At 49.8% G+C, this 70,881-nt stretch overlaps 2 protein-coding genes and 1 non-coding gene across 3 annotated transcripts; all 3 read left to right on the top strand.

Annotated features, from left to right (window-relative positions):
- The first annotated feature begins 257 nt into the window (after window positions 1-257).
- trnag-ccc lies at window positions 258-335 on the top strand. Its single transcript has one exon. It is a non-coding gene; the product is annotated as a tRNA-Gly (tRNA).
- A 3,387-nt stretch (window positions 336-3,722) lies between these two features.
- On the top strand, window positions 3,723-8,088 carry LOC103188985 (5-hydroxytryptamine receptor 7-like). Its single transcript, XM_007909212.2, has 2 exons — window positions 3,723-4,302; window positions 7,352-8,088. Exons 1-2 carry the CDS (start codon window positions 3,785-3,787, stop codon window positions 8,064-8,066), a joined length of 1,233 nt encoding a protein of 410 aa, XP_007907403.2. The 5' UTR covers window positions 3,723-3,784; the 3' UTR covers window positions 8,067-8,088.
- Window positions 8,089-30,447: 22,359 nt separating this feature from the next.
- sema4c (sema domain, immunoglobulin domain (Ig), transmembrane domain (TM) and short cytoplasmic domain, (semaphorin) 4C) lies at window positions 30,448-63,070 on the top strand. The gene is made up of 15 exons (XM_007909210.2): window positions 30,448-31,068; window positions 38,061-38,303; window positions 45,734-45,885; window positions 48,005-48,067; window positions 49,898-49,996; window positions 50,419-50,515; window positions 51,876-51,992; window positions 53,658-53,809; window positions 54,575-54,750; window positions 57,780-57,924; window positions 58,726-58,948; window positions 60,762-60,871; window positions 61,131-61,282; window positions 61,608-61,678; window positions 61,958-63,070. The coding sequence occupies exons 2-15, from the start codon at window positions 38,189-38,191 to the stop codon at window positions 62,812-62,814; spliced, it is 2,529 nt and encodes an 842-aa protein (XP_007907401.1). The 5' UTR covers window positions 30,448-31,068; window positions 38,061-38,188; the 3' UTR covers window positions 62,815-63,070.
- The last annotated feature ends 7,811 nt before the right edge of the window (window positions 63,071-70,881 follow it).

The raw sequence follows: 70,881 nt of genomic DNA, 5'->3' as shown, positions 1-70,881 counted from the left end.
ACTCTCTTCCCCCAATCCCTCTGCCTTGGCCCCTCCTTCCCCTCTTTTAGATCACGAGTGCGAACCTTCCTCTTCGACCACGCTTACGGTCACCTTCTCCCTTCTCTCAAGACCGAAGAGTTCCCCCAGCCTAGCATGTCTCATGGTTGCAAATGGTGCTGTTCTTTGCTCTCAACATCCTGATTCACATTTGCTGCTTCCACAGCCCGCGGTTGAGTATTGAACGTGGGGTCCACGCAGTGTGGCAGCTTCTGTGGAGTCCTGTCGCTCAGTGGTTAGAGCACTCGCCTCCCAAGCGAGAGGACCCGGGTTCAATTCCCGGGCGGGCAGGGCGAAACATTTTCCTTACTCCACACACGCGCCTCTGTTTACCCAGCAGTAGTAGGAACCTACTAGTTGTTAGTCGATTGTCGGATCGATTTTCCGGAGGCAATAATCCCCTTTTTTAACAAAAAATCATAATTTGGTCACTAAATTGGCTGCCGCGTTTCGCCCACAAAATACACGGTCACTGTACTTTACAGTATATTCTGTGGATCCCTTTGAGACGTGATAAGGCACTATATCAAATGCAGGGATTATTATTATGATTAGGATGGATGACTCAACTCCTCAAAGTGGGGCGGGAATCTGTCACTTTCTGGCCCATTATTGGGTGGTGTGAGTGCTTGATTCTGAGCAGGAAGATTGGGTGTATGAGTTAGAAGTTGGGATACTTCACATTAGAACAGCATTAATGTCATAGACCGTCGCACAAAAGGGCTCTATCGCTGTTCCAGAGTGTGCATTTGTGAATGAATATAATAACTGATATCAGAGGTCAATCAGGCTGATAAGGAATAAAGTACTTTCTCTCTTTACTCCGGAAGCAGCCAGCTTCAGTTTTAAAGTGCTTGCTATATTTAGTTCTGGCTCAAGTCAACCCTTATCTTCGTGTCCATATTTGACAGAGTGCACAAATTGTTGTAATGGCAGTCCCGTTCTCTGTGACTGAGTTTGGAGTCGAACCAAAATCTTTATGCCCAACTGAAATTTGACAACTCGACAAATAAATCGGTCGGTCGGTTCACAGCTGTTTGTGGGGGCTCAGCTGGGCGCAATTTGGCTGCCGTGTTTTACCTTACAAAATACGCAGTCACTACAATTTACAGTATACTCTGCATTTTGTGGGCAGAACGCAGCAGCCAGTTTAAGGTTATTAAGATAAATAATTCAGGATAAGATTACATTAACTCTGCAATATTAATGGTCGCTTCCACTGAGGATCCACTGATTCTGTGATCAAACACAACGATAGAAAATTAGGCAGAGAGCAGCAGATGGTGCCCACACACCCACCACCCCCCCCCCCCCTTTCTGCAGTTAAAATTGTCCATCTCGCGCTCAAAGCACTATACTGGAAAGTGTGGTGACTGTGCGTTTTGTGGCAGCCAATTGCATACGGCAGTGTCCCACAAACGGTCGCGGACTGAGTGACCAAATGTTTTTTTGTTTTTTTTTGGAGGGATTATTACCCTCGGAAAGCATTCCGCCAATCAGCTAACAACCGCGGGTTCCCTCCTACGCCTAGGTGTAGGTGGGACGCAAGGAATTCTCAGTTTGATCTGGAGACTCTTAAGCACGGAGATGGGTTTCCGCGTGTGTCAGACACCCGGCTGACTTTATATATAAAAAAAACACGCACGCAGAGAGCCGCGCAGAGACCTGGGTTTCAGCTCCGTGTTCCATTCAATCGTGTTCATGAATAAAACAAGCACGAAGGGGAACAACATTTCGTGAGAGCATCCGGTGTTTGAGGGTTTGGGAGTCTGACCTATTTTCTTTGCCTATATTCTCAGGCTCCCTCTCTGAGGGACAGCAGAACTAATCAGATTTCCCTTCCTCTTAGATCCGAGTTTATTCATCGCTGTCTCTCGTTCTACACTTTTACAAACTCAGCCCTTAAAGACACAGTCCCCTCACCTGAAATGAAATCATTCACCCAAATCAGTCTGTGCGTCTGAGAGGTTTTAATAGGGTGTTGTGTGTTGCAGCGTTGGGAGACGGGTTTATGGGCTGTGCTAAGGTGCTTAGTAATAATAATTTGGTCACGCAATCCACGACTGTTTGTGGGACGTCGCTGTGCACAATTGGCTGCCGAGTTTTGCCCACAAAACACACAGTCGCTACACTATACAGTGCATGCTGTGAAGTGCTTTAAGAAGTCTCGACGACGTGATAAGGCGCTATATCAAATGCAATGATTATTGTTGCTGTCATAATTTCTTTCGAACTCAAGGCTATCGCCTCTCCGTTCACAGGATTGCAGTTCGCTTGCCGTTATGTAGTTACCTTTACAGTTATCTTTAAAGCCCCCCCATGGCCGTACTCCTCCCTACCTCTGCCACCTATTCAAGTTTCACCAACCTGCCCGCTCCTTCCGCTCTGCAAGCACTGGCAAGCTCCACGACCCCTGCCCTGCCCTCTCCACTATCGGCAGTCGGGCCTTCCGCCTTTCTGCTCCTCCATCCTGTGGAACTCCATCCTTGAGTCCCTCTGCCTCAGCCCCTCCATTGCCTCCTTCCAGTCCTGTCTCAAGACCTTCTTTTCCGACCTTGCCTTCAGTCACCCTCCTACCCCTACCTTCCCCGTCCTCCATCCCACTCTGATACCAACCACCAGCTCGGGTGTGGATCCCTGACTGTCCAGCACCGTGGGATGTCCTCCGGACGTGAAAGGCGCCGTGTAAATGTCACTCGTTGTTGTTGTTACTGTCTGGGGCCTTTTGGAGGATGTCTCAAAGCGCATCGCATTTACTGTGTGGTGCAGTGACTGGGTAATTGTAGGAGAAACGCGGCAACCAATATGCGCACAGTGATGTCCCCGCAAATAGCCATGAAGTGAACGACCTATTTTATTTGTGGGAAGAGGAAGTATTGTCAGGTTATGTGTACGTGTGATATTTTTAAGGAAATGCACGTTTTGGATGTGAGCAGAGGGCGTTTTGCAAGTGTTATTTTCGAACCGAACAAATGACAAACTCGACTGAAACAGATGGTGAGCGAGGAGCAGCAAGAGGAGCCAGTTTGGTGCTCGAGTGTTAAAGGGACCAACCGGGCCACAAGGAGTTAGTTAGCTTGGCTTGCGGTGTGTTGAATAGCGTTCATCCCAAAATGTGAAGGAGCTGAGCCTGGCATGGCAGGCAGGCAGGCAGGCAGGCAAAGTGCAATGACTTTCCACTCGCTCGACTCCATCGCTTGCTGCCTGAAGCTCCTCTGAAACAAGTGATCGCTTGGCTTTGCTTTATCTGCTCAAGTGCATCTGACACACACTGAAACAGCTCATGACGTCCACTTTGTTTTTTTTTTGAAAAAAAGACTTGCAGTCTCGTTGTCGGGCTTTTCAAAGATCCGTTTGTCTTTCCTGCTCACTCAGTGTGTGTGTGTGTGTGTGTGTATGCGCGTCCCTCTCTGTCACTCTTTCCCTCTCTATCTCTCTCTTCCTGACGTGAAAGACGCTATACAAATGTAATTTGTTGTTGTCTCTCTCTCTCTCTCTCCCTCTATTCAAAGTCTGAGCGTCTTGAATAATGCTGCAACGACCTTGTCAATTGTAGTTCCTGTTATATGTTTGGTATCTAGGTGTGTGTGTATATATATATGGTGTGAATTTGATGCAGTTATTTGGCCAATTTCAGCCTCCTGTGTATTTGTGTTCTGTGTTATGTTTTTCTCTCTCGCCCTCCACACCTCTCTCCCTCTCTGTCCCTTTCTGGCTCCGTGAATTGGACAAGTTTGTCCATTTCATGTCAGTTCCATGGGGCCAGTGTATCCCAAGGGGAAACTTCCCTTCCAGCGCCCTCCTTGAACTGTGGCGTCGGAGACGAGATATGTCCTCTGGTTCCTGGGATCTTCACCTTGAGGATATGGAGATGGAAGCGTTGAGATTTTATCCTGACAACAGCAGCGACAGCGGAGAGCGCGACCAAGATGGGTTGAAGAACCATAACTTCAGCGGCTCGGAGAAAGTGCTCATTGGGATAGTCCTGAGCCTCATCGTGGCTGGCACGGTGATGGGCAACACTCTGCTGGTGATTTCCGTGTGCGTGGTCAAGAAACTCAGACAGCCCTCCAACTACCTGCTGGTGTCGTTGGCCGTGGCTGATCTGTCGGTGGCCACTGCTGTCATGCCTTTCGTTATCGTGACCGACCTGACCGGGGGCCGGTGGCTGTTTGGGAGGATTTTCTGTAACATATTCATCTCCATGGATGTCACCTGTTGTACGGCCTCCATCATGACCCTGTGTGTGATCAGCGTGGACAGGTAAGAGATCCGCAATAAATTCCGTAACGCTTGCATTTGATACAGCGCCTTAATACGTCTTTGAGACGTCTCAAAGCGCTTCACAGAAGCCACTGTAAACTGTATTGTGTTTTAAGGGCGGAACGCGGCAGCCAATTGCACACAGCAGTGTCCACGCAGACAGTCGTGGATCGAGGGACTAAGTTAGTTTTTTTTTAAAAAGGAATTATTACTCCCGGAAAAGCGAGCCACTAATCAACTAATAAGCGAGCTCCTATTCTCGCTGCTAGGTGAACGGAAGGTTGTGTGTGGAGTAAGGAAATTAGCTCAACGTTTCACCCTGCCTGCATGGGAATCGAACCCACGTCCTCTCGCTTGCGAGGGAGTGCTCTAACCACATGTTAGGATGTTCCTAGAATACATTCATTTCCCAGGGCCATTCATTATCATTTCACTTCTGAGTCTCTTGCCAACACAGCAAGACAGAGATACCGTGCCAGAAATGGCCTTCTTTTTCCTCCTGTGCTTGAAGCGCTCTGCTATTCGGACTTGATGGACGTTTGGCTGAATGGAGTCATTATCTCCGTGGAAAGCTTCCTAATGGCTTCAGGTCAACCAGAATGAGTTCCCACCACTCACAACAGTACTGCAATCCAGATGTTCTGTGCTCCCATCAATAAGACACATTTGGTTCAACCATCAACGCAGATTAACACTATTAATCCCGGTACTTCTCATGAAGTACCTGAGTTTAATAAAATTTCTCTGCTGAATGCTCAAAAGACAAGATAGCAGAGCGAGAGAGAGAGAGCTCATCTGCAGTAGCTGTTAGTTTGCGATCACAACATTTCAGTGAAACAGAGTGGATAGTAATAGGTGCCTTCACAATGCTTTAAGGGTCTGACAGGGTAAATGGGGAAAGATTATTCCCGCTGTTTGCTAAACTGGTATCACAGTGGAATAAGGTTAGGATTGACATAATTGATTTTCTATGCTCTATACTGGAGTTTCTTATACATATAACATACTCTTATCTTTGATACAGAACCTGCAATGCTGAAATATCTCAAGGGTCTATAACACTGTCAGTTGTAATAGGCATAAGCAAATGTGGCAGTCAAGGACTAGCAGAGGTTTGAGCAGAGCAAGGGCTAACATGTTTTGACCACAAGATACACAGTCAATTCATTTTACAGTATATTCTGTGAAGCATTTCACGCAGCGCCTTATCACATCTTCGAGACGTCTCAAAGCGCTTCACAGAATTTACTGTAAAGTGTAGTGACTGTACATTTTGTGGGCGAAACGCGGCAGCCAATTGCGCACAGCAGCGTCCCACAAACAGTCATGTCGAGTGACAAATTATTATTATTTTATTGTGTTGAAAGTAAGGTAAGGTGTGATAAGGCGCTATATGGAGGGCAAGGATGATTAAAATTCTATGTGCTAACAGTTAGCAATAGCGCTTTACGTGTGTTAATGTATTAACAATAACACTGTGTGTGCATTTGTGTTGTAGCTGGTGATCAATTGTGAGGCATAGCCCAGTAATTACTGTGCTTGTCTGGGTGGTCCCAGCATCGACCGCATCGTTAGTATAGACACTATTCTCCTGCCTCAATGTTAAGGTCAAAATCCTGGTCACTGTCTTCAACAAGAACAACAACAAGATTACATTTGTATAGCGCCTTTCACGTCGGGAGGACGTCCCAACGTCTAACCCAAATCACAAGCCAGGAACTCCTCAAGTCCCAGTCCCCATCTTATTCTTAAAGCAATTGAAACCCATGGTTTGTGTTACTCAAGGACAATCTCTTGATTTTTTTCTCCTCTATAGACCCATCGTCCTGTCCGACATGGTGCCCCTTCGCCTTTTCAACAACAACTTGCAACTTTTTGTATTGGATTTTAATAATTAATATCAGAATAATATTATAAGAATCTTTGCTTTTTTTGGACATTGCGCCTTATCAGGTCACTCAAAGAGCTTCACAGGAAATACTGTAAACTGCGCATTTTGTAGGTGAAACACGGCAGCTAATTGCGCAAAGCAGTGTCCTGTAAACAGTCGTGGATTGAGTGATTGATTTTTTTTTGTGTGAGAGAGATTATTACCCCCGTAAAGCGATCCGCCAATCGACTAACAACTGGGTTCCTTCTTACTGCTACGTAAGGCGTGTGGAGTAAGGAAACCTGTCTAAGGTTTCGCCCTGCCCGGAAATCAAACCTGGGTCCTCTCTCCAGCCACTGAGTTACAGGACTACACTGTAGCTCCATTTAACTTGGATCGGATCAGCAATTTATGCCACTTTATGCCAGTTGTTGGGAGCCTGCTGTGTGTTAAAGGCTGCAGCATTTGCTAACAAATATATATACACTTAATGCACTTTGAGTCAATAGCATCAAATACAAGTTGTGTCTTTTTCTCTTGCTCCATGTTTTTAACATAACATTTTTTTTTAGGTGGGAGGAGAATTTTGAGCAGCGATTATTTCAACGGTTATTTAAGACTGTTAAGGGATCCAGCGTCATTTACCGTTTGTGATAGTACAATAAACAAGTTTAAAAATTCAACCTTAAATCCCCTTAATCTCCACGAGTTTAGCAATTCTAAAGATGAAAGGTTTTCTTTGCTGCATTGTGAATTAAGCCAATAGCCTCATATTGAAACCTGAACTTCCTTATTTTCTGCTTAATCTTATGCTTTGCTGAGCTCCAGTTTCTTTCCGGAACTCGATCCCGCAATCCCTCCCCCTCACCTCCTCTATTGCCTCTTTCAAGTCCCGTCTAAAGACCTTCTTCTTTGACCATGCTTTTGGCCACCCTTCCACGATTGGCGGATTGCTTTTCCGGGGGTAATAATTCCTTCCAAAAGAAATTGGTCACTTAATCCACGACTGTTTGTGGGGACGCTGCTGTGGGCAATTGGCTGCTGCGTTTCGCCCACAAAATCTACAGTCACTACACTTTGAGTCGTCTCGAAGACTTGATAAGGCGCTGTATCAAATGCAAGGATTATTATTATGCTTTTGGTCACTGGTCTTACGCCAGTTATTCTCTTGCTCGGCAGATACCTGGGTATAACCAATCCGCTCACCTACCCGGCCCGGCAGAACGGGAAGCTGATGGCGAAGATGATCGGGGGTGTGTGGCTGTCCTCAGCCTCCATCACTCTGCCTCCCCTCTTCGGCTTGGCCAAGAACGTTAACGAGAACCTGGTCTGTCTCATCAGCCAGGACTTCGGCTACACCGTCTATTCCACGGCAGTGGCCTTCTACATCCCCATGGCGGTCATGTTGATCATGTACTACAAAATCTTCCGGGCGGCTAAAAGGAGTTTGGCCAGGCACCGCTTTGCCTGCTTGCCCAAACGGAAGGATCTGGGCATAAGCCAAGACTTGAGGATGCAGGGGTTGAAGAGACCCGAGGCTGTCTCGCAGCTCGCTGGTGGCAACAAGAGGAACGTGTCCATCTTCAAGCGGGAGGAGAAAGCTGCCATCACGTTGGGAATCATGGTGGGCGTCTTCTCTGTCTGCTGGCTGCCCTTCTTCATCCTTTCCACCGCCAGGCCGTTCGTGTGTGGGGTCGAGAGGAGCTGTGTCCCCGTGTGGCTCGAGAGAACTCTGCTGTGGCTCGGCTACGCCAACTCCCTGATGAACCCCTTCATTTACGCCTTCTTCAACCGGGGACTCAGGTCAACGTACAAGGACTTGCTCAGGTGCAGGTACAGAAACATCAACCGCAGACTCTCTGCATTTGGGGTGCAAGAAGCCCTGAAGACTTGATCGCTGTGTTCGGCCACCAAACGCCCAGGGACGTAGGAACACGAGGAGGCCATTCAGCTCCTCGAGCCTGTTCCACCATTCTATTAGATAGAGGCTGATCTGAACCTCAACCCCATTTACTCGCCTTTGGCCCGTACCGCTTGATCCCCTGACCTAACAAACATCTTTCCGCCTCAGGCTTGGAAATGCGAATGGATCCAGCCATAATCCGCAGCCTTTTCGGGGAGGGAGAGAGAGTTCCAGATCTCTAGCCTTTGGCGGAACAGACTCGAGGGGCTGAATGGCTTCCTCCTGTTCCTCCGTTTGAGCGGTCTGAATTTGAATTGATCCAAAAACCAACACACGTGCACTGCATCTCAAGATTCGTCCTGCGAAATGTTTTGAACCCCCTCCCCCCCCCCCAAACCCAGTGTGAATTCCGCTGTATCAAATGCAAAGATTATTGTTGCTGTTGTTGCAGTCTGGAACAAAAGTTTTCTCTCTCTCTGAGTCCTGCATCAATACCGTTCATATTGTGCTGGGGAGCTTCACATTCTGGCCACCTAGTTGGTCTTTTTTTCAATCACAATCCCCAAATCTCATGAGCTCACAAGGTCAATTGGGTTGAAGAAGGCTCCTTAGACCCATGAGATCATTCTACAACTCACTGCAAGAGGCCATGTTGTCATCAAGATCAAAATAGGTCCCTCGCACCTCATTAAGCAAGGATTTCACTGTACCTGAGATCGGTCGATATGAACCGAAGGGCGTTTCTGTTGGATTTCCAAAAGGGCTGTCCTTGTGCGGATCGCTTTCCAGGGGTAATAATTGCTTATAAATAAATAAAATAATAATGATTTTTGTCTCTCAATCCACGGGTGTTTGTGGGACACCTCTCTGCGCAATTATCTGCCGTGTTTCGCCCGCAAAACGTACTGTCAATTCACTTAACGGTGCATCCTGTGAAGCGCTTTGAGACGTCTCGAAGAAGTGACAAGGCGCCGTATCAAATGCAAGGATTATTATTATTATTATAACTCACTGGGCGATTGGCGTTTACTGAGTAATAAAGTGTTGCAGACGACTTCTGTCCTTTCCAACTTGGTTCCAAATTTTTCTCCATTGTTGGGTCAACAAGAGAATCACATTCCAAGTACAGTAATGTATTGTAGGACCTGTTGCCATGGAGTTTGGGAAGGAATTGCAGCTAAACTCTTTCACGTAGCACGTTCATAATCCCAGCCAACATCGTTGGGTAAGGATTCGGTCAGCCCATCGCTCCAGGGCAGAGAATGACTGCGTGAATTCCTCACACGCACAGTTTTCTCTCTTTCGATCTCTAAAACAGTTTTACTTCCTTTTGATCTCCAGCGTACTATTAGATCATGGCTGATCTGTACCACAACTTTAATGTGGATTGGAGGTACCAGATCATCCCAGCATCTAATAGAATGGCAGAACAGGCTCGAGGGGCTGAACGGCCTCCTCCTGTTCCTATGTTCCTAGCACCATAGTCAATGATGACACTTTTGCAGAACCGCTTCAGGCAAGTTTCCTTACTCCACGTGTCTGTATACCGAGCAGTAAGTAGGAGCCCGGTTGTTAGTCAGTTGGTGAATGGCTTTTCACCAACTGACTAACCCTTTAATAACCCTTTAAAAAATGTGGTCACTCAATCCATGACTGTTTGTGGGGACGCTGCTGTGCCTAATTGGCTGCCGTGTTTCGCCCACAAAATACACAGTCACTCCACTCTACAGTATATTCTGTGAGGCGCTTTGAGATGCTATAAGGCGCTATATCAAATGCAAGGATTATTATTATTATTCAATGGCGATGCCTTTTCCAAGTCAACTGGAAGGTCCTGTTCCTCCCCATTTCAATTGCTGAGTCTCCTCGGATCTGTCACTTTGCTTTATGCGCTTGACCTCTCATTTGCTCATGCTTTTAACTTCATTGCAAGCTGCTAGCTTTCTCCCCCCCGCAGGCAAGACAGATGAGGCTCACGGTGACCTGAGCATGTCTTTCTGAGGTTGATCTAAAGAGCTAAGCCCCAGGCATGCAATGTCCTTCGCCATCACTAGACAGAGAGCAGATAGTTCCTGATTCCCTGCCAACTCCTCAGTGTCAAGCTTCCCATTACAACAACAACAAATCACATTTACACGGCGCCTTTCACGTCAGGAGGACGTCCCAAGACGCTGGGCAGTCAGGGATCCACACGCGAGCTGGTGGTTGGGATCAGGAGGGGTGGAGAGCGGGGAAGGTAGGGGCAGGAAGGTGATCGAAGGCACTGTCGAAGAGGAGTCCTGTATCTCAGTGGTCAGGGGACTCGCCTCGCAAGTGAGAGGAACCGGGGTTCGATTCCCAGGCAGGGGAGGGGGAAACGTTGGGCAAGTTTCCCTACTCCACACGCACGCCTCTGTTTACCAGCAGTTAGTAGGAACCCGGTTGTCAGTCGATTGGGGGATGGCTTTTCCAGGGGTAATCTCTCCAAAGAAAATGGTCACTCAATGCAGACAGCAGACTGTAGCTCTTGCTTGCAGCAGAGGGAGCTAAATTCACGTCCAAAAACAGCTTTGATGGAGAGACGGACTGTTCGTGTTAACACCAGGACGAGCGGGCGAGGAGGTGTTAGCTTCGGAAGGGGTGGGGGTGGGGGAGGGAGGGAGGGGGGCAAACGTACAACAGCAATAATAACGTGCATTTATTTACAGAGGCGGGGACGGACGCGGGAGGCGGGGGAAAGGGGAGGTTTTTAAGGCAGGACATGAAGGCAGACGGGGGGGGGGGGGGGAACGCTACCCTGGGTGAGGGGCGGTATATAATATATAAGCGCTGTATAAAGTTGTCGCTGAGGGAGTGGCAGATACATTGGCAATCCTTGCATTTTGTACAGCGCCTTATCGCGTCATCCGACAACCGCCACCACAACAACTTTGCACGTGTACAGCGCCCTCCGCCTCAGAGCGTCTGACGGGATTCACTGAAACGCTAGTGGCTGTGTGTTTCGCTGAGCCAGCGCGGCAACCGTCCGTCAAACAGTTGTGAAGCGAGCGATCGATTTTATCTGTTGCGGAGAAAAAGGTGAGGGTGGGGTGGGTGGGTGGTGGGGTTGGGGTGGGGGGGTCCTCGGGGGTTTATTGTCAGCCAGGGCACCGACTGGGAGAAACTCCCTTTTCGAGGATGGAGCATCAGCCGAGACCATGGCTGAAGCTTCTTGTTACTGCTCACTCCACCCTCCCAATGACTCGGCCCATTTACACAGCGTCATCTCAGTCGCCCCTCGATCTCCAATGCTACTTTTAGCTCGGAATTGATCCTGCAGTTACCGAGACCACAGGATGTGAAAAGGACAGAGCTCTGTAAATAAGGGTGTAATTTAATCTCTCCGTTCATATAACGTTCATAAATAACTCGAGCTTCTCCCTCTCTCATGGTTTATAAAATCATCTGAACCCCATGTGCCAATTGCAGCCTTATTGCTCACTCCCAACCGCACGCAATTATAATTTTAGTGTTTGATGTCATTTACTTTTTTGTTGGCTCCGCTTTCTTCTATTCCCTTCTCCCTTGTCGGACGTTTTTTTTGGTTTCTCCGTGGATGGTGTGCACAATGGCCGTCGCGTTTCGCCCACGAAACACGCGGTCACCGCACTGCACGGCAAGATTCCCCTGAAGTGCTTTGAGACGCCGCGGCAAGTTGATAAGGCGTCGTATCACGTCTCGAAGCTCCTCACGGGATACACCGTAAAGTGCAGTGACTGTGTATTCTGTGGGTGAAACGCGGCAGCCAATTGCGCACAGCAGCGTCCCCACAAACAGTTGCTCTGGGCTTACTTTCTCATTCCTATTTAAAAGCTTTTAAATCCTATTTAAAACCCCCCTCGCCCACTTGTCCTAATCGTTGCTCGCAGCTCATTCCTATGAATGAACAGTGGGGCAATGAGCCTCGTTGCTCTCCAAGAAACAATAACGGACTACCCCAAAAGGGGGAGCTTGCCGGCTGCAAATGGCATCCATTTCTGTATCAAGCACGATTGCTCGCAACCAACTAGGTTAAAGTTCAGGCCTTCCTTTAGCCTGCTCTAATAATAATAATAATAATTGCTTTTTTTTTGATACAGCGCCTTATCGCGGCTTCGAGACGTCTCGAAGCTCTGCGCAGAATATACTGCAAAGTGAATCAATTGTAAATATTTTTGTGGGCGAAACGCAGCAGCCAATTGCCCACAGCGGCGTTTCCCCCAAACAGTCGTGAATCGAGTGGCCACATTATTTATCATTAAGGGATTTTGAAGGAATTATTATCCCCGTAAAAGCCACCCACCAATCGACTAATAACCGGGTTCCTACTCACTGCTTTTTAATCAGAGGCGTGTGTGTGTGTGTGTGTGTGTGTGTGTGTGGAGCCGGGAATCGAACTCGGGTCTCGCTTGCGAGGCGAGTGGGCTAACCACTGAGCTACAGGACTCAGGGAAGGGGGTGAGGGGAGCTAACAAGGGTTCTTCCCACTCAGCTGCTGTTAACCCCCACACACAGAGCCCTAATGGGTTGGCACGCCCGGGTTGAGTAGGTCACCACTGATGCTCTCTCTCTCTCTCTCTCTCTTAAGCTCTTAACGTGACTTGTCCACGCTTGTATTGCTGCGTATGCCGGGGTGTATGTGCCTGTCAGCTTGGCTCAGCGGTAGCGCTCCGTCTCTCGCCTCTGAGTCAGAAGGTTGTGGGTTTTGAACCCATGTCAGGACTTGCAATCACACGGTCGACAATGCGGGGGTTGTGTCGCACTGTCGGAGACGCCGTCCTTCGGATGAGACTAACAAGCTGCAGATCATCCAAAACTCTGCAGCTCGTGTACTCTCGCGCACCGGGCTCCGTGACCCCATCACTCCCACCCTCGCCCGAGACTCCACTGGCTCCCCATCCCCCAGAGGATCGAGTTCAAGATCCTCGTCCTCACCTTTAAGGCCATCTCCCGGTGTCCTGGCTAACAATCCCTCCCAAACCCAATCGGTCCCTCAATCCGCAACTGTTTGTGGGATGTCGCTGTGCACACTTGTCTGCCTCGTTTCGCCTCCAAAATACTGCAGTCAATTCACTTTACAGTGTATTCTGCGAAGGGCTCTGAGACGTCTCAACACGTGATACGTCGCTATATCTCAGAGAGTTTAGAGTCCCCGAGCTTTGTCTTTGTACCGGATTTCTGGGGTTCTTTTTTTGGAAATGGCTCCTGCTAAAATGGTCAGGCAGAAGGAAATCCTTCACTGGAAATATCTCTGCCAGTGAAAGACCTGAGAGATTGCCTTAAACCCTGCTGACACAGCGCACATCATGGCACCTCTCAGTTAACCCAATATTTGCTGTTAATAATAATAATAATCCATGCGTTTGGAAGGCAAACTGGATGGACCTCGGTCTTCTTTCGCCTCGCAAGTTCTTATGTTCTTATAACGGTTGATCCTCTCTGTCCCCAGTTCCTCAACAGCCCAACATTATGGTCGATGGGTTCGTGAGCTTCAAACGCAGATCCCAGCCCTGTTTTGCAGTTGTTACAGGTAAAGAAAAAGCTCCCTTGCAGGCGTAATAATAATAATAATAATAATAATAATAATAATAATCCTTACATTTGGTACAGTGCCTTGTCATGTCTTCACAACTTCTCAAAGCGCTTCACAGAATAATAATAATAATAATCCTTGCGTTTGATATAGCGCTTTTCACGTTGGGAGGACGTCCTAAAGCGCTTCACAGAACACACTGTAAAGTGAATTGACTGTATATTTAGGGGTGAACGCGGCAGCCACTTGCGCACAGCAGCGTCCCCACAAACAGCCATGGATTTTATTTGACGGATTGTCAGCCAGGACACCGAGAGAGAGAGAGAAAGAGAGAGAGGAACTCGAACTCCCTCCTGATAATACTCTGCACTGGGGCTATGCTGAAGCCTGTGCTGAAGCTTGAACCCATAACCTTTTGACTCAGAATCCAGAGTGCTTACCGTCCGAGCCAGGCTGACGCATAAATAAGGCGATATATAAATAAATGCATTATTGATGCCGTGAGAGCGCTATCTTGGGGTATTTTCTGGGAAGAATAAAGCCCGTGCCGCTGACGAGAAGAAAACAACTCACGTGACGTGCTCAAGGTCTGTCCACGACAACAATCTATCATGCACTTAATCTCACCTGACTAAGGGAGAGTGCTGCAGGCAGCGTTAGTGGAATACTTTATCTCTTTCATGCATTATTTATATATACAATATACAATATATATTTATGCGTGTGGTCAGTGGGCTGATTTCCAGGTTACTTTAATTTTCCATGACAAGGACAAGGGGAAGTTTACTATTACCATTATTATTATTATTATTGTTATTATTACGTTGTTGAAACTTTTCAAAGCGCTTCACGGGACATACACTATACTGAGGTGTGACTGTGTGTTTTGTGGGCGAAACGCGGCAGCCAATTGCGCACAGCAGTGTCCCACAGACAGTCGCGGATTGAGTGACCACATTTTTTTTATTACCCCAACACACCCCTGAAAAGCCATCCTCCAATCGACTAACAACCAGGTTCCTACTTAGCGTTAGGTAGACCGAGGCGCGCGTGTGGAGTAAGGAAACCAGGGTCCTCTCGCTTAGCGAGTGTTCCAACCGCTACACACCGCAGGACTCCACACAGACGCACTGCTGAACCAAGGGAGCGAGCGGGGCGTGAGTGGCGATTGCTGTGAAGCGCTTTGAGACTCCGTAACAAGGCGTCTCGTCAACCGCGCTGGATTCCCATCCCCGTTGACGGGACCTGCTGTAGTACAAATTGCAACGCTCTTGTCAGACAGCCCCGGCCATCTGCTCCACCATCCTGCCCCGTCACATAAATCAGTTAGTTTCTTGGTCGCAGTGTTTCAGGCATCTGTTCGGAGTTTCTGTTTCACTGCGAGGAAAATGTCTCCCATCTTTTGTGAGAGCGCACTGTTTTTTTTACAAAAAACAGGGTTCAGCCTTTCTCCTCAAACCTACAGCAAGCAGTTTGGTGAGATAAATGCTTCAGTCCATCTGGTCAAAGCACCTTTTGTCTTTCTATCAGCTGAGACTTTCTTTCTTAAATCATTCCCCCGGGTTAAACTCTGTTCATCCCATTGCTTTACTTGAACTCGGTCTAGGCTGACGCTTTAATACGGTGCTGGGGTGGGTGGTGGGGGTGGGTGGGGGGAGGTGAGGTGAGGATGAAAGCTGCATTGACGGAGACACCGTCCATCGGATGACACATTAAACCAATCTCCCCTCCTGTCTGTGTTCAAGTGGACGCTAAAGATCTTTCACCTGCGCTGCGTTATTAGAAAGAGAGACGGGAGTTTCTGTCTCCTGGTAGCCCTCAATATCCCCAACACTCACACGGTCCCAACAACAACTTGCATTTATGTCGCACCCTTCACCCCGGACGGCGTTTCAGAGCGATTTAACAGTGGCTGAGCTTTGGAGCTTTACAGTAAATCCTGCGAAAGCAATTTGAGACGTCCTGCCGAGTTGAACATGTCAAATGCAAGGCTTATGATTATCGTACAACCCCCTCTGCCTCGCCCAAGCCCCCCCCCCTCTCTCTCTCTCTCTCTCTTCCCCATCCCCCACCAACCAACCTCTGGTTCTGATCTGATTCCCAGATGCAGGCTTGCTTTATTATTTCTAAAATCACATTTCCATTTGTTTCTGCTGCCACTAAAAGCCGAGAGATTAATCCCAACAAGGTTGGTTTTGGGGTTGAAGAAGACCCTTCTCATCCCTCCAGAACACCCACCCTAATACCGTTTCCCCCATCGTTTGCCCCATCGATCCCTTCAATCCATGACTGTTTGTGGGGACACTGCTGTGCGCCGCGTTTCGCCCACAAGACACACAGTCAATCCACTTTACAGTGCATCCTGCGAAGTGCTTTGAGACGTCTCAAAAAGACATGATAAGGCACTATATCTAATGCAAGGGTTATTATAATATATATATAGTCGTGTCTCGCTGAGTATTTTGTTGCTTCAAGTGCAATTTTTAGCCTCTGCAAAAATTTGCACCAAAAAAAAATCTGCAAAGCTCGTCAATCCTTTGTTCTTTCTCCGGGCAGATAACAGCTAATTATAGGCAATTATAAATTATACATCAACTGAGAGGCACTAGCAAGCGCTGCTTATAGATCACACTCAGTAACTGTGTGTCTGATCACTTCCTGACATCTTACTCTAATTACTTTAGGTCACTCCGGCCTCACAGAAAGATTAATGGAACAGGAAATAGAAGGCCAAGCGTAACAGAGCCCGTCTTTAGCAGTCTGCCTGTCGAAAATCTCCTGAATATTTTTAAGGTATGAAGCCCCTTTTTTCCGATTCAAGTGGTGCTCCAAGGCGTTGGGGTTAGGATATTTTGAGATAATATAATAATTACGATCCATGCATTTGATACGGCGCCTTATCACGTCTTCGAGACGTCTCAACCCGCTTCACAGGATACACTGTAAAGTGGAGTGACTGTCTATTTTGTGGGCGAAACACGGCAGCCAATTGCGCACAGCAGCGTCCCCACAAACAGCCGTGGATTGAGTGACCTGGAAAAGCGATCCACTAATCGACTAACATTTGGTTTCCTACTTACTGCTGGTAGACAGAGGGGTGTGTGTGGAGTAAGGAAACTTACCCAACGTTTCTCCCTGCCCGGGAATCGAACCCGGGTCCTCTCGCTTGCGAGGCGAGTCCTCTAACCACTGAGCTACAGGACTCCACAATATCTTTGAACCCTGCTCCTTGCTATTTAAGGAGTGTTTTAATCACATGAGGGAGAGAAACAACAACAACAACAACAAATTGCCTTTACGCAGATTATCACATCGGAAGAAGGCCCCAAGGCGCTGGACAATTAAGGGGTTCTCACCCGAGCCACTGGGAGTCGGAATCAAGAGGGCTGGGCGGGAGGGTAGGAGGAGTGGGCGTGGGAGTGTGGCCGGAGGCACGGACGAAGAGGAGGGTCTTGAGACGGGCCTTGAAGGAGGCGAGGGAGGGGCTGAGGTGGAGGGATTCAAGGATGGGGTCCCAGAGGGTGGGACAGAGAGGCTGAAGGCCCGACCCCCAAATCACCAACTAACCTCTGGGTAAAAAAACTGCCTCTTAATTTCACTCCTAAATGGCCTCGCTTTTATTTTAAGATCACCGTCTCTTTGAAAGAGCTATCCAACAAGTCCCACTCCCCCGCTCTTACCCCATAGCCCCGCATAGGGGTGGGGTGGGGGGTCTGACTGTTTGGTGGATTGATACCAGATATTGTTGATCAAAGCGAATGGAAAGGCTGTTCACTGGTGTGATATCTCTCTTCCCATTGACTCTGAGTGACTTTGACATGAGGGTTAAGAAGCGACCACAATTACAGAGTCCTCTTCCGTTGTGAGAACGCAGCTAAGCTCCCCCTCTCCCCCTCTCCCTCTCCGCGCTCTGTATGTCACCTGGGTGTAATTAGGGAAGATTACAGTGGCGAGCTCGGCCAAGCCCCAAAAAAAACCCCAACACACACACACGGGTGTGTTTGCCCGCCTTATGTCATCGTTTCGTCCGGAATTGTGTGTCACCCAACGCAGTCCTGCGGATTTGTTTACATTAAAATAGAACCATTTCTGTGTCCGTCAACTTGCGACTGGGAGTGTGTCTGAAAAGGGGATCTTAACCGTCAATAAGTTCTATTTCCGGAGCTTTTCAGCCTCAATGCTCCTCATCTCTAGAACGTCTTCCACCTTCGCCACGCTCTCGGCACAACAACAATAATAATAATAATGATCCTTGAATTTGACACAGCGCCTCATCACGTTGTCGAGACGTCTCAAAGCGCTTCGCGGCATAGACGGTAATGTGGAATGATTATCCTATTTGGTGTGCCCGAACGTCGCAGGCAACGGCGCACAGCCACAAACGGTCGTGGTTTGAGTGACCAATTTTTTTATTTTTGGGAGGGATTATTACTCCCGGAAAGTGATCCGCCAAAAGACTAACAACAGGATTCCTACTTACTGCTCGGTCAGCAGAGGCGCGTGTGTGGGTGGGTGTGCGCGGAAGGAGGAAACTTGCCTCATGCTTTGCTCTGCCCGGGAATCAAACCCGGGTTCTCTCGCTTGCGCAGTGACCGTGTATTTTGTGGGTGAAAGAAACTCTGCAGCGAACCACAAAGCAGGCGGGGAGTGAGTGGCCAATTTTATTGGGGGGTGGGTTGCAAATTGGCCAGGACACCGGGAGAGAGAGAGAAACTCCCTTCACTTTGCGAAAAGCACATCGGAATCATGAACGTCCATTTGAACAGCAGACGGGACCTCAGTCTAATGTCTCATCTGAACGAATCGAATCGCCTTATAGTCTACCTCTTTGACTGTCAGTTGACTCCAGTTCCTATGTGGGGGAGTTACGAATTGCGATCTGCGTTCGCTAGTGTGACACACATCTGTTGAGGATCCTGTTAATGTGAAACCCTTGTCAGATATTGTAGTACTTTGAAAGCTTCCTGTTCCCATCTCCGTCCCCCAACACATTTGACAATAACGATAACAAATGACATTTGCACAGCGCCTTTCACGTCAGGAGGACGTCCCAAGGTCGAAGAGGAGAGTCTTGAGATGGGTTTTGAAGGAGACGAGGGAGGAGGCGAGGCGGAGGCACTGTGGGATGGAGTTCCAGAGGGGACACAGTGGCAGAAGGCCCGCCCGCCAAAGTGCATGAGGCGGGGGATGTGAAGCCCGCTGAGTGAAGGAAGGATGGTGGGGGGTTAGGAGATTAGGAGGTCACAGAGGTAGGGAGGAACTGACCTGTCAGTGCCAACCTCGCAACCTCAGTGACTCGTTGGTCGCTCTAAGCAGCCGACCCACTTGTCAAACTGTGTGGCGACATCTCGAAGCGGGATTTTTATACTGTCGAGAGTAGTGACTGTGTATTTGCATGGTTGGCGGGGCTCTTAGTAGGAAGTTTGCCCACAAAACGTACAGTCAGTACACTTCACAGTGCATCCTGCGAAGCGCTTTGAGACGTCTCGAAGACGTGATGAGGCGCTGGGTCAAATGCAAGGATTGTTATTATTATGATGAATCCTCTGAGGCAGTTTGAGACATATCGATGAGGAAGCTGTGCCAAAAATGCAAGGGATTGTTATCGTCTGTGTGTCGTAATTGCCTCAGTGTCAGCTCAGCTCCTGGTGACCAGTAACCACTAGGGGAAAGCGAGCCCCATATAAATGCAGGTCGTTGTTGAGGTTCCCGGATGCATTTTCAGGTCAGCTGTGTGTCTGGCACATGCGGAAACTCGTCACCGTGCTTCAAAGTGCTACTACACACAGTGGCAAATCTTTAAGTAATCACTTAGTGTCCCTAAACCTACACACATTGCTCTGAATGCAAGCCTTAAGGCAATATATTTTTTAATACATCTCCAATATGTTGTATTGACTGGCCCGTGAGACTGGGCCACGAGATGTTTTCTCCGTCTCCCGACTAATTCCCAGCTGCAACTCATCCGATTTATTAAAAAGAAAACGGCTTTCATTTTATTACCAGACGTTTAAGGGCTTAAGTGCCGCTTTTCCTTATCGCCTGTTTCTGATGGGCTTCGCGCGCACACCCCTTCCACGTGTGCACTAGAGTCCACAACCTCGCCATCGAGCTCTCCGAGGTGCCGTCCAGCGCAAAGGGCGCTATATAGGTGCAAGTTGTTGTTGTTATCAATGCTGTTAGCATCCTGTAAGCATAGCGGTTAGTGCACCTGCCTCGCAAGCGAGAGGACCCGGGTTCGATTCCCGGGCGAGTCAGGTCAGGGCGAAACCTTAGGCAAGTTTCCTTACTCCACACACACACACCCACACACACCCCTCTGTTTACTTTCCCTGCGTAATAATCCCTGCAAAAGAAAATGGGGTCACTCAATCCATGACTGTTTGTGGGATACCGCTGTGCGCAATTGGCTGCCCGCAGTCATTTCGCTTTACAGTATATTCTAAAGAAAATTAAAAATTATTACAAAAATAATAATAATTTAGTGACCAAAATGTATTGGTATTTTTATACATATCAATCCTCATTTTTTGGGGGGAGGGGGGATTATTAACCCCAGGAAGCGATCCAGTTTGTGGGGACGATGCTGGGTGCAAACTGGTTTGTCGTGTCCGCCTACAGAATACATAGTCTTCACACGTCACAGTAAATTCCTGTGAAGCCCTTTGAGACATCTCAACGACGTAATAAGGCGCTGGATCAAACACAGGGATTATTCCTGCAGTCTGTCCTTCTTGTTCTATCAGTGTAGATAGGAACAGGGTATTCTGTGCTCTTTCTTTCTGATGTGCTGAAGCCTTTCCCCTTGTTGATTGTAGCCCAGAGATCTTATGTGAGGTGGGATGGTAGATAAAACAGCCAGACAGTATGCTAGGCTTATCTCGTAGCTACACAACTCAGGATGATCCCCTGTCTTCGAGAAATGAACTGGAAGCAGAGATTTAGACGAATTCCTCTCGCAGAGATTCTGTAGCTCAGTGGTTAGACCACTTGTCTCGCAAGCTGGAGGACCCGGGTTTGATTCAAACTTAGGCAACTTTCCTTACTCCACTCACACGCCTCTGTTTACCTAGCAGTAAGTAGGGGCTCGTTTGTTAGTCGACTGGCGGATCGCTTTCCGGGGGTAATAATCCCTCCAAAAAATAAGTTAGTCACTTAATCCACAACTGTTTATGGGACGCTGCTGTGCCACGTTTCGCCCACAAAATGTACTCTCAATTCATTTTACAGTATGTTCTGTGAAGAGCTTCAGATACTCTCTAAGCCCAGAACAATACTTTCGGACATCAGAGACAGTTGAACAAGAGGACATGGGTTTGGAGTTGCAAATGGGGACATTTCAGGACTGACACCCGGAAGTATTTTTCCCAGAGGTTATTGATGAGTGGAACGGGATTGGCAGGAAGTGTGGTTGAGGCCAGGGACACTGGGACGCATTTACAGAACGACTCGATGCTACGATGGGGGGAGGAGACGAGATCAGATGGGCTGAAAGGAGCCTTCTTCATCTGAACTGGTCTTGTGATTCTCTACACCGCCAAGCGCGATCACATTACACGGAATCCTTTTACATATGACGTCTGTAAGGTTGTCTAAAGTCTAGTCCTTTGCTCCCGACTCTTTGTCCCCTCCGTCCCTCAACCAACCCAGTAAAACGAGACTTCCTTGTTTTTGTTAAAACTTGTTCGTTTGGTTTGAGCAACTTGAGATTCCTACCCGACTTAACGATCAACAACGGTTATTGTTATGCTGCGTCTTCAGTTATTAAAAGATTTCTAAAAATACAAGCTTTGAGTGCATGAGGGTAATAGGATCTTGAGTCTGTATACACACAGGCAAGGCTGTGCAAGAACTGACTGGGTGAGTTTGGTAAAAGATCTTAGGTCTAGGAATGCTTATCAATCTTTAAAGCAACCTTTAACTATTCACTGCCACACACGGTATCTCTGACAGGATTTTACTTCCCGTTCGGTATCGATCAATTCCATGGATTTTTTCCGCTTTGTTTTATTTTGTTCCACCACTGAATTGCTGAGTATCTCTGCCACGAAGGCTTTCTGCAAAATCATCTCAGTCCGTTCAGGGACGACAGAGTAAAGCTCCCTCCACACTGTGCGTCCACACTCCCAGGTCAGGGATAGAAACAGAGTAAAGCTCTCTCTGATGTTGGGGATGATTTTGTCTGTGCTCCCCATTCTTGTGCAGCTCGCCGGATCGCCCACGAAATACACAGTCACTCCACTTTACTCACTCCACTTTATATTGTGTGAAACGCTTTGAGGTGTCTCCACGATGTGCTCAGGCGCTGTATCAAATGCAAGGATTATAATTATTAGGATTATTACTAATTACTAGGATTATTATCCCTAGCCTGTGCCGGCTCACGTCTCCCAGAAAGATGCTGAGTGTCTGAAAGTGAAAGATTTGACTCAGGAACACACCCACAGCACTAATCCATCTTTCTCTTTTGGAACACAGAAATCAGATGGTTCCTGGAATACCACAGACAGAGAAGGAGCTTTGAGCTCACAGTCCAGTCTGACACTCCAGTCCAGCGCTGTGTGTGTATGTGTGTGGTGTGTGTGTTGTATGTGTACGTGTGCGTGTAGCCCTGCATTATCAGAGGCGCTGTCCTTCGGATGAGACATTAAATGAGAAGGGAGTTTCTCCCAGTTGGTGCCCTGGCCAACAATCCTCCCAATAAATTGGTCGCTCACTTTGTGGCATGTCTGTGCGTGTGTGTCTGTGCGTATGTGGAGGAATGTCACAGTGAGTAAACTGGCTGCCACGTTTGCCTGCGGAAAGCACAGTCACTACACTTTACAGTAAACTTCTGTGACTGGCGGTGGTCGGGCTTTCAGCCTCTCCGCCCCCACCCATTGGAGTTCCATCCCACAGTCCCTCCGCCAAGCCCCACCAAGGCCCGTCTCAAGACCCTCTTCTTCGACCAACCGAGCTTTCGGTCACCCTCCTACCCCCACACGCCCTGCCCTTCTCCACCCCTCCTGATCCCAACCCCCCAGCTCGGGTCCAAAACCCCTTTACTGTCCAATCCAGCGCCTTGGGACGTCCTCCCGACGCGAAAGGTGCCGTGTAAATGTCAACTGTTGTTGGTTGTGGCCCTTTTCAGGCCACACAAAAAATATTCTGGATCAAAGGGCAAGGATTCTTTTGTTGGGAGGAAAAAAAGACATGCGTGCGGCTGCTAACCTCACGTACAGAGAGCCAGGCACGGGTTTAATGGGATCAGACATTCTCCCTCGAATCCATCAGGCTTTTGACTGAGTCGAATCCAGAAGGTTGATTCATTTAGGAGCCTGAGACTGAATTACATTCTCTGACTGTGCGTCTCCTTCAACCCACTGGTGGGGTGGGGGTGTGGCGGGGGTGGGTGGAGAGCGAGTGGATGGATGTATCAGATTGCAGGCGAAATTACATCTCCTCCCCCCCCCGGGGAGACTCTTAATTCAATTTCCATGCGTGGAAAATGGTGTCAGCATCAATTTGAGCTCAATGCAAAATCACGTTTATCTACAGCCCTTTTGACGCCCCGAGCGGCTTAAAAATCCTACGCTCGTACCCTACAAAAACACGCAGTCACTGCGCTCGTGGTGCGTGGAGTCCTGTAGCTCAGTGGTTAGAGCACTCGCCTCGCAAGCGAGAGGATCCTGGGCAAGGCTAAAACTTAGGCAAGTTTCCTTACTCCACACACATGGGATTATTACCCCCTGTAAAAGCTATCGATTGGTGGATATCTTTCACTGGGATATTAATCCCTTCGAAATTAAATGAAATCATAACAATAATTTTGCCACTTGATCCACGACTGTTTGTGGGGACACTGCTGTGCTGTGCGCAATTGGCTGCCGCGTTTGGCCCACAAAATACGCGGTCAATTCGCTGAACAGTGTATCCTGTGAAGCGCTCTGAGACGTCTCGAAGACGTGATCAGGCACTGTATTAAATGTGGGGATTATAAGATTATTATTATGACAGTAATTGCTCCTGACCTGAAAAGCGCTGCAGCACAGATGGAGTAGGATGGGGGTTGTGTGTTTGAAAGAAGGATTGAGTTCTTCGATCTTCGATGCGCAACAACAAGAAAATTACATTTGTATAGAACCTTTCAGGTCAGGAGGATGTTCCAAGGCACTCAATCACTTCGAATTCATTGAAATTTATTAAAATCCCGGCCCTCTGAAGTCTCCTTTCTTAAATAAATAATAAATAATCCTTGCAGGGGGGATACAGCGCCTTATCACATCTTCGAGACGTCTCAAAGCCCTTCACAGGACACACTGTAAAGGAAATTGACCGTATATTTTGTGGGCGAAACCCGGCAGCCGATTGCGTCCCCACAAACAGCCGTGGATTGAAGCGACCGATTTATTATTTTGTTTTCTGTTCCTGCAAGGGTGAATGAAGCGATTGGAAAACGGGCTGAACTGAAGAAAAACTCACCTGCTACGTGTCTTACTTGGTGAGGCACGTCACACAATAAAAAACCCCTCCGCTCACACTCACCTTTCACTTTCTCTCTACTTGTGAAACGAGTTGGGCCGGTTTCCACGAGAGCTCGCTGGCTCGCTGGCTCACTCGCTGGCTGGCTCGCACGAACTGTTCTGCGCGGTTAAAAGTATGACGCTCGCGTTTTGGACGCAGCTCCCCTTTCGTGCGGTGCATTCTGCGAAGCGCTTTGAGGCGTCTCGAAGACGTGACGAGGAGCGATACCAAATAACCGAAGGAATAGTATTATTATTGTGTGGGGGCAGGCAATTTGCGTCTGTTGTGCACGTGCGTGTGTGTGTTGTTCTTTGTGTGCATGTGGGGAGTGGGGGCGGGGGGCGTGGTGGGAATAGGGGTGTGTCGCACATGTGTGTGTTGGGAGTGTGTGTGTGTGTGTGTGTGTGATGTGTGTGCGTTATAACCTTTATTACAGAACAGTAGCATTGTAATCAGGCAGTGAGCGGGGTGTGTGATGGGGGGGAGGGGGGAGTTATAGCAGCTGCCTGTCTCTCCGAGGTCCACAACATCTGCTCTGAGCCGGGTTAATACAATCTTGTAACAAGAAAATACCAATTAAAACTCATTAACTGTTGCCAGATTTTCTGACTCTGTGTGTCAGGGTGATGCGAACCAACAGGCGTTCAACTCCTGTGATCAGTGAAGGATTTCACTTACTCTCTCCCGCCTCTCCCCCCCCCCCTCTACCACAAAGTTTCCTTTGGGTCGTATTTGCCGCATTCGCCTACAAAATACACAGTCACTGCACTTTAATATTGATAATGGTAATCCTTACATCTGATACAGCGCTTCATCACGTCTTCGAGACGTCTCAAAGCGCTTCACAGGATACACTGCAAAGCGAATTGACTGAATGTTTTGTGGGCGAAACGCGGCAGCCTATTGCGCACCGCAGCGTCCCCACAAACAGCCGTGGATCGCTTCTCCGGGGGTAATAATCCCTTCAAAAAAAATTTGTAACGACTCAATCCCACGACTGTTTAATGGGACATTGCTGCGTGCAAAATACACAGTCAATTCACTTTACAGTGAAGCGCTTTGAGACGTCTCGAAGACGTGATAAGGCGCTTTATCGAATGCAAGGATTATTATTACTGTAAAGCAGTAATTTTTCACAGCATCGTAGATGCATATTTACTGTACATCCTTTGCAGGAATGAATACAGTGTCTGATGAAAAGTCTCGCCTTTTTCCACATTGTAGGTGAAGGATTTAGCAGCTCAGACGTGCGCTAAATGGCAGGAGATGTTAAGCAGGAACAGACGCTGGTAAGTATTTGAATGTAATTGTCATTGATGTGCCGCACGTAGTCCAGGCTGATGCTCCAGTACAGGCAATGAGGTGTTAAACTGAGTTCCCCGTCTATGACCTGTTCAGGGGGGAACGTTTTGTGAAAAAGACATGGGAGTTTATCCCGGTCAGTGTCCTGGACGATAATCTCTCCCCTCCCAGATAAAAATCATTTACTCGCTCACTTTGTGGCTGTTTAGGAGATGTTTTCTGGCTGCCACGTTCGCACACAGTCACTACAGTTGAGCAAAAATCCTGTGAAGCACTTTGAGACGTCCTGTTGACATGAAAGGCGCTGTAGTCAGATGGAAAGGTTAATTAATTATTATTATTATAATCTCTAGAACCCTCCCTCTCCCCCACTGTCTCACACACACACACACACACAAACCCACCCCGCCTCACCCCCACCACTCTCTGTCGGCCCAAACCCACCCCAAGAAACTATCTCTTTGATCATGCTTTTTTTTACGGTCAGAAAGAAAGCTCTTTCAGACGTTTTGACACGACAAAGCGCTGTGTAAATTATTAATATCGTTAAAAAAAAACAGCTTCACATCCCGTGAATCAATTGCACAGCCAGAAATGGAGGGGGTTTATGACCTACTTGTGATTGATCAGGACTCAGAAGCTATGGAACCGGTTTTACGTATTTAATGCAATTACACAGAAGCCACCAGCAAAACAGGAAATTCAACTAAACCCATCTGTGAGGCGTTTTTTCCACAAACTCACACCCTCTTCCCCCAACCCCTGTATTTTACAGAGGAACAGGAGGAGGCCATTCAGCCGCTCGAGCCTGTTCCGTCGTTCTATTAAATCACGGCTGAGCTGGTGCCTCAAATCCAATTGCCCTCTCCGTCACATTTCCCTTCTTAAATCGCTAGCCCGCCTGAAGGCCGCTGAATAAATAAGTGCAAGCCGTCGTTGTCGTGCCAAGCAAACCCCGCGAAGCGTCTGCAGGAGCTGCGATTGGCGGCCGCAGCTCGCCCACGAAATACACCGTCGGTTTCGGGAGACTTCGCGGAGACGCGAAGTCGTGGGTTTGTTATGTTAGGAGGCAATCGCCTTATCGGGGCGGTGGCTTTCGCGTCCGCTCTGCCTTTGCGTGTCGGAGCGGGTTTCGAGTAAAGTTGGGCGTTTTCGAGATGGAAGAAGGACCATTTGCGACGCCGTTTGCAGGTCCTTTAGCCTCTCCCCTCCCCAGAGAGTTCACGTCAACCTGCGAGTGGGGGGTGTGGTGGGCTGTGGGTGGGGGAAGCTGATAGCTGATATTATTGTATTTGACGCTGTTTCACTCCCAATACAATTCCGAACTGACAGCAATCAGCGTCAAATGGCGCTACATTAACACCCAATCTGACACGCGAGCAAAGGTCTGACAACAGCAAATGGCTGCTAATGAATATTAAAATACTTGCACGTGACTTCAGTGTGCAAATCCCTCTCTTTACTCCATCGGCTCTCGGGGGTTGGGGTGGGCGTGCGGGGGGAGAGTTTGAGCTCTCACCTTAAGCTGACGTTCCAGCCCCCCAGCGCTTTTGGGGACGTGAAAGGCGCTACGCGAGTGTAATTTGTTGTTGTTCATCTCGTGCTTCGGGGTGGGGTGTGGGAAGAAGGGCTTTATTGTCACTGTCCTTTGGATGAGATGTTAAACCCAGTTCCCCGTCTCTGCCCCCTGTTTCTCCCGTGACGCGATTTCAGAAGGGAAGGGAGTTGCTCCCAGTCTGCATACCGGCTGTCAATCCCCCCCCCCAAACCCCCCCAACGCAAGATAAAACCGTCACTCACTTCCCGGCTGTGCGCGGAATGCTGCTGCCTGCAAAATCGTCTGCCTTCCTGGGCTGCGGATCACACAGCCGCCGCCTTACACGGCACAGGGAAGCGCTTCGAGACGTCCTCCTGACGTGAAAAGGCGCCGCCCTCGAGCGCGAGGCGCGTCGTCGGAATTGTTGGCGTTCTCGGGCTGCTGTTCGAGCGCCAAAAAACGACCCGAAATGTTTCGTGCGGGCTGACGCGGCGGGTTTTTTTTTGTGTGTGCGCGGAGCCTCCTTTGCGATAGGCGTGGTTGGGCTATTTGCTTATCCTCTCCCTTTTTTTTAAGCGGAAAAAAAAAAGGGCTGTGAGTGCTATTGTGTGGAGGGCTTTGTGCCTGCGACTGTGGTTCTGCAACGCAATGGTGGGTTAATGAGCCAGACTGTAGAGCAGAGGTCACTGAGCGGGGGGATGGGAAGGCTGGGGTGGGTGGGGGGGGGACCCGGGATGGGGGGGGGGTGCGGTGGCTAGGTTGGGGAGTGAGAGGAACGTGCGCGGACATTTAAAAGCTACTCATTCCGTGAGCAAAGAGGTTTGTTGCCGTCTTCAGTGCCAAAGAGCTAGGCGGGTGGGAGGCACACTTGCCGGGCAGACAGCCACACTTGCCCTGTAATTGGAGTGTACTGGGGTTGGGGAGGGGGGGGGGCTTTTGTCTGAGACCTAATGACCGCTCGGTTTCCGAGACAGGAGCAAGACCACCGTAGCCGCTTCCGCACCATTTCCGGAGTTCCTTCAAGAAGGGGAATAAATTGCAATGGCTTAGGGTGGGGGGGGGGGAGGGGGGAGAGCCCAGAGGGTGCGTTGGGGGTAACTGCTAGAGTCTAAACCAGCTAAAACCACACAGCTTGGCCGCTGCGAGCAAGTCTGGCCAAGCTTTCCCGCTGCTTGTCCAGCTTGGATCACCCTCCCCGTTAGTTAGGGCTTTGGCTGCAGGGTTAACAGGAGCCGAGGGGGAGCATTCCCTGCCCCCAGTGTCTGGTCTGCCCTTCAAATGAGCCAGGCCGGGCTGTGCTGTCATCAGCAATGTGTGTCTGCCTTCCTGGCTCAGGAACCAGGACTAGAGACCGTCACAGAGGGCTGGACTTGGTCCAATTGCAAGGGTTATTAAATTAAAATACTAATTATTAAATTTCCTTGTCACAGTATCAATTTGCCAGCAATTGGAGTAATGGACTTGGATGGTTCAAGTGGGTAAATGATGGCCTTTGAGTGGTACTGTACACAGTCATTAAAACAGAAGTCACTAGGACACTCGCTCAGCAGGTCAGGCAGCATCTATGGAGAGAGGAAAGTGAGTTAATGTCTCGACCACATAATACAGTCACTACACTTCACAGTCTATCCTGTGAAGCGCTTTGAGACGCCTCGAAGACGCGATAAGGCGCCGTAATCAAATGCAAGGATTATTATTATTATTAGCTTCAGAGCAAAACTTTTTGTGGGTTTGTTGACGGAAGGCAGACACACACACACACAGAGCGCGGAGTGGAAAAGATTGATCCTAAACGATAAGTGGGTTAGTTGAGCCCTGCCTGGCAGAGCCCTAGTCAAATGAGTCTGAGCTCTGTTTTTCCGTGTAGCCTAGCAGTTTTCCTCTTATTTTTCCTTTCTAAGGCCATTGCCGCAGTGTAAAAGGCAGGAATAAACGTGCAGATGCCTGGTTCGAATGAAAACCTGTAGAGTCCCGTAGCTCAGTGGTTAATGTGCTCGCCTCGCAAGCGAGAGGACCCGAGGTCGATTCCCGGCCGGGCAAAATATTGGGTAAGTTTCCTTACTCCCCACGCCACTGTTTACCCAGCAGTAAGTAGGAACCCTGTTGTTAGTCGATTGGTGGATCGCTTTTTCCGGCATAAATGATTCCTTCAAAAGTAATAAAATAATAATTTGGTCACTCACTCCGCGACTGTTTGTGAGGACGCTGCTGTGCGCAATTGGCTGCTGCGTTTGGCCTACAAAACATAGTCCATTCACTTTACGGTGTATTCTGCGAAGACGTCTTTGAGACGTCTAGAAGATGTGAAAAGGAACGATATCAAATGCAAGGATTATTATTAAATTATTATAAAGCTTTCCTGCGACTGGCTTTGACCTAGTTTCTTGCTCTGCTCCCAAAAAACCAACGCTTAAAAAGCAGCTGATTGTCACACAACTCAACCCTAAGAGAGGGTTTGCTGTATGGAAATTGCTGTGTAAAGTAATGTGATCCCTCGCAGAACAGGCAGACGGAATAAGGGAAGAGTGTTTACTGCTCTGAAGGACAATTCAGACTAGAAATTAACAGGGTTGGTATTTGCTGCCTGTGTTATCACACATTTTTTACTGTTCTCTTGATTGCTTTAGCCTCCAGACAGAATACACTGCGGTTTGCAGACTCAACACTTGTCCCAAGATTGGGGGTGGGGGGGGGGAGTGGGGAGGGGGTGGGGGGAGAGAGATAGAGCACACTCTCCGAGCCATCCAGCGTGATGAGCGCTATATAAATGCAAGTTGCTGATGTTTGTGTGTTGTTCCGTTGAGTGTGTGTGTGTGTGTGTGTGTGTCAGTTTATTTGACTGTGTGTGAGTGTGCCTCTGAGGGCGTGTGCGCGCGTGTGCATGTGTGTGTCCATGTGTGTTCCACTGAATGAGGGAATGTGCGTATGTGTGGTTCACTGTGCGCGCGTTTCATTGCGTGTGAGCGTATGCGTTTCGCTGTGTGTGAGTGTAAGTGTGTTGGCTGAGTGTGAGTAAGTGTGGGCCTGCGTCCCACTGAGTGTGAGTGTGCGTGAGTGAGTTCCGCCGGGAGTGAGTAAGTGTGTTCACTGAGTGTGTGTGTGTGTTCCACTGTGTGCGTTCCTCTGAGTGTGTGTTGCACTGCGCGAGTGAGCCTGTGTACGTGTGTTCCCCTGGGAGTGGATGTGTATCCCCCCCACCCCCCCCCCCCCCATATTACACAGCCACTACACTTTACAGTGTATCCTGAGGAGCGCTTTGAGACGTCTGAAAGACGCGATAAGGGACGGTATCAAACGCAAAGATTATTATTATATTATTATTAGCCGTAGTTCACTGAGTGTGTTCCCTGAGTGTGCGCGTGTTTCCCTGAGTGAGTGAGTGAGAGTCCTGTAAGTGTGTGTGTAAGTGTGTAAGTGTGTTTCACTGTGAGTGAGTGCATATAAGTGTGTGTGTGGATACACACACATACACACACACACACATAGAGAGCGCTGTGCCTTTAGCACTGGATGTGTGCGTCAGTATTACTTGGAACAAAAGGCGTATGTGTGTGTGTGTATGAGAGAGGGAGGGAGGAAAGGAGAGAGAGAGAGAGAGAAAAAAAAGGAGAAGAGGAGAGGATTACAGCCTCCACGGCCATCAAATAAGTTTCTTATCCAGATCGTTTGGGGAAAAAAGGACAGAGAAACACTCCCTCTCCATCTCTCCATCACTCCATCCCTTTCTGACTCCCTCTCTCTTTAGTAATTACAGAGTTACAGCTCCAACAGTAAGTGGGAGAGAGAGAGAGAGACACACACACAGAGAGAGAGAGAGAGAATTTGTTTTGCGCAGAAAAATAAGAGAAGGGCTCAGATTTCTTAGGGAGGGTTTGACATTTCAGCTCCTGAACAATAGAGGCTTTTCTTTTATAAGAAAAGAGAGAGAAAGAGGCATTTTTTTCCCCCCCAAAGAATCCCAAACCCTTCATCCCCTTCTCTCTCTTGTGGAGCTTGGATCCCCTGTTGGATGAGGCTTGGCTTTGGGGGAAAAGTGGGAAGTTTTAAAGGAGAGAGAACACACAGAGAAGAGAGAGAGAGAGAGACTGAGAAAGAACACAACTGAGTTTCTTCTGAAGGAGGTAAGTGAGGAATACTGAGTTCCTTTATTTTTCTATTTGCTTTTAACCAAACATTTTGCATTGCTGATTCCTTTTTTTTGAACTGAGACTCAATTGCAACCATCTGTTGTGATCAGAGCATTGGCAAACCCTGTCTATTTTGTTAACCTCTGTATATATACACACATATATATACATATATGTATATATATATCAAATATGATATAAATCTCTCGCCCTAACAAAAGAAATTGCACGTTTTGAAACTCTAAATGGAAACGAGCTGTAGCAGAATTAGAAAGAAAATTGCAGAGAGAAAAAAAGGAATTGTTTGCAAGCTTTTTGAGGATACTCTGGGATTTTACTGTGTCTTTTCCTACAGAAATTGTACTTTTTACGAAATATATACCCAACCCCAACCCTTTTCCTCCCAATCTCCATCCTTTCACTCCCCCCTTTGCCTTCTTCATTAATCCATTTTTTTATTTATTTTAAATTTATTTTGATTTATTCTTGCCTTGGCCTTTCTTATTTATCAATACGTTTGTCCTTTGACTAACTATTCCTCTCCCCCCCACCCCAACCCCTTCCAAAAAAGGGACAATAAGGAAATGCAGGAAAATAACAAAAAGCTTCTTTCCAGATCAGATTTAAAAAGAGTCCTAAAACAAATCCAGGTTTGAAAAAAAGTTTAAGCTGCATTCACCTTCATCAGCACAGAGTCCTTGTGTGTGTGTGTGTGTGTGTGTTTTGTGAATTATTTCTAAACGTAGCTTCTGTCTGTCTGTCTGTCTGTCTGTGTGTGAGAGAGAAAGAGAATATTTTACATTGCAAATGCACAAACTGTATTTGAGTGTCTTTTCGTTTGTTTGCCTGTGATGCTGTTACCACCACTCCCTGTTATTGTGGAGCATTTTTTATACCTGCTTATTTTTAATCCAGCTATTTATATGTACTTGTCATCTCTCTAACCTCACCCCTTCACTGTAAACCATACTGGTGCTTGAATCTGATGTACAGTGTATAAGGAATCCTTATGCAAGGATTATTATTATTATTATTATTATTAATTAAGCGCCCACATTCTTAAGTGCGATATTGCAGCAACACAAATGACAAAGAGAATAATGTGTGCGTGTGTGTAATCTGATCTAAATTCCACAACCTTTTTTGTCCACAAAATCCACAGTCGTTTTCACTTCACCGTCTCTGCTGTCGAGCCCTTTTGAGACGTCTCAACAACGTGATAAGGCGCTGTATCAAATGCGAGGATTATTATTATCATTACATCAACAATAATAATGTAAATGTGGATGTTAAAAAGAACCCAGGCTTTCGTTGATGAGATTTCTCAGTGCAAATGATGTACGTCTCATCCTGATATCCTTTGGGCTTGCAAGCAAAAGAATAATCAAGATAATCAAGATATTTCCTCCTCCCCTCCCCCCCCAAATAACCCCCAAAAACTCCTGATACAAAGAAAAAAAATGCAGAAGTTAGATTTGCAGGGGAAAAAAGAAGCAAGCTTTCTAAGCAGGAGAGCAAAGTAGTAGAATTTCTGCATCTGTCTGTCTGCATACTCACTGCAACCTTCAAAGCTCAGTTTAATCTGCAACCTCACTGCGTGTATAACGCATTTTAAAATAATCCGCATAATATTTTCTGTGCCTGCATGTGCCATGGACATTTTGCAGAACATTCAGAAGGACCTGGATCCAGACAAACTCTTTCTCCCTCTTTCTCTCTTCCCTCGCTCCTTCCCAGGACCTGGGGATTTCAAAGAGAAATATCCTGCCCTCACACCCCACCACCGCAGCCCTCTCCGCCCATCTCTCCTTTCCCACGCACTTTAATGCGATCAATTAATAATCCTCGCATTTGATCCACCACCTCGTCACATCGCTGAGATGTCTGAAAGCTCTTGTGACTGTGACTACGTTTGCAAGCAAGAAAATGTATATAAATAAATGATAATAATAATCCTTGCATTTGATAAAGCACCTTATCACTTCTCAAGGCGCTTCACAGAATACGCTGTCAAGTGGAATGACTGTGTATTTTGTAGGCGAAACCCGGCAGCCAATTGCGCACACACATATATTAAAAGACAAGATTAGGGTTTATTTACTTGAATATATAATCTATATATATATATATATATGCACAAACACAGGGGCTTTGAGACGTCTCGACGATAAGGTGAGGCCCCGAATCAAATGCAAGGATTATTAATCTATGACATCTAAGTGTGTGGGGAAAGGAGAGAAGGTGCGCAGGATATCTCTTAAATCGCAGCTCCTGGCAGGAGGAAGCGACAAACTTTTCAGGAATTGGGCTTGAAAACGTGGTGGATTGTGGTCATTAAGCGACTGCACTCACCTCTTGGGAGCCTGTGATTCTGTGTAAGAGAGGGGACCTTTAAAGTAAACTCCCCTATTAGCAGGAGAGACTTGACGGGCGCGCGTGTGTGCGTGTTTGTGTGTGTGTTGGGCTAAGCCAGTTGGGACTGTTGTGTTTTCTTTCAAGTTGTGTGAGACGTCATTTCCCTCAATTAAAGGTTCAATGCTTACTTCCTGGTGCAACGCAATGTGTTTCACTTTACAATGTGTTCCGTCGAGCGCTTTGAGACGTCACGAAGACGCGATAAGGCGCTGTATCAAATGCGAGGTTTTTTTTATTATTATTGTTAATGCGGTTGGCATTTCCAACCCAGTGCTCCCATGCCAGCCGTCCTCTGTGGCCTGGACGTTAAAGACCTCCCAAGACGCTGGACAGTCAGGGATTTGGACCCGAGCCGGGGTTGGGATCAGGAGGGGTGGAGGGTGGGGTTAGGGTTGTGTGTCCTCGGATTTTCAGGATTGCCCCCCCTCCCACCTCTCCCTCCACGACTTGTTTATGGGACACCACTGTGCTCAATTGGCTGCCGTGTTTCACCGACAAATTGCAGTGTATTCTGTGAAGCGCTTTAAGGTGTCCCATAGACGCGATAAGGCGCTGTAATCAAATGCAAGAATTATTATTATTATAATATATCAAGAGAAGTCCCATTTCCTTGAATCCCTTTCCTCGCCGGGAAGGTGCTAACGCTGCTTGTGATATCCTTCCCTGTTGCGATGAGGGAGGTGATTTGGCAGATTGCTGGGAGCGGAAGCTTTCATGCCTCGGAGGGGGAAATACGCACACTGTGAGGTGGCAAGGGTCCAATGTGAGTGTGTGTGCGGAGGGGGCAGGGGGAAAGGGGGGTGACAGCTTGTGGTCTGGCCACCGTGTGAGGTCTCCCACAGAGCGGAAGTTTCCCAACGCCCTTTCCGAGCCAAAATAAATCTTCAGAGAGAATGATAGAGGGGTCCGTCCGTCCGATGAGACGTTAAGTTAAAAACTCTTTCCCTCACATCTCGCCCGTTCTGCACGTTAAAGATCTCTTTACTGGAAAAGTGAAAGGAGTTTCTCCTGGTGGATAATCCCACCAGTAAAATCGTTCCCTTTATGGCTGAGCCCAAAATTTTGGCTGGCACTTTTGCCCGGAAAACATACACACAGTCCCATTTGCACTGTACAGGATGTCTGACCTCCGAAATGTCCTCCTGACATGAAAGGCCCTGTACCAAATGCAAGGACTGTTATTGTGCCAATAAAAAAAAGCTCTCTTCGCTTTCACGTGTTGGAGGACATCGATAAGTGCTTCATATGGTGTGAAGTGCCGCCAGTTTGCGCACAGCGACATCCCCGAAAACAGACACAGAGTGGACGACCGGTATTATCCGGGGTGGAGGGGGTGGGGAGGGGGCGATGGTTATTGGCCATGACACCAACTGATCGGGAAATGTTTAACCCAAGATCTGAACAGCGCAGAAACAGGACCTTGTAAACAGGCGCTGTATGGAGTGTGAGTGCTTACTGGGGTTTATTATTTGTAGCGCTCAGCCTGACCTCTACACACACTTCATTGAATCCCTGAATCCTGACGACTTATAATAATACTAATCCTTGTATTTGACATAGCACGTTGCCACGCCGTTGAGAGTCTCAAAGTGCTTCAGAGAATATAGACTTCTTTTGTTCTCTGGCACACTCTTCCCCCATCCCCCCTCCCCCCTCGCTTCCTGGGAAAGGACTACAGGGGGTAATATACCCCTGGTTTTGAATCCTAACGAGACCAGTTACTGCATCGCCCTTCGCTGATATCCCCTTGGCTTAGAGCAGGCGAGCTTGACTCAGCCTAGATCAGGGACCTAGACCCTCTTTCTCCCTCTCCCTCTTTCTCTCCCTCCCTCCCTCCCTCCCGCTTTGCCTACCTGAGACATCCCTGGCGCTTGATGTTATATTGGATCCACACGGGTTTGAGTTAGAACCTGTGTTTGTGTGTGTATATACACGTGTTTCTGGCGCGCGCGTGCGTGTGTGTGCATACGCATGTGTGCATGTGCTTTGTCCGTACATGTAGGTGGCGCGCGCGTGTGTGTATGTACGTGCATGCAGATGTGTGCATTGTGGTGTGTGCCCACGCCTGGTGCGCGCGCACATTTTTTTCTACGCAGTGCATGTGTGTGAATGTAGCGTGTGCTTGTGTGTGTGTGTGTGTGTGTATGCTTGTGTGCGCGCGCGTACACATGCACGTATCTGGTGCGTTTGCGTGTGTGTTTGTGTATACGTAGTGCGTGTGTGTGTGTGTGTGTGTGCGAGTGCGCACAGGTCAATGGCATTTATGTGTGCAAATTCCTGTGTGCGCGTGTGCGCATGTGTGTGTGCACGGGTATGGTGTGCAGGCACGAGAGTGGGTGGGTGTGTGTGTGTGTGTGTGTGTGTGTGTAACGCGCGTTTAAAAACAAGCCCGGCTTCGCACGGAAATGTTTAACATGCGCATATCATTTTCAGCACAAAAGCCAGTTTGTTATAGAAATCTGCTAGTGATCACGAGCAAAGTCAGCCCGAACCTGAGAAGGGTACTTCTCTTTGGCTGCTGTTTCCTCCATCCCTTCCTCCTCTATTCCCCCACCTCAACCCTTCCATTGCCTTCCCTTCCCTCCCCCCCCCAACCACCCCCTCGCTCCCCTCTCTTTTCACTCCTCCTTGTGCGTTCAACACAAGGACATTGTGGTTTGATTTCCTGTCCCAACTTCAGACAGATGTGGGAAACAGCTGGTGCTGTGTTCAAACCACCATCGAGCTCTGTGTCAGTGTGTCCATTAGTCATGAGAGAGAGAGAGGGAGAGAGAGAGAGAGAGAGCGTGAGTGAGCGAGATCTGTGATTGAGACCTTCTGTGTCGGTACTACATCAGCGCCTCTGGCTCGCAAGAGAGGAAGGGAAGGGAAGTGGGGGAAGGGAAAAGGGTGTGGGGGGTGGAGGAGGGGGGGGAAGCAGAGTGCGTAATTGAGCTCTTTTGCAAAAAAAAAGTCATTAAACGGAGAGAGAGAGAGAGAAAATGAGCACTTGAGAGAGAGAGAGAGAGAGAGCAAGAGGTTACAAATCCCTTCCTGCTGTGAATTAACGTATTGGGCCATTGCACAACAGATTGCTTTGTGAGAGCGGAATGAGGGTTGGGACACAGAATACAACTCCCCCCTCACCCCCTCCTCACCAGTGAATTATAAGCCGGAATTTAATGGAGTGTATTTTTATTAGAGGGTTGACATGTTGAATTTCAGACACCTTCCGAGTGACTTAACCACTCAAATTGGATTTGGGGAATTGGATTTCTTTTCATGACAAAATGACACCGCCCAACAGTGCTTTGGGCAGTGCAAATGGTCTTATTCTGTGCCGTGGACTTGTAGGGGTTCTGCGGTGACGGCCAAGTTTGGTGTCCTGTTTGGTTGGACGTTAAAGATCTCCTCTTCGTGACCGGCTAACTCCATATGGATCTGCCCTCTCCCTCTGCTCAGCTCAGCGGGCTCCAGCCAGCTCCGTGTCCTCCCGCCCGACCCAGCCCAGCCCAGCCCGCCCCACCATCGGCTGTCAGCCTCTGGAAATCCACCGCGCAGTCCCTCCGCCTCCATCCCCCCGCTCCCTCGCCTCCTTCAAGGCCCGTCCTCTTCGACCACGCCTTCGGTCACCCTCCCCGCCCTTCGCCACCCCTGATCCAAACCCCCAACCCCACCCCGCCCAGCTCGGGTCCAAATCCCCGACTGTCCAGCGCCTTGGGAGATCTTTTAACGTCTAGGGCGCAGACGGGGAGACTGTGGAGTGGAGGTGGAGTCCGCTGGCGTGGGAGCACCACTCCAATGCAGTGGAGCTCCATTAACCCTCCCACTGCATTGGAGTGTCCGCCCGGGCGGAACATGATGCACTTGCACTCCCGACCTTCTGGCTCGGAGACGAGAGCGACAGGGGCGAGGGCTGGCGGCAACTGAGGTTGTGTGGGATATTCGAAGACGATCCCAGGATGTGTGAGTCACTTGAGGAGTTGCAGGGAGGGAAGAGGTTGACTGGGAGCTGAGTGTACATGTTTGCTGATTAACGGATAGACGCATTGTGGGGAAATAAGATGGACAATTTCCAGGATTCGGTGACTGCGGAGCAGCAATGTGCATAGAGGGTGGGGAGGGTGGGGGTGGGGGGTAAAGAGATGCCAACCACAACAATAATAATCCTTCCATCTGATACAACGCCCTTACCCACGCCATCGACACGTCTCTAAGCGCTTCGCACAAGAAAGCGATAGGGCGCTGTATCAAATGCAAGGATTATTATTACTATCTCTCCCTGCCGCGCACCATTTACGTCACGCCATTTTGGTTTGGAAACCATTTATTTGGCGTGCGGGAGTGACACCATATCGCTATATGTTTTGACCCCCCCCACTCTTTCTCGCACGCTGTTTCGCTCACTCTCTCCCTCAAACACACTCACTCAGTCTCTCACACTCTCTCGTGCGGACTCGCTCTCTTTCGCTACCCACCACCACCACGAGAAGCATTAAGCATTGGAGCGCCGGGACTATTCCACTCCGGCCCACTCCGCACGGAATCCTGTGTATGTGGTCTGACTGCCTCTTTTGACCCACTTGTCGCAGGGAGGTGACGGAGACCGAGATCTCAAAGCGGAGGAGGAGGAGGAGGAGGGAAGGGGATAGCAGCAAAGCGGCACAGACTCGCACGGAGCGAGCGAGAGAGAGGGGGAAAGAGAGAGAGGGAGCGAGCGATGTCTGCTGCCGTTCTTGAGGTGCTCTTCTGCGGCTCGCTGCTCGCAACCATCGCCCGTCACACGCAAGGAGGCAGCTGGTACACGACGCCACGCAGGACAGTCGGCGACCGAGGTGAGTGACTCAGTCCAACAACAGCAACACCTTGCATTTATACAGCACCCCCTCCCTCAGTCCCGGAGCCCTTGACAGTGGCAGAGCGTGATGCCAAGCCAGGGGCGAGGGAGAAGGTGACCGCAGGCGCGATCTAATAGGAAGGTCTTTGGGCATGAGCTGAAGATGAGGAAGAGGAAGGGGGCGAGGCGGAGGGCTGGATAGAGGGAGAGTATGCCAGAGTATTTGGGGGGTAGTGGCTGAAAGCGCGGCCGCCGATGGTGGAGAGGAGGGCGCGAGGGACAAGCAAGAGGCCGGAGCCACTCGAGCTTCCTTAGTCCACGTGCCTCAACAACAACTTTGTGCCTATCACTCAGGGTAGTGTTTAAACTCTGTCACTCTTACCTCGCATTAAGTAGAAGCCCGGTTGTTAGTCAATTGCCGAACCCAATCGCATCTGGTAATAATAACTACCCCCCACCCCACCCCCCACTTCCAACACCGCCCACCCCCCCCTCCCCCCAAGTAAAATTGGTCAATTAATCCACGAGTGTTTGTGGGGACAGTGCTGTATGCAATTGGTTGCCATGTTTTGGCCACAAAATACCCAGTCAATCCATACTTTACAGTATATCCTGTGAAGCGCTTTGAGACGTGTCAAAAATGCATTACATTTGCATTATTAAAATCCAACCGCCATTTTAATAAAACACGCCTAGTGGTTTGCGCTGTGTGAAAATTCACTGCCAAATACGCAGTCGCTACACTCGCCAGTCAAATGCTGTGAAGCGCTTCGAGGTGTCCTCATGAGGCAGTCGGTATCGAACCCGAGTGTTATTGTTAATAATCATATTGATATTATAAAGAGGAGGAGAGACGCGCGGGGCGGGAGGTCAAAGACTCCAGTGATTTGCCACGTGGCTGGGAGTTTGTAGAGAGAGAGAGAGAGAGAGCGACTACTCGCTTTTCCCTCTCCCTTCCCCCCCTCTCACCGCCCGAAACACAAGTTGGACCGATGCTCTCAAAAAAACCCTCAATCAACAAAACATCTGGCTCCCATTGAAGGCAAGTAACTGATGGCTAGTAACAGAGCAAAGGCAACGAGCTGTTGAACACAAGCACACAGCGCTTTCTCTCTCGTTCTCTCTCTTCCCACCGCCCCCCCTCTCCCCCACCCTCTTCCGCCCTCCCCCCTTTCTCTCTCTCTCTCTCTCTCTCCCTCCCTCCCTCCCCGTCTGTGCCTTACTCGGGTGAGGGCTGAAGTATAGAGTAAGAAGCGTAACCCTAGCCTGGTTCAACACAACGCCTTAGCTGATTCCAAAGTCTTTGCAGGAGTTCACGGTAAAGTGCAGCCACTGTACTGTGGATTCTGTAGGCCAACTTGGCAGCCAATTTTTTCTGCCCAACAAAATCCCCGCAAACAGCTGGGAAGTGAGCGAATGGAATGGCCAATTTTACACAGTGGGGGGTTTGTTGGTCAGGACATCGTGAGAGAACTCACTTCTCTTTACCGACGGAAGAGTCACCCCGGGCTCCGTGAGCCCATCGCCCAATAATTTCCTCCCCACCCATCCACCCGCACCGCTCCGCGCTCCCCCTCGGGAGAGGAGATGATTGTGGAGGGGCGCCAGCTGAAGGCAGCTTTGATCAGACATGTCTTGGAAGCTGAACGTGAGCCAGGAGGAGCGAAGGAAGCCAAGGAGTAGCTTTGGGATTGCGTTTCAAGGCAACGAAAATCACTGCTTGTTTTTCTAAACACTTTGCCGCTTTGAAGGTCACGGCAGCTGCTTTTTAAAGGTGGGGGAGAATTCTGGCTGATTTTCCAGGGGGGAGAATTCTGGGAGATTGTCAGCCATTCGCCCACAGTCACTACACTTTACAGCATCTCCCCACCCATCCAATTATTATTACAGTTTAGATCACTGTGTAGAGGTAGCTTCTAAGTGGCTTTTAGTGATGGGTCAGCCAGACCAATGATAATAATAATAATCCTTGTGTTTGATATTAGCGCCTTATCACACCATTGAGTCGTCTCAAAACGCTTCGCAGAATATATTCTGTAATATAATGTAATGTACGAACAGATGTGACTCTTCTTATAGTATGTTTGAGCTTCCTTGAAATAGCTACCTTCTGCAGGAGGTTGAATGGTTTGCTTTACTATTATTATTATTATTAATGATTATGATGAGCGGACAGACTTCGCAGGAGACGAGATGAGTTGTGAGAGTCGCACAGTGCGTTGCGGTTTGACAAGGCCACACAGCTGTTTTTCTTTCTCCGCAGAAGTGATATTAAATGGGTTCATCCTGCCAGCAGCTACTTGCTCCCTCGCTTGCTTGCTCGCTCTTGAACTCGTTGCAGATGTTGACGGGAGGGGGAGAGAATGGGGGAGGGAGAAAAATCTTCAACCTTTCCATGGTAAAACCTGGAAAACAATTTGAAGATGTTTTTCCATTGAAATTGCTGGCCAGGTTTCCCTCCTCCAGAAGTTGAGGGGGAAGTGTCCAAATATCAGCTCAGCTAAAGGCAGTTATATCCCCGATTCCTTGCAGGTATTCAGCCCCGTTCCTCCTATCTCCTTCTATCGAGTCAGTGGTTCGAACGCTCGTGTTCGATTCCCGGGTCAGGGCGAAACCTTAGGCAAGTTTCCTTACTCCACACACACGCCCCTGTTTACACAGCAGTAAGTCGGAAGCCGGTTGTTAGTCGATTGGCGGATCGCTTTCTGGGGGTGATAATTCCTTCCAAAAATAAATAAGTCATTGGGGCACCCAATCCACGACTGTTTGCGGGACACTGCTGTGCCAAAATACACAGTCACTACACCACCTTGCAGTGTGCCCTGTGAGGCGCTTTGAGACGTCGTAAAAGCCGTGATAAGGCGCTGCATCAAATGCAAGGGCTGCAAGGACCATTAGATTCCGTCCGTCGAGAGCAAGTCTGAGCTGTTGTATTCTGGACAGGGATGAGGAGACGCGATAGACTGATCCTCTGTGTGTGACGGCAACGCCCCCTTAAACAAGCACAGGCTCGGGCATGCGTGTGTGTGTGTGTGTGTGTGTGTGTGTGTGTTGAAATGATGTGCGTTCTGAGTCTGTCAGTTTGAGTCTCTCCAGCTGGTGTGTAGCTGTTGGCTTCAGTGAGCAATCTGCTCAGCCCTGGTGATCTCATGTAATTGGCTCAGTTGGTGGAATCTGTTTGCGTTCTCCGTGACGTTGATGTGGGCTGGTCTCAGAGTGCAGCTCAGACTTAAGTTCGAAACGGGTGGTGGGGGGGGAGGGGAAGAGAGAGAGAGAGAGAGAGAGAGAGGGGGTGGGGGGTGTGAAGGAAAGAGAAAGAGAGGGAGAGGGAGTGAGGGGAGGGAGAGCCAGGACGTTGTAGATGGTATTTTCGTTTACTTTGGCAGCAATCTTTCCTGACGTTCGGGGTCGTTGAGGCTTAAAAGAGTTCCGCAGCTCGGAGCGTGAGCGCGAATCACTGCGCTCTCGGTCCAGGTTCGCGCTCCAGAGCAGTGCTGGGAGGGGACGGGGGTTGTGTGGTCGGAGACACCGTCCTGGGGAACGAGACGTTAATTTCCGAGCTTCCCATCCGTCCGTGTCCTGTTTCGCGCGGACGTCATAAAAGATCTGTAGCGTCTCGAAAGACGGGACAAGGCGCGATATCGAATGCGAGGATTATTATTAGTGGTATTTTCACCATCTCCTCGGCATGAGTGGGCGTTTAATGTCTTTGAACGGGGAGCAAGTGGGGGAGTCCAGCCAGGGAGGGGGGGGTTGGGGAGGTGACCGTAAACACGGTCAAAAAGGGAAGGTCTTTAGGCTGGACGTGAAGGTGGGGATGGAGGCGGGGGGGGAGCAAGGCGGAGGGATTGAGGGAGAGAGAGCCTCCCTGGTGGGTGTGTTGTACTGTGTTTCCCTGGCAGTTTGTTTCTGCCTTTTGTTTTTCCCAAATGTCTTCAAACAGCTCAGGGTGCCAGTGTTTGAGCGGAGAGATTCACAAGGGGCTCGCTTTCTTTCTCTCTCTCTCTCTTTCTCTCTCTCTCTCTCTCTCTATCTCTGTCTCTCTCTCTCTCCTGTTCACCGCCCAGTCCTGGGGGATTTAGTAACCTGGCAGTTTGTTGCTCGGAGGGAGGGAGGGGAGGGCGAGAGGCCCATTGACATGCGGAGGTTGGTGTCAGAATCATACAGTGTGGACGGCGGTTGCTGCTGCAGAGTTCGGCTCGATTGAGTCGTCAAACTGCTGTGTGTGTGACAGACAAGACAGACAGACAGAGAGACGTGTGTGTGTGTGAGACGGAGAGAGAGACGTGTGTGTGTGTGTGTGTGTGTGTGTGAGAGAGAGAGAATTGTGTGTGAGTGAGATGTCCATGTGCGTTTCGCCCACAAAATACAGATTGGAGTCTTACTTTGCCCACAAAGCACACAGTCACTCCGCTTTACAGGGTATTCCCGTGAAGCTCTTTGACACGTCTCGAAGACACGATAAGGCGCTGTGTCAAATGCAATGATTATTATTATTATTATTATCACGTGTGCGGGTGGGGGGGAGAGCGGAGTGTGTGTGTGTGTGTGTGTGTGAGATGGAATAAATCGCTTGTGTTTTTACCACATCACTGCCCGACCTCGCCTTAGAGAGTGGAGGCTTGTGTTTGATTGACCGTGAGTGAGGAGGGTGGGGGTGAGGAGGAGTAGAGATTATGTAGTGGCCTATTCGCATCTTGTGCTCAGCTTTCTCCAGTAAATCCACTCAGTTCCCCTCCCACACCGACCGGGTCATGTCTCTAAGCCCTTGTTTACATGTACAAGGCTGTGCAATCACTGAGAAAGCAGATGGGAGGGTGGTTTACACGTTAAGTTGAAGATTTCCTATCCGACGCTGATCACCCCCACCTCTTCCCCCTCTCCCCCACCCCAACCCCCTCCCCCTCTCTCTCTCCCCCTTCTGCTCAGTAATGCCGACACGGCAATTTCCTGCAAAGAGACATCTCTGCTAGGAATCCGTGTGCGTTGCCAACAGCTTAGCTGCTAAAAAGAAGTTTAAATCTCCTTTACAAAAGGGAGAAATTCCGCCCGGATTGACCAGGATTCTGTTGATGTAGCGTTCACGCGGCTTATCCAGAACTGCGCAAGAACATTGCAGGGCAGAAACGGGGCTGTTTCAGTGCTTATACGACGACAACAGGTTGCATTTATCAAGCCGGGTAAGGTCCCGGAGAGCTTCACGGTGTCGGAGCCTGACAACTGCTGTGTTTATGCTCCACACAAGTCTCCACTCCCATTCCTGCTCATCCCTAATAAGTATCACGGTAGTGGGAATGTGTTACTCTCTCCCTCCCCCAAAAAGCTGGGGGTTATGCCTGATCCATTCACATTCTCAAGACTGAGGTGGATAGGTGTTTGTTAGGTCGGGGGATCAAGGGATACGGGGCAAAGGCCGGTAATTAGGAGTTGAGGCACAGATCGGCCATGATCTAATAGAATGGCGGAAATGGCTTGAGGGGCTGAATGTCCTCCTCCTGTTGCTATGTTTCTGATCCTTGCGTTTGATTCCTGCCCTTCTGAGTCATCCCAAAAATGGGATGTGGAATGAACGTGAACAACAGGTTTATAACAAAAAGTAATCCTTGCATTTGTTATAGCGCCTTATCACGTCTTCGAGACTTCTCAAAGCGCTTCGCAGGATATATGGTAAAGCGAATTGACTTCGGGTATTTTGTGGTCGAAACGCGGTCGCCAATTGCGCACAGCAGCGTCCCCACAAACAGCCGCGGCAGAGAAAGGGTTTCTCTGTCTGCTTGTCTCGCTGGTTGGCGCAGTTGGCTGGGAGCTCGCTGGCTGGCTCGGAGCAATGGAAATTGAGCAGAAAATTAACAAGCAGGTGCCCTGGAAGCCAGCCTGGAAGAGAGTTAGAGATCCTCGGGTGCAGAGTCAGATAGTATAATCTCTCCCCCTCCCCTCTTCATCCTACGTACGCCAACCCATGTTCTAGGCTGTCATTCCAACCCACCGCGATAATAATAATAATCCTTGCATTTGATGTAGCGACTTATCAGGTCTTCCAAGACGTCTCAAATCGCTTCACGGAATATACCGTATTGTGTAGTGACTGGGTATTTTGTGTGTGTGTGTGTGTGTGTGTGTGTGTGTGTGGTGGGTGGCCTGCAAAGCTGTCAAGGGATAAACTTGTGAATTTTAGACTCTTTTGTGTGTCAGTCTGGCACAGTGGGTAACACTCTTTCCTCCGAGTCAGAAGGTTGTGGGTTCAAGCCTTCACATCGGGACTTGGAATCGCACAGTCTAAGCTGATGCTCCAATGCAGTGCTGGGGGGGTGGGGGCGGGGGGAGTGGTGTTGCATTGTCGGAGACAATTCGGAGGAGAAATTAAACCAAACTCCCCGTTTGCCCATTCAGGTGGATGTTAAAGATCCCGCGGCACTGTTCGAAAAGAGAAGGGAGTTTCAGTCTTCCTGTGTCCTGGCGCAACAATCATCCAAATGAAAAAGAATTGGTCGCTCACTCCACGGCTGTTTGGGGGGATGTTGCTGTGTGCCATTGGCTGCCATGTTTTGCCCACAATATACACAGTCACTGCGCTTTACAGTGTGTCCTGTGAAGCACTTTGAGACGTCTCGAAGACATGATAAGGCCCCATATGGAATGCAAGGATTATTATTAATATTTGGATGTCACAGGCACTGATTCAGGTAATAACACTCGCATTTGATACAGCGCCTTTCGTATCGGGAGGACACAAAGCTCTTTACAGCACTGGCTGTGCGCCCAAGCAGTTTATAAGCAATTTGCCCTTTAGCTTTGCAGCGAATCTTGTGGATTCTCATCAGCAGAGAGGACTATTTATACCTGTTGTACCTTTTCCTGGGACAGCGATGATTAGACCTTCAGTGAGAGCGAGAGAGAGAGAGAGAGGGCATGTACGCACTGGGATAATAATAATAATAATCCTTGCGTTTGATGTAGCGCCTTATTACGGGGCGATTGTGTTGGTATTCCCCGAGGGGACTGCTGTTTGGAAGCTGGGAATTGTGTCGGGTGTTTGTTGCAGAAGATATTGGGGTCCACTCCCTCCGCTCAGCGTTCTGCGGCCTGCTTCACGTCCCCCGCCCGGCTCTTCCCACCATCGTCGGTCGGGCCTTTAGCCTCTGTGCCTTTGGAACTCCATCCCACAGTCCCTCCGCCTCGCTCCCCCATCCCTCTCCTCCTTCAGGACCCTCCTCTTCGACTGCGCCTTCGTTCATTTCACCCTCCTACCCCCTACCCTCCCCGCCCTCTCCACCCCCTCCTGATCCCAACCCCCCAGCTCGGGTCCAAACCCTTGACTGTTTGAAACGTGCTCCAAGGTGCTGTGTAAACGTTGTGTGTTGTTGTTGTTGTTGGTGGAGTTCTGAGCCGGGCGCGGAAACCTGACATCCCCCTCTTCTCTTCCTGCAGCTCTGAGGGAGGTGAAACGCTTCTCGCGAGCAGGCGTGTTCAACTACACCACACTGCGGCTGGACGAGGAGAGACAGGTGCTGTACGTGGGGGCGCGGGAGGCCATCTTCGCCCTGGACATGCAGGACATCACCAAAGAGCTGAACAAAGCGGTGAGCGGAGTTTGCTTACAGTTCAAATAAGAATAATCCTCGCATTTGATACAGCGCCCTCATCGCGCCTTCGAGACGTCTCAAAGCGCTTCACAGTGGAGTGACCGTGTGCTGTATTTGGTGGGCAAAGCGTGGCAGCCAATTGTCCGCCCAGGAATCGAACCAGGGCCCTCCCGCTTGTGGGGGTCGAGTGCTCTAACCACCGAGCTCCGCTGAGGCACAAGTCACTTCACTTCTCAGTTAAAAACCCCGTGAAGCACTTTGAGACGTCATCCCGACATGAAAGGCCCTGACTTCACCAAATGCCGGGGTAGGTGGGTGGTGGGAACCAGTGTGAGGGGCGTATAATGATAATTGTCGATGCTAATCCTTGGTTTTGATGTAGTTTCCTTATCACGTTGTCAGTAACTGGTATTTGAGTAGCAGCCGATGATGCAGAGTTGCTGTTATCCGTGTGTCTTGTTGAGAGCGGTTGTTATTTCTGGCAGTGTTCGGCTCTTGTTGACGATGGTTGTGGGGGGGGGGGAAGAGAGTGAGTGACATAGTTTTGTACACAGGATGGAAAATTGGTTCTGGCCTCGTTCCCTGTAAATCCAAAAGCCTCTGAGCTTTCATTCCAGTTTCCTCACTGAGTCAAGAATGACTCTGGTGTCAACATTGCAAGGAGTCTGTGTGCTTTATCTCTCCTCGGAGTCACGACAGCCACTAAACCGAGCGCGAGATGCTTCGAGATGCGAAAGGCACCGTGTACTAATCTTCACGTTCGCATTGTGTTGCGCTTTCAAGACTCGGAGGATTTTCACTGGGAAGCTTTTGGGGACTGTGCATTTTGTGGCCAAGAGGAAATGGCAGACGATTTGCGCACAGCGAGATGCCCTCAGGCAGACAATGACTGATTATATCTACCCAGGTTCGATTCCTGGGCAGAAATCTCAGGCAAGTTTCCTTACTCCACACACAACACACACACACACACACAACACACACACACGCCTCTGTTTACGCAGCAGTCAGTAGGAACCCGGTTGTTAGTCGATTGGCGGATCACTTTCTGGGGGTAATAATCCCTCCCAAAAAAAACATTGGGGGTCACTCAATCTACGACTGTTTGTGGGACACCGCTGTGTGCGATTTGTCTGCCACGCCCGCAAAATACACAGCCACTGCCCTTTACAGTATATCACGTGAAGCGCTTCGAGACGTCTCGAAGACGTGATGAGGCGCCGTATCGAATGCAAGGATGATTATTATTTTTGTTATTCCCTCTGACCCTGTATCACGCAAACTTGGGTGATTCGTTTGCTGTTGCTTCAACCCACACACGACCGAGCTTCGTGGCGAGTTGGTTGCAGTTTTCGGGAGAAGGGGGAGGGAGGGGAGAGGGATTGCGTAGAGACTCCCTGTGAGCTCAGTTTCTCCCCTCAGTTATCTGTACTCTGCTGGATACTGTAGAAAATGAGGCGGACCTAATCTGAATTCATCGCCTGGCTCCATTCCTCCCACTCCCTCGCTCCCATCGCACTAGGAAGCCTGCTGTTTCCCATCTGCAAGACTCGCCTCATCCCGGCTTTTGATCCCTTTGGCATCTTCTTTCTCTTGATTCGAGCTTCCCTCTAATGAGTTCCTCCACCGCACTTCACTAATTTCCTGTGTCTCTCCCTGCAGCGTTGCCTCAAGCAGTTGTGCGAGGGGTGGGGGGGGGGTGGTAGTGGGATTGGCCAACCCTCTCCACATCCGCACCCCACCTTCGCTCCCCCCCCGTGATCAGGGACCAGTTGACCCATTGATCAACATCTCAGCCTCTCCCTCCCACAAGCCGCCCACCCACCCCCCACCCGGCCTAACTCAAGAGAGTCACTCTACCTACCGTTTGAAATTCGCTGCACTGTTTGTGACAAGGAGCTGCACGAAATGCAAGGGTAATCACGATAATAAATGCAATGTAAAACAACGGCTTAGTAACGGCAGTGTGAAGCAAACATAGCTCCTCTAGTCATCTGTGCAGCGAGGACTGTTATCCGCAGAGTGTAGTGACTGTGTGCGTGTGTGTGCTTTGCGGGTTGGCAATCGGGAGCCATTGTTACTATCGTTAACTGATCTACCTTGATGTGTGAGACAGATTCTGTGGGATGCCCCGGCTGATAAGAAAATGGAATGCATCCAGAAGGGGAAAAACAATCAGGTAATGTACTTTCAAAGCATTACGTAATAAATAGTCCTCTTGTTATTTTGCCCGCCTGCACGCCATAGGTTGGGATACAGACCCAGGTTTGTTTAGGTGTGCGGTGGAAGGTCAAACAGGATCAGGCAACAGACACACAGCCACCGTTAAGATAAGCCTGTGTGTTTTTTTTCCTCCTCTTTTTATATACACACACACACACACACACTGGATGATTTATGCTGGCAAAATGCCAGCCTGGAAAAGCAGTGAATCTGTCTCCCCCATCGGTCCCTGCCAGGGCAGATAAAAAACATTTCTGTAACAGCTAGACGTTTGAGTTTCAAAAGGGAATTGGATAGGTACTCGAATAGGAACGGTTTGCAAGACACGGAGATAGATCGGGACTGTTTGGGTAGCTCTCCCCAAGAGCCGGCACAGTAATAATAGTAATCCTGGTGTAACGGTAGTAATAATAATAATCCTTGCATTTGATACAGAGCCTTATCACGTCTTCGAGACGTCTCATAGTGCTTCACAGGATTTATTGTGAATGATAGTGTCTGTGTCTTTTGTAGACGAACGCACGCGACAACCAATTTTCACCAGACCCCTCCCTAACCACAGGATTAAAGCCACAATAAACACGGAAGGGATAACACAAATACTGTTGCAGTAAAATCCCCCGGAGATTTTTGCCTCGAACGAGGCGATAAGGGGCTACATCAGATGCGAGGATTCGTATTATAATAAATCCTCCAAATTAATTAATTAAGAGCCAGTCAGCTTGTAATAGAATAGGTGAGCGAGAGAGAAAGGGAGGGAGGGAGGTGGTGGGGTGGCGGAGTAATGTAGTGATCCTCCAACAAAGCATGTGTGTGTGTGTGTGCGTGAGCGGAGGAGAGGGAATGTTTAAAGGTCTTCTGATGGGTTTGATGAGTGAATGGAATCACCAAGAGCCGAACAAAGACTTGATACTGAAGCCAGACGCAGATTGCCAGGCGGTGGCAATTAACACGTCACCAAATGTCAGGCTGAGGTGTTAAAAGGATTGATGATAACAAAGGCAATCTCAGGCCCATGTTATTTCAGACAGAGTCCCGTCAGACAACAGTAAGAATGTGTGACATTCCTAATTCAAATCAAACTCCCCCCCCCCCCCCCCCCCCCCCCATCGCTGGTCCCAGCTACATGGTTTTCGCTGCTTAAAACTCCCAGAGGTTACCCCCTAACACACACCAGCCTTGGCCATCGCCAATCCTCGCCTGATACTTCTTGGGATTGGGTAAACAGGATGCGTCTTTTCAGAGGCAGGGAGTGTGCGCGTTTCCTTCCGACACACGGGAAATTTTCATCCCACGGAACATTTTCGGTGGGATGCATGGAATTCTCAGTTTGGTTTGGATATTCTTAAGCGTGTTGATGGGTATCCGTGTTTATCTGATCCCAGGCTGACCTTGGTCGTTAATTCTATTAATAATAATAATAATAATAATAATCCTGCCATTTGATTTAACGCCTTATTACATCGTTGGGACGTCCTCCCGACGTGAAAGACGCTATACAAATGCAATTTGTAATAAATATATGTATATTTTTAGATGTAGTCACTAAATCCACGACTGTTTGTGGGACACTGCTGTGCGGAATTGGTTCGTTTCGCCCCCCCCCCCCATCCCCCAAATATACAATCAAACCATTTTACAGTATATTTTGCAAAGACATCTCAAAGCACTTCGGGAAGTGGATTGACTGTATGTTTCGCGGGCGGAAAATAAGCTGATTTAAGTGCAATTGAAATCTCTTATCTCGCTCTCTCTCTCTCTCTCCCTTTCTCTATCTTTCCAACAGACTGACTGTTTCAACTATATCCGTTTCCTGCAGAGCTTTAACAGCACTCACCTGTACACCTGTGGAACCTATGCATTCCAGCCAAAATGCACCTACATTGTGAGTGTGGGTTAAATGGGACGGGGAGAGGGGTAGGTGGGGGGGAAGAGAGAACTTCGAGCCACATAATTACCTGGCTAGCCCTCTGATCAGCATCTCTGGCGAGAGAGATACCTTGGCGACATCGAGAGAAGGGAAGCAAAAGGCAAAATACTGCTAATCTGAAATAAAAACAGGTCGTTCAACCCACCACTGTTTGTGGGGACGCAATTGGCTGCCGCGTTTCGCCCACCAAATGCAAGGTCACTACACTTCACAGTGTATCCTGTGAAGCGCTTTGAGACGTCTCGAAGGCATGATGAGGCGCTGTATTAAATGCAAGTACTATTATTATCATTCTCACCAAACCCCCGGGCCGTCCGGCTCTGTTCTGTCCTCCCTCTCATCACCACGAACTGAGCCGATCTTTCTTCCTGCGACAGGAGGTGAGAAATTTTACGCTGAACAAGATGGCCATGGAAGACGGGAAGGGCAAATGTCCATATGACCCCACCAAAGGGCACACGGGGCTTATTGTGGGTGAGTATCTCTGAGCTCGGCCTCTCGGCTACCGTGCACACCGACCCCCAAGTTGTCGTCGTCTGTTGCTCTGTGAATGAGGACGTTTCTTGTGCAAATAATATGTTGTGGAAAAAAAAAGCATAAGCTGGGTGGAAAAGCAAATCAGATAGTTGCGTCCGTGCATGTTTGTGTGTGTGTGGGTGGTGGGGAGGGGGGGGGGTTGGGGGTGGGGTGGGAGGTGAAATAGAACCATTGAGAAAAGGAAGCCAAACACAATTCTATACAGGAAAGTAGAGATTAAGGGCGGACATTTCAGTGAGTATTTTTCAACAGTAGTTGAAGCGTAAGGCAAAATGTCAGTGTGTTTATGAAGTGGAGTGGAGTGGAGGGGGGGGGGGGGGAAGTGGGGTGGGGGGGTGGAGGAGGAGAGAGCAGGAAGCGTGCGAGCGGTAATGAACTGGCACTAGCAAAGCTGTCAGACAGGATAAATCAGGGGATAAACATATCGAAGCTTGCACGTCAGCGAGCTGTTAAAGTAACCAGGACTGGGAGCGGGGCCTTGTTTGGTGAGCACTTACTCGTGTTGTTTACTTGTTGCTTTAACTCTTAACTGGGGGGAGAGGTGGTCCTTCTATCTGCCAACTCTTCACAACATCATTTAGTATTTACCATCGACGGTCAGGCCTTCAGCCTTTCTCTCTCTGCCCTCACCCTATGGAGGTCCATCCCACAGTCCCTCCGCCTCTCCCCCTCCCTTGCCTCCTTCAAGCAACGTTTCAAGACCCTTCTCTTCGACTGCGCCTTCAGTCACCCTCCTACCTCTCACCCTCCCTCCCCTCCAACCCCTCCTGATCCCAACCAACCACCAGCTTGTTATCAACACAACAACAACAACAACAAATTGCATTTACACAGCGCCCTTCACGTTGGGAGGACGTCTCAAGGCGCTGGACAATCAGGGGTTTGCACCCGAGCTGGGGGTTGGAATCAGAGAGGGATGGAGGGCAGATGGGGGTGGGTGTTTGTGTGTGTGTGGAGGAAGGAAGTTGACCGAAGGCACGGTCAAAGAGAAAGGTCTTGAGAAATGCCTTGAAGGAGGCAATGGAGGGGCCAGAGGGTGGGGTTCAGTGAGGCTGAAGGCCCGACTGTTGATAGTGGAGGAGCAGGCAGGGCGGGGGGGAGGGATGTGTGGAACAAGCTGGAGCCTGCGGAGCAGAGGGGAACGAACAGGTTGGTGAAGTTTTAACACCAACTTGGGTTTAGGATTGAGAACACGAGCCAATAGTTGGAGGGGGCCATTGAAAGGGGAAGATTTATCGAGGCGGTTAATGTTGACGGATCGGGTTTGATCTCCTCTCTGCCCCCCCCCCCCACACAGATGGTGAGCTATATTCTGCCACGCTCAACAACTTTCTCGGCACGGAGCCTGTGATACTGAGAAATCTGGGTCACCACTACTCCATGAAAACAGAATATCTAGCTTACTGGCTCAATGGTAAGTCTCGTTATATTTCGCTCCTTCCTTTTCCCTTCCCCCTCTCCCCCTCTCCGCCCGCCTCTGAGGATCGCAGTAAGTAGAGTCTCATAGCTCAGTGGTTAGAGCACTCGCCTCGCAAGCGAGAGGACACTGGTTCGATTCCCGGGCGGGTCGGGGCGAAACCTTAGACGAGTTTTCCTTACTGTGCACACACACAAACACATGTCGCCCACAAAGTACACAGACGATCCACTTTTCGTGAAGCGCTTTGAGACGTCTCGACGACATGATCTGGCGGCGTCTCGAATGCAAGGATTATTATTATTATTATTACATAATATAAGCTCGCAAAGAAGATGAGATGCCGAGGTTTTGGGGCGATGATTAGCCTTGTTTTGCTGCTGTGTCGCCTGTTCCATTGTCCCTATAGGGACGTGAGGAGCTAAATGGCTTCTGGTTGATGCACAAGAGATGATATAAATGAGGCAACTGTTCGCTGGCTGGGTTGCTTCTTGTTTTCTTTGCTCAGCTGTAAACGCAGTCAGCGTTAACACTCATATGCAAGCAGTGCTCGTAAAACTACCCCGAACGCAGGAATTATTACTCAGTGATAACCGGGGGACATAGATTCAAGACAATTGGCAAAAGAACCAGAGCGGAGACGAGGAGATATTTTTGTTTTACACAGAGAGTTGTTGCGGTCTGGAATAAACTGGTGGAAACCGATTCAATAACAACTTTCAAAAGGGAATTGGATAGTTACTTGAAGAGGAAAAACTTGCAAGAGTATGGGGGAAGATGCAGGGAGGGAGTGGAACTGATTGGGCAGCTCTTCCAAAAGAGCCAGCACAGGCACGATGGGCCGAATGGCCTCCTTCTGTGCTGTAGGATTCTGTGGTTTTATAAGTAGTAATGGTAAGCACTTGTGGAGTCCTGTAGCTCAGTGGTCAGAGCGCTCGTCTCGCAAGCGAGGTTCGATTCCCGGGCAGGCAGGGCGAGAAGTTGGGCAATTTTCTTTACTCCACACACACGCACGCACACGCACGCACGCACGCCTCTGTTTACCAGCAGTAAGTAGGACCCCGGTTGTTAGTCGATTGGCGAGATCGCTTTTCCGGGGGTAATAATCCCTTCAAAATAAGTAATGATGATCGACCGCTCAACCCACGACTGTTTGCGGTGGGACGCTGCCGTGCGCAATTGGCTGCCGCGTTTCGCCCACAAACTATAGCAGTCGATTCACTTTACAGTCTATTCCGCGAGGGCGTCTCGAGGACGCGATCGGGCGCCGTATGAAGTGCAAGGGTTATTATTTTATTTTATTATTATTAAAGGGCGGGTTTGCTGGCTACCTTGCGGCTGGGGTGTACAGCATGTCCTCAGGTTGTGGCTGTGTGGTTGGTACGCTTCCTGTCAGACCAGGCGCTAAGCCAACAGCGAGAACAAAGGGAGACTCTTTCTCTCTCTCTCGCCAAGAGAATATTGGCATCTGAAATGTTGTTCCTGGCCCCGCTCACCTTCGCTCTCCAAACAAACACATTTTTAACAGGTTGCAAACCTCCAGTGGTTGTGCGTGTGCAGTGCGTGTGCGTGTATGTTGTGCGTGTACCGTGTATAGTCTTATTAAACCGCACCGTGTGTAGCTTGCGATTGATCCCTTGCCCCGTTTTATTACCCGCCCAGAACCAAACTTTGTAGGCTCGGCCTACGTGGAGGAGAGTGGGGACAGTGAGGTGGGGGATGACGACAAGATATATTTCTTCTTCAGCGAGAGAGCTGTTGAGTACGACTGCTATAGCGGTCAGGAAGTGGCCAGGGTAGCCCGTGTCTGTAAGGTGAGTTCACACAACCTTTCTTTATTCTCTCCCTTCTTAAGCTTCAAACTTCGTATCCTTTGTCCCTCCACAGAGTCTGTCTGTCCGAGTTGGGAGGGGTGGTGGTGGGGGAGGAGGGAAGGTAAGCGGGTCTCCTCGGAGCTGGGTGACATGTTTGACGATGGAATTGTCGGAATCGAGGCAGCCCTCTGTGACGGTCTCTAGTCCCGGTTCCTGAGCCAGGAGGGTCCTCGGTATTCCAGGGCACTCACTGCTGGTGACAGCACAGCCCGGCCTGGCTCATCGGCAGGTCCTGGAAGGGCCGACCAGTCACTGGGGGTAGGGAGTCATTCCACTCGCCTCCTGTTATCCCTGCAACCAAAGCCCTAACTAATGGGTAGGGTGGTCCTAGCTGGACAAGCAGCGGGGAAAGCTTGGCCAGACAGTGATACTGTATTGGATAGTTGAAAAGGAACAATTTGCAGGGCTATGGTGTAAGCGGGGGAGTGGGACTAGTTGGATAGCTCTTCCAAAAAACCGGCACAGGCACGATGGGCCGAGTTATTCTTAATATGGCAATTAACAATCTGCGATCTTGACTTGGCACCTTGTAGCTTCGGGGCGTCTCAAAGGGCTTCGGAGTCGGGCGCTGTGGTGAGGGAGAGAGGGGGAGGGAGGAGGTTGAAGTTGGGGGTGTCAGAAAGAAACCGGAAGGGGAAAAGTCGTGATGTCGCGATGGCTCGATGCAGAATACTGATCTCTCCACGTTCCTCGCTGATGTCCCAGGGAGATCTGGGAGGAGCTCGGACGCTGCAGAAGAAGTGGACCACCTTCCTGAAGGCTCGGCTGGTGTGTTCAGTTCCCGAACAACAGCTTCACTTCAACAAACTACAGACCATCTACACATTGACCGGCAGCACCTGGCGACACACACTCTTCTTTGGCATCTTCAGGGCTCGCTGGTAAGAACATATAAAGAGCATACGAAATGCTGGACGAAAGAAAGACCATCTAGTTCGCCTCCTCTTCCTGGTGGTTGCTGGCACACACGTACTGAACTCCCTATGTACTATATGGAGTCCTGTAGCTCAGTGGTTAGAGCACTCGCCTCGCAAGTGAGAGGACCTGGGTTCGGTTCCCGGGCGGGTCAGGGCGGAAAGTTGGGCAAGTTTCCTTACTCCACACACACACACACACACACACTCTCTTCTCTGTTTACCAGCAGTAAGTAGGAACCCGGTTGTTAGTCGATTGACAGATCTCTTTTCCGGGGGTAATAATCCCTTACAAAAAATATTTGGTCACTCAATTCACGGCTGTTTGTGGGGGACGCTGCTGTGTGCAATTAATTGTCTGCCGCGTTTCGCCCACAAAATATACAGTCAATTCACTTCGCAGCGAAACCTGTGAAGCGCTTTGAGACGTCTCGAGAGTCTTCTAGAGTTTCCCCCCCCCTTCAATCTCAGGCCGAGTCCTCTGGTTTTACAATTTTGGTCTCGATGAAACAGGCTGTCGTGATCTACATTGTCCGGTCCCTTTACAATCTTTAAGAAGGGAATCATATCTTCTCTCAATCTTCCCTTTTCCAGCAGAAAACACATTTTTTTGTGGGGGCTGGGGGGGGCATTTGGGTTAGCCGGGTGGGGTGGGGGTGGGGTGTCTGACTGACACACGCAGACACCCATCACCACATGTGCTTAAAGAGTCTCCAAACCATTCCGAGATTTCCATGCTCCCCACATGGGAATTTCAGAGATAGGTTGATAGAAAGCGGAGGGAGGGGAGAGGGTGGCCGGGTGGGGGTGGGGTGTGGGGGGGAAGAGGAGGAGGTCAGTGTAACATAACGGGCCATGGATCAGTCAGTTTAATTCCCCACATTTTAATTTTTTCCCGTGGAAGGAAATGAAAGCTCTTCGCTCGCACACATAGCCGAGGGCAAGGAGGATCAAAGGGAAATCTCAATGGAAGGTTTGACTTCCAGACCTTTTGTCTATATATAGCAAGGGAGAGAGAGATCCTCCGAGTCGAAACCTCATACGCCAGACTGCTTTTACGAAGCTGCAGTTTATAATTTTGTCTCTTTTGGTGTGTGTGTGTGTGTTCGTGTGTCTCCCCCCCACCCCCCACCCCCCCCACCCCCCCGAACATCAGTCCAGACAGGACTCTGGCCAGTCATTCAAAAACTCCTGATCGTATCAAAGCAGGCATCAGACAAAACCCTCTTAACGTTTCAGCGTTTGTGGACTCCGCTCTTTCGAGCTTCTCTCTCGGCAGACGTTCTCGTAGGGTTCACAGTGCTTAGAGCCCTCGCCTCGCACGCGAGAGGAACTGGGTTCGATTCCCGGCACGGCGGTGACGTGTTGGGCAAGTTTCTTACTCCACGTGCACGCCTTTATTTACCTTAGCAGTAAACAGGAACCTGGTTTTGTTAGTTGATTGGCGAACGCTTTTCTGGGAGTAATAATTCCTTTTCGAAAAAGAATAAATAAATTGGTCGCTTCAGTCAGTCCACGACGGTTTGCGAATTGACTTCATGTTTTGTGGGCGATGCGCGGCAGCCAATTGCGCGCAGCACCGTCCCACAAACGGTCGTGGATTGAGTGACCAAATTATTATTATTATTATTATATTGTTTTTGAAGGGGTTATTACTTCTGGAAAAGTGATCCGCCAATCGACTAACAACTGGGTTCCTACTCACTGCTGGTAAACAGAGGCGCGCGTGTGTGTGTGTGTGTGTGTGTGCGCGTGTGTGTGGAGTAAGTAAGGAAACTTGGCCAATGTTTCGCCCTGAACCGCCCGGGAATCAAACCCAGGTTCCTCGCGCTTGCGAGGCGAGCGCTCTAACCACTGAGCTACAGGACTCCACTCCGTGAGAGGCGAAGCGGGTGGAGGATGGGAGTGGGAGGATGGAAAGCTACCGATTTCATTTCGTTGAAGCACAATCACAGCCGGTGGCTTTAAGGCTCATGAATAAACTCCTCGGAGACCTCGCTAGTGTGTGAGAGCTTTTCATGTTAATGAGATGCTTCGCTGTCTCTCTCGTTCTCTCTCTCTCTCTCTCGTCTCTCTCTCTCTCGTCTCTCTCTCTCTCTTTCTCCCCAAAGCCTTTTTTCTTGTGTGATGAATTGAGGTAAGTGCGCACTCGCTTTACGGAGTGCACACTTGGAGTCCTCGACTTTGAGATGGAGCGAAGGCAGCAAGCCGGGAGAAAAGAGGAGAGGACGGGAAAGGGGCTTGGGGGAGCGTGCGCAGATGGGGGAAGAGGAAGAGAGAGAAAGAGAGAGAGAGAGAGAGAGAGAGAGCCGTGGCATATGGAGTGCACAGCGAGGAAGCTGGATGGCACTGCATGAGGGAGACATTGCTAAAGGCGACACACTTAAATACACAGCTCAGGAGAGAGTTGCCTCTGATTTAATTTTGAGCTGTTTCCACCCAGTTTCTCTTTTCTTTTTTGCCTCGCCGCCGTCCTTTATTCCTTTTTTTTTCTTCTTTGGCCCCTGTTGTTTGCTGCGCAACAGTCATTTTTGTCACACGCTCACACGCTTACAGTCGCGCGCACTCCCTCAGTCGTCCTCGCAAGCGCACACCGCACTCGCACACCGACGCACGCTCGCACGCAACGCTCGCACGGACCACAGGCACAACACACGCATACGCAATCGCACGTGCTGAACACACACGCGCACCACATAGACGCACGCGTGCATCGTCGCACACCATATCCATACACAAAGCATGCGCAGTCACACAACACACAGTGGCACAAAACTTACACGTACACACACACATGTGGTGTCACACAACACTGATATACACACACACGCGCAACATACACAATACACATAAACACACATACTCATACAACGCACAACACACATCTATTCACAAATCACACCCGCACACACATACACACACACACACACACACACACACAGGTGCCGTGATTCCCTGTGTGTCTGCTTCACCGTAAATCTGTTCCTCACACACAGGAGTGACCTGGATGTGTCAGCCATCTGCCTGTACAGGATCGAAGACATTCAGAAAGCTTTCCACGGCCCGTACAAGGAGTATCGGGTGCAAGAGCAGAAGTGGGGCCGGTATTCGGATCAGGTTCCTCGTCCCAGACCCGGAGCTGTAAGTGATTCAGGGCAAACTCTCGGCTCAGCTGAAAGCAACACGTTAAGTGCTCCGGGCGCTATCTAAATGCAAGTTGTTGTTATTTCTCTCAACAACAAGAACTTGTACGTACACTGGGTCCTTCACACGGGGTATTGTCTCATCTCATGCTCCACCACTGTTAATAATAATAATAATTTGATACAGCGCCTCATGTCTTCAAGATGTCTCAAAGCGCTTCACAGAATACACTGTGCATTTTGTTTGGGTGGAGAGTGGGACTAATACCCCCAAGAAATCGATCCGCGAATCGACTAAACCGGGTTCCTACTTACTGCAGCCAATTCGCTTGTAAAGTGTAGTGACTGTGTAATTTGTGGGCGAAACGCGGCAGCCAATCGCGCACAGCTGTGTGTCCCCACAAACGGTCGTGGATTGAGTCACCAAATTATTGTTATTATTTTGTAAATCTTATGGGTCCCGACCGACATGACTTATGTGAGTTTTACTATATTGTTGCTTCAAAAACAAATAATAATGACAAATGGGTCACTTCAATCCACGGCTGTTTGTGGGGACGCAGTTGGCTGCCGCGTTTCGCCCGAAAAATATACAGTCGATTCACTTTACAGCGTATCCCGTGAAGCGCTTTGAGACGTCTCGAAGACGGGATAAGGCGCTGTATTAAATGCCAGGATTATTATTGTTATTAGTGGTGGGAGTTGATCAGGTGATGGATGGGATGGTAGGGTGGTGTCGGATATTATTGATGAACCTCTCTCTTCTCTCTCTCTCTCTCTCGCTCGATCTTGTCATCAGTGCATCACAAACAGCCATAGAATGAGCGGCTATAACACCTCGTTGGAACTGCCCGATAACATCCTGAACTTTGCCAAGAAGCACCCACTAATGGACGATCAGATTCTGCCGGTGGGTCACAAGCCACTGCTCATCCAGAGGAACATCAATTACACCCACATCGCTGTGCACCGCGCGGAGGCCTGGAACAGGAACCAGTACCACGTCATGTTCATTGGCACGGGTCAGTTTACCATCCGTTTACGCCTCTCCGGTCAGGAGTTTTTTATCTAACTGGGGTGGTGGGTGGGGGGGGGAGGGACGGAGGGACGGAGGGACGGAGGGAGAGATGTCCTGTAGTGTTAGAGGTTAGATCCCTCGCCTCGCAAAGCGACAGGACCCACGTTCGATCCCCCCCCGCCCCCCGGCAAGTTTCCTCGCCCCACACGCTCCTCTGTTTAACTAGCGGAAACAACCCGGTTGTTAAGGTAATTGGCGGATCGCTTTACACCCAGATAATAATCCCATAAATAAATAAATGATAGTAATTTGGTCGCTCAATCCACGGCTGTTTGTGGGACGCTGTTGTGCGCCATTTGGCTGCCGTGTTTCGCCTACAAAATACACAGTCACTGCGCTCTGCAGAATATTCTGTGTGAAGCCCTTTGAGGTGTCTGTAGCCTGTTCTTCCATTCTACCGTTCAGTATTAACGTCCTCTCCCCGTCTGGGAATCAGGTCGTTCGTTCCACAACAACAACTTGCGCCCTTCAAGTGGGGTAGCGTCCCAGAGAGCTTGACAGTGGGAAAGAGAGGGAGGGTGGGGGGTGCGAGCTGACCGTAAGCACGGTCAAAAAGGAAGGTCTTTAGGCGGGATTTGAAAGGAGGGAGGGAGGGGGCAAGCCGGGGGGAATTGAGGGAGAGAGTTCCAGAATTTCGGGGCGTAGGGGCTAAAGGTACGGCCACACGATGGTGGAACGGAGGGAACAAGGGACAAACGAGGCTGGAGCCATCTGACCAAGAATTCACTTGATGTCGATTTATTTAAAAGGGAGCGGGGGCGCGGAGGGAGGAGGGGGTGTGGGGGCGACCGTGAGCCATTGAGAGAATGTACGTCACGACAACATAGTAATCTGCTGTGAGTAATCCCAGAGACTGTGGGAAAGTTTGGTTCCTCTTGGGACCCGAACTTAGGAGAGGGAGTTCAGCGCTGACACTCATAGGAATGAAATGTGTGGAAATTGGCCGGAGGTAAAGGGCCCATTTCCTCTCGAGTTTTATGTATATATATATATATATATACTGCATCTTTATCACTGAAGATTTTCTCCCACAGTAACTGTTTGCTCCCAAACCCCCCCCTTCCCCTCCTCCACCCAGGATCCTGGGAAGAAAAACAACACTGCTTTTCACAAGTCGTCTCAAAGGGGTTTTACTGTAAGGCGTAGTGACTGTGTATTTTGCAGCGGGGAACATGGGGCTATCAGCTTCCAAGACCTCCATGGTTTTGCTCCCCCCCCCCCCTTACCTCTCCGACCTCCTAACCCCATATCATCCTGTCCGCTCCCTCCACTCAGCGGACACCGGCTGCTTCAGGTCCCCTTGCAGTTCCCGCCCCACCATTGGCCCTCAGGGTCTCTGCCCCCACCCTCTGGAACTCTACCCCGCAATCCCTCCGCCTCACCCCCTCGCTTGCCTCCTTCAAGACCCGTCTAATGACCTTCCTCTTCGACGTGCCTTCAGCCACCCTCCCACCCCCACCCCCTCTGCCCTCCACCCCTCCTGACCCCAACTCCCAGTTTGGGTCCAAAAACCTCTGACGTTACAACGCTCTACACAAACACACACAAACCCACACACGGACACACACACACACACACACACACCCCTTCCTAAGACAACAGAGTGGTTAGAAAGTGAAGCAGGGGATTGCGTCTTGGGGTTTTCTTGTTAAATACACAGTCACTACACTTTACAGTGAGACGACTTGTGAAACAGTGTGTGCGTGTGTGTGTGGGGGGGGAGACTGACCATCTCTTTCCTCTCGTTCGTTGAGCAGGTACAGGGTGGCTACACAAGGCAGTGATTATTGGATCCAGGATACACATTATTGAGGAGTTGCAGCTGTTTAATGAACCCGTAGAAAGCTTAGCCATCTCCAACAACAAGGTAAGCTTCGTGGCTCAGTCACTCGCTCACTCCGTCACTCCATCACTCACTCAGTTCCTCACTCACTCGGTCGCTCACTCGGTCACTCACTCACGCACTCACTCATATACGCTCTCACTCATATGTGCTCTCACTCATATACTCTCTCTCTCTCTCTCTCTCTCTCTCACTCACTCGCTCGCTTACTCACTCACTCACTCACTCACTCACTCACTCACTCATATACGCTCTCTCTCATACACTCTCTCTCTCTCGGCAGAAGATGCTGTTTGTCGGCTCGCGGAGTCAAATAGTCCAGGTTCCCTTCGCTGACTGTCGCAAGTACCAGTCGTGTGAGGACTGTATCCTGGCCAGAGACCCTCACTGTGCCTGGAACAGCCGGACCTGCACGCACATCGACAGCCTGCTCAAGTGAGTGAGCGAGGGAGAGAAGGGGGCGATGGAGGGGAGGGCGGGCGGCGGGTGGGAGTGAGTGAGAGTGAGCGAGGGAGAGCGCGAGCGAGTGAACGACGGAGCAAGCAAGTAAGCGAGGGGACGAGTGATCGAATGAGGGACTCGGGGAACAACTAAGCAAGTGAGCGAGTGAGCAAGTGAATGTGTGTGGTGGGGCGCGGGCCGGGGTGGGGTGGGGTGGGGGGGAGGAAGGAGACAGTAGACACCCTCCTTGTAGAACCTGTAGAACATTCTGGAATTGGTCTAACTTGCCTCTCCCTCTCTCTCTCTCTCTCTCCTGCAGTGTTCTCGTTGCCTACCAGGATATTGATCAAGCAGATATCTCACTGTGTCGCAATGTTATGCCAAGCACAGGTATGACTCATTAACTGTGGGTGTAACTGAAGTCTATGCCAACCGTTTGACCTCTATTAGTGTCTCTTTCCTCTCCCTATACGAGGCCCTGGGACTCCCATGACACTCTGTCTCTAACCCGTGCTGTCATTGACCCGGGAGCGTGGACGGACGCACAGTGTAGAGGGAGCTTTACTGTGTCTCTAACCCTGACCTGGGAGTGTGGACGGACCCACAGTCGGTGTAGGAGAGGCGCGTGTCGTGTACCTTTAATGACACTCCCTGTTGGTTGGTTCCCAGGTGAGGTGCAGCTCAAGAACCTGACGGTGGCTCCTGGGGTCGACATCCGGTTGATGTGCCAACTGATGTCCAACCTGGCCCGGGCCAAGTGGATGATCGACCGTCACTACCTGCGGACGGACGAGGGCAGCTACGAGACCCAGACCAACGCCCTGATCATCTCCGACGTGCAGCCTCACCACGCCGGCAAGTACTGGTGCTACTCGGAGGAGAACGGGGAGCGGTTCCTCGCCGACCGCTACCTCCTGACGGTGGTCTCCAACCCACCCTTTGTCCTGGGGCGCGGGGGGAGCCTGGACGGGGGCTGGCTGGTCATCTTGACTTTGGCTTTCATCTGCGTCTGTCTCTTCATCGCCGTCCTCTTCCTCAGCTGGAAGCTGAAGGCGCACCAGCTCAAACGGGGTGGGGGGGTCGCCAGGCGCACCGCCGAGACCCCCATCTCCGCCGCGGACCCCACCAAAGATCATCATCAGCCGCAGCCCCCCTCCTCGAGCCAGACGTCCGCCGGGTCGGAGGAGAAACTCTGGGAGTCGCCCTCTTACCACTACTCGGACGGCTCGCTGAAGATCGTGCCTGGGAACGCCTTATGTCGCAACGGAGGGTCCCCGGGGCAGAACGGGAGCAACGGGATACCCGGGCAGCCCCTGCCCACCACCCCGGCCATCGGCAACGCCAGCGCTGTGGGCAGCGCTGCTCCGGCCCGCATCAACCTGCCCGGGGTGAGGGGGACAGCCACCAACAATGGTTACGTGCGCCTGCAACTGACGGGCGAGGAGGCCTTTTCCGAGGAGTTGAGGAAGAAGCTGAAACAGCGGCAGATGTTACCCGACGCCAATCCCGAGGAGTCTTCGGTGTGAGAGAGAAGAGAGAGAGTGATGGAGAGAGTGTGTGTGAGAGAGAGAGAGAGAAAGAGAGAGAGAGAGAGAGCCAAGAAAGCCACTCTTTAAGGCTGGCCTTTACCTCTTCTTTACCCCCCACCCCCCACTCCTATTCCCCCCCACCATTGTAAATAGACACAAGCAAAAAAAAAAAGAAAGAAAGCTCCTGGAATCTCTCCCAGGACTTTCAACAACCCCTCACCACACTCACGCACATCACCACCCCCGGCCCCCACCCCCCACCCCCACCACACACACACACACACCCGTGTAAAACTGTCAAATGTGTAAATATAAAAGCGAGAGAGAGAGAAAGGAAGGAAAGAAGAACAAACAAGAAGCCACTTTGGAAGGACTTTACCAGGAACTCAATCATTTAATTGCTCGCACACGCTCGAGCCCCACCCGACCCGACCCCCCAACCCTGTGAGCAAACCGACCCTCCGATCGAAGAGGAGGGGGTTTTGTGGAGACGGATGCTCAGGACGCAAGTGAAGATATTCCCCGCCCCACCCGCTCGCCCACCCTTTCCGAGGCAGTTCTGAGGTGCGTATGAGCGAGGCGGTGGGGGGCGGTTTGTGGGACGGGTGGGGGGGGGTGTTCTCGTGTATCTTTTTGTTGATCCAATGCCCCCTCCCCACCCCATTTGCATCCTCTCATTTGATGCAGATTCATATTATTATTTATAGTTTTATGCAAACCCCACACCCACACACACACACACCCACACACACACACCCACTGCTGTTAAGCCGTTCCCAGACGCTACCCCTCGTGAAAGCCGCCATATAAATGCCAGTTGTTGTTGTGCCCCCCCCCGCCCCCCCCACCCACCTCCCCTTTCCGCAAGACAGTCAGTCGGGTGGGTTTAATGTAACCGGTAAATCATTGTGTTACAGATCGGTGCTGATCAGCGGACAGAGGAATTGTAAAGCAGACACGGACCGACCGAGACAGACCAACCAACGTACATCAGGCCAGTGGTCCACACACACCCCCCCCACCCCTCCCACCCCAATCTCCCTCCCCTCCCCGTGCTGAACAGAGCTTGGCATCGCTGAGTTGGGCAATAGTCTAGTGCCCGGCAAGGAAGAAATGATGGGGTCTGACCCGCAATAAAAGGAAGGAAGAGGCGTAGAGATAATCTAATAGTAATTATTTATTATTATTATGAGCCCGAGGGGACTGGAGGAAACACGGCAAGTGAGTCGCAGGTTTTTACTTAAGAGTAACGTTTGGGGGAGGGGGGGGGGTTAATATATATAGACTAGACTCGCTGGCAGTATATACAATAAAGCCCCCCCTCTTGGGAGTAAGTTACAGGTTGTAGATTAATCAAGAGGTTTGAGAGGGGGTTATATATATATAGAGAGAGAGAGACTAACATTCCCCCCACCCCCCTGCAATGGAGTGAGTCACAGTCACTCCACTTTACAGTATACCCTGTGAAGCGCTTCGAAGATGTGATAAGGCGCGAGATCAAATACAAGGATTATTATTATTATTATTATTATTATTGCAGAGTTTCGAGGCGGGGAGGGTGGGGGCTTTATACTGTGCACAGGATAGTGGATCCCAAGAGTGGGTGTCAGAGTGGGTAATTGAGTTGAATAGCGTCTCTCTCTCTCCCTTTTCTGTTGACCCCCTTTCTTGCCTTGTAAGGCCCATCGTGCTTCTCTTACGTTGGGGGCAAGAGTCACACCTGTCGTTTCTGTCCGGCACGTGGGAGAGAGACGGAGAGAGAGAGAGAAATATAGAGATTGGTTTGTGGAAGTAGCGAGGGAGGGAGTGATGGAGGCTGGAGGGGAAGGGAGAAGAGCGGGGAAGAGAGAGAGAGGAGAGGAGAGGAGAACAGGGCTTGTTGGAAATCTGAAAGAAATAGGTCGCTGGGAACAACTCGGTCAGGCAGCATCTATGGAGAGTGGAAAGTGAGTTCCGAAAGGTCATCCATTCCCCTCCAAACCCCCCCCCCCCACCCCGACCCCCTCCTCCCCCACCCCCTTCACCCCCTGAAAAAATTGCTTGGAGCATTGCAGTACATTTATCCTTCCACTAGATGTCGCTAGAGCACCGGCCACCCTCGCTCATTGCCCTTCAGAGGAGTATTTGGGGGAGAATTGTGGCAGTATAACATGGCAAATGGCTAGATTTTGACCAAGTCTTGGACTGTTAGAGCTAACCCCTTCCCATCTCCTTCCCCCCCCCCCCCCACCCGCCTCACTCCCTGCTTTGAGGGGCTCACAGGGTGGGGAGAGATGGGGGGGGGGTATTGGTGGGACAAGAACGGAGACGTTTCAAGTTGTGTGGAGCGCTGTTCCTAACCACGTCTATTGTGTTATGTGAAAGAAACGAGATCGACTGTAGCCGCGTGTGTGTTTTTTTTGAAAGAAGGGTAACTTATTGTGAATGTAATTTAAATTACTTGTACAGCGCAGACGGACCAGACCAGACCCACCAAAAAAAAACCAAAAAAAAGCTCTGGAGAATATTTATTGAAGTATTTTTATATCGTTAATAAAATCATTCAAATATAAGGCACCTCGCGTCTCCTTGAACCGTCTGGGTTATTGTTTGTGAGGGTCTCAGAAGCGAGAGGACCCGGGGTTCGTTCCTGGGCAGAGCGAAACCTTAGGTACTTTTCCTTACTGCCCCTCACACGCCTCTATACTTAGCAGTAAGTAGGTAAGCAGTTGTTAGTTGATTGGAGGATTGCTCTCTGGGGTAAATCCTTGGACTGGGGGCACGATGGAAGAGGGGGGTCTTCAGAAGGGACTTGGAAGAGGCAAGAGAGGGGGTGAGGCAGAGGGATTGCGGGTTAGAGTTATAGAGAAAGGCGGAGGAGAGGCTGAATAGCCGACTGCCATTGGTGGGGCGGGAAGTGCGGGGGAATCTGAAGCAAGCCGGTGTCCGTCTGTATACACACACACACACATACACACACGCACACGCAAGCACGCCAGTTTATCTGTTTATTGAACTGATCCCACAATGGTATAAGATATAATCGCTGGAACCTGCCCAACTTTGCGTGCGTCTGTCACCCAGATTACATTACGAAGAGACTTGTTGCTCTTCAGCAAAGCCGAAAAAGATATTGCCTTAAATGGCCCAGTCCTGCCCTGCCCTGCAACCCGCTGACACGGAGAGATCCCTCTGCAAAAGGGAGAAGGGGTTCAACATCGCTATTTGGTTGGGAGCACAGTCAGTGCTTGTGGTTGTTTCAGGTCCCCTCCTCTGCTCTTCCCTTCTCTCTCCCCCCCACCGTCTCTCCCCCCCCCCCCCCCCCCCACCGCCTCTCTCCCCTCCTCCAAGCTGTCTGCGAGACAGGGGACCAGAAGCAGTCAGGCTGTGTGTGCTCATTAAATCAGTCAACCCAGATTCACAGCCATATTTAATAGCCTTCACGGGGGCACTCTCTGTGACGCTCAGTGAGATTGGCTGCAATGGAGTGGCCTTTGCCCTATTGCTGCGCTTTTCTGCACAGCTTTGTCTCTGCTCCACTGTTATTGATATCCACACCGACACAGACCATAGGGAGTCATTTATTATCCCGATCCTTTCTCCTCTCAGCATCTTAAAAGACTGAACAAAAAAATCTGTGGTCCGAAAATATAATACTGTATTGCTGCAATCCAGACACACGTGGTAATGGGTTGGAGACACAGTAAAGCTCCTCTACACTGTGTGTCCACACTCCCAGGTCAGGGTTAGAGACACAGTAAAGCTCCTCTACACTGTCCACACTCCCAGGTCAGGGTTAGAGACACAGTAAAGATCCCTCGACACTGTGCGTCCAACAATCCTCCACAGACTAATAACTTGTTGACTTCACGGCTGTTTGTGGGACGTCCCTGTGCGCAAAGTGCCTGGTCCGTTTACACACCAAACTCCGCAGCCAGTGCAGTTGAAGACTGTGCAGTGTTGGGAGGTGTGAGAAGGAAGAGGGCTTTAGTTTATGTGGCACTGTGTGTGTGTGTGTGTGTGTGTACAGGGATCCGTGGGGACAAAAATAAAAGGGACGTGTGCCGACGAGGGGGTCGGGTGTCGGTCAGTTTTCAGGGCGGAAGGGAAGGGATCAGAGGGCATTGCTTACTCTGCGCACGGATTATGTGCAGAGACCCTGACCCCTTGTATCTGCTTCTTGAACCTGCGTAAATTCCGCTCCCCTGTGCCTGCTCTTTCCTTCCTACCGCTTTCACAGGATTGTGTGGTCTGTGTGCGTCGCGGGGCGAGGGAAGGGCTGTTTCCTGCAAACAAAAGCAACAAAACTGGCCGCTATTTAACCCCTTTACACAGACAGTCATCGCTGTGCACACTTTGACTGCCTCACCCAATAGCCAACCCCGCGAGCACTTTGAGTCGCGGTTGTGAAGTGAGGGGATCCGGGTTCGATTCCCGTTCAGGGCCAAGCGAAGCCTTAGGCAATTTCCTTACTGGTCTTACTCTACAGGACTTAAGAGGTGAATATGAATGACGCTGAGCCCTGGTGGGGGGTGGGGGGAGGGAGAGAGTGGGCGGTGGGGGGGCGGGTGGGGAGAAGGGGCAGAGGGAAGGATTTAACGGTGAGTATTACATCAGTGACTCCCTGTGTTGCAGGCAGTGCAGTAGTAACCGCCTGTAGCTGTGGGTGTGTTCGCTCGGCTGTCCGGCTGTGCTGTGTGTTGAGGAAACAGCAGGTCAAGTCCCCGTGTGTCAGGGCAGACAGATGGCTCGTCAGTGTCCAACTCAGCCCATTCACACAGAGCATCTCAGTCTGGCACTGAGCCTCGTCAGTGAGCAGCGTTAGTGCAAATAGTGTACCACAGCCAACCTCACAGTCATTCACACTCAATGTGTCAACAACAACAACAACAAATGACATTTACACAGCGCCTTCCATGTCAGGAGGACGTCCCAAGGCCCTGGAGAGTCCGGGATCTGCACCCGAGCTGGTGGTTGGGATCAGGAGGGAGTGGAGGGAGGGGAGGGAGGGGAGGGTGGGGGAATAGGAGGGTGACTGAAGGCACGGTTGGTCGAAGAGGAGAGTCTTGAGAAGGGGCTTGAGGGAGGCGAGGGAGAGGGTGAGGTGGAGGGACTGTGGGATGGAGTTCCAGAGGGTGGGGGCAGAGAGGCTGAAGGCACAGTACAGTTATAGCCACTAACACAATGATCTATTAAGTATAGATTTTCTTCTGTGTGATTGAGCGATTAGATTATTTCAATTGACAGCGCTGAGACACTACCCCCTGTGTGAAGAGCGCAGTAAATAAATGCAAGTTGTTGTTGCTCTTTCCTGTTGTTGCTTTTAACTCCGCACCAACAACTGCCCTTACGGCAACAACTTGCATTTACATGGAGCCCTTCATGCGGGATAGAGTCTCGGAGTGCTGGCATTAATATTTAATTAACTAATATTACTTATTGGTTCCGTGTCCGGGTCACCTCTAATGCTGGAACACTGTCTGATGAAACCGGAGGGGGTGAAATCAGAGTTTGCAGCTCACACTGTAACGTAATCCTTCCTGGACAGGGGTGACAATGACACGGATTTTATGCAACGTGAAACGTCTCATTACTGGGAGCCTGGGGTTGGAGAAGGTAATCGCAGAACGATGACTTTCCGACTCGCTGAGAGAGCAAAGCAGCAGGACCCTACTCCAGCTCCGGTCACTGGACGTCAGACACCAAGCGGTATTTCTTTACCTCGCGCAGACACCGCAACGATAATAACGGACTCCCTCTACCCTTTAACTGGACGGGGGTGGTCTGTCTGTGGGTTGCTTTGCAAGCGAGAGACCTGAGTTCAATTCCTGGCAGAGGGCCAAACCTCGGGCAAGTTTCCTTACTCCACACAGAGCCTAATAACAATCCCTCCAAAACAAAAACAATAATAAATTGGTCATTTTCAATCCACGACTGTTTGTGGGACATTGCTGTGCGCAATTGGCCGCCGCGTTCGCCCACAAATATACAGTCAATTCACTTTACAGTGTGTTCTGTGAAGCGCTTTGGGACGTCCTCCCGACGTGAAAAGCGCTATATCAAAATGCAAGGATTATTATTATTATTATTATTATTATTGTGTGCGTGTAGTGTCGGTGTGAAATGGGTGTGGCGCGTGTGTATTGTGCGTGTGTGGCTTTGTTGGCCGCGACACCGACTTTTCCATCTGTAACGTCCACTGGAATGGGCGGGACAGGAAACGTAAGGATTCATATTTATTATTTTCGTCATATTATAAACTCACGATCGCGGGAAGCGAAGGGGGGGGGGGGTGTGTGGGGGGGAGTGTTTGGACGCGGAGGGGGAAGTTATCGGAATAAGGCCCCCGGTGACCAGCGTCGCACCACAAATCATCTGCGCTCCTCTCGCAGGTGCGCAACGGTAATAACCGCAACGATCCCCGCGTTTGGCGCAGCGCCTGAGCGCGTCCTCGAGACGTCCCGAAGCGCTCCACGGAAAGCGCTGCCCAAGCGAATGGGACGGCGCGCGATGTGGGTGTGTGCGACGAGGCCTTGAAATGTCGACGACCTTTTGGGTTGAATAATGGGGAGTAAGGAATTAAAATGGGAAAGTTTGAAGGCGCTTTGACCAGAGTGTGAGACCCTGTGTGGCCACATCGCAGCTGCACATACACACTGTGTCCACAGGAGGGCGCCCTCCCCGCACGGCGTTGAGTTGGGGCAGCGAAATAGAATGGGGAGGTCGCCCTCCTGTGGACACAGTGTGTATGTGCAGCTGCGATGTGGCGCAATGGCCACACGATGGCGCTGTCCCCATTCACTTTCGCTGAGGATCTCTCTGACCAACGCTCACAAAGTCCCAAACAAAACACATCAAATCAAATCAAATTAGAATAAAAAATATGTTTAAAGAATGAAATCATAAAGTAAAGTGAAACAAATAAAAAGGAAAAATGTATTTTTTTTCCCCCCCCACCCCCCACCCCTCCGCGAGTACAGGGATCGAGAGACAATACGACGCGGTCAATGGGGGGGAATTATTATTATTGTTGTGATTTTTTTGGCCAGAAACTCATCACCGTACTTGAAGGGTCTCCGAACCAAGCTGAGAATTCCATGCATCCCAACCTACATATGGGAATCACTCTCTCTCTCTCTTCTGGAGGGACGCACCCTGTTTGCCTAATTCCAGGCAGTATTAGGCGCAGGTTGGGAAGAGCCAAGGATTGGTGATCCCAGAGTAAGCATTGGGGGGGGGTAACCAGCTCAATAAATAAGGGGAAAAAGAACACTTTACCAACAATAACTCGCATTTATACAACATCCTCCCGACCCGAAAGGTGCTGCGTAAATGTTATTTGTTGTCGGGGAGCCCGGGGTGACGGTGGCATCGGAGTTTGGTGCGGGTGAGAATACCGGCAGTGAAGTTTTGAAGCAATTGGGTTTTACGAATGCCATAAAACTCCCCAAAAATACTAGTTTTGCAGAGAAAGGAGTGGGAACGTATCTTGAGTTGGTCGGAGAGAGATACTCTGTGAAATTGAATGGGGAGAGCGCCTCCCTGTGGCCACACAGGGTTTCACGCTCTCCCCATTCTATTTCGCTGAGTATCTCTCTGACCAACTCCAGATGCAATGGAAAGGTTTAACATGTGGTCAAGTGTCTCTGTGGCACTGTCTGTGTCTGTCTGTGTGTGTGTCTGTCTCTCTCTGGGTCTGTATGTGTTTGTCTGTCTGTGTTTGTGTCCGTGTGCAGCTGTTGTGTACAAATGCAAGTTGTTGTTGTTGGCTGTTAAAGAGCTCAGGGTGCAATTAGAAAAGAGTTTCTCTCTCCCAGTAGGGCAGGGGGAAACCGTAGGGGTCTCCTCACCCACAGCACCTCACACTCTGTTTACCTGGACAGTAAATAGGAAGCAGTTTGTTAGTCGATTGGTGGATAATGATCCCCTCAAAAAATAGTCCAATCGCTCAATCTACGACTGTTTGTGGGGACGTTGCTGTGCGCAATTAGCTGCTGTGTTTCACCCACAAAATAGACAGTCACTACACTTTAGTGTATCCTGTGAAGCGCTTTGAGACGTCCTCCTACCGGGTACCAATGTGAG

The sequence above is a fragment of the Callorhinchus milii genome, unplaced genomic scaffold, assembly GCF_018977255.1.
Source record: "Callorhinchus milii isolate IMCB2004 unplaced genomic scaffold, IMCB_Cmil_1.0 Scaffold28, whole genome shotgun sequence".
NCBI lineage: Eukaryota > Metazoa > Chordata > Chondrichthyes > Chimaeriformes > Callorhinchidae > Callorhinchus > Callorhinchus milii.
Note: the sequence above shows the minus strand (reverse complement) of the source record. Positions and strands in the feature narration are given on the sequence as shown.

Coding starts and splice junctions, on each gene's coding strand:
- LOC103188985 (XM_007909212.2), top strand. CDS start 3,785: ATGTCAGTTCCATGGGGCCAGTGTATCCCAAGGGGAAACTTCCCTTCC. Junction 4,303..7,351: donor TGTGTGATCAGCGTGGACAG/GTAAGAGATCCG, acceptor CTTGCTCGGCAG/ATACCTGGGTATAACCAATC.
- sema4c (XM_007909210.2), top strand. CDS start 38,189: ATGTCTGCTGCCGTTCTTGAGGTGCTCTTCTGCGGCTCGCTGCTCGCA. Junction 58,949..60,761: donor CGTCATGTTCATTGGCACGG/GTCAGTTTACCA, acceptor TTCGTTGAGCAG/GTACAGGGTGGCTACACAAG. Junction 60,872..61,130: donor TAGCCATCTCCAACAACAAG/GTAAGCTTCGTG, acceptor CTCTCTCGGCAG/AAGATGCTGTTTGTCGGCTC.